Genomic DNA, 72,089 nt, shown 5'->3' with positions numbered 1-72,089 from the left:
CAAAACACACACAACACATACACACACACACACACACACACACATCGCATCACCGCTGACACTCAGTAACATACACGGCACAGGTGCGTCTCAAGTGTCAGGTGTTGGTTTCCACGGTAACCTTGTGTCCGCCGCTGTGCCAATATATATTTCTTTTTTGTCTCGTTACACACACACACACACACACACACATATAACACAATGAAATCTCAATCTCCCAGCAGACCTATTCACACAAGACCACGTCTCATTACAATGTTGCCATGGCGATATGTGCGCTCAGAAAGATTCCCTATCGAGAAGAAAACCGATCAGGATCGACGGCATGCAGAGAAAATGAGTCTTTCATCAGGGGCCGACACCAGGGTCTGATTAGTTCCTGATTATTGTCCTTTTCAATGGCCCACATTGTGTTTAGCTCTTGAAGAGATGAGAAAGCGACAGATGTAATTGGGTTTGAAGCAGCTCTGTGTTTTACACCCACTGTGTTTCATTTGAGCCGGTTTGCCGTCAACAGGACTGAAATGGTTTAATCTTCAAATGAAAGATGACTGGAGATCAGCATATGAGGAGTCACAGATACTAACAAAGTTCAAACTAGATCCAGTAATCAAATCAGTCACATATATAATAATTTGCTGAGAAAAGACAATAAATGGCTCTAGAAATAAATATGTTGTTATATTTTCATATTATTGAACATAAGCCAGTCCAGTCCAATCCATTATAACTGATATCTGTGGCTGTTTCTCAGAATTTCACATCATGCCTTATCTTTTTTTTTTTTTTTTTTTACAGTGCACAAGAACTATATAGGAAAAGGTAACAGGGTCAGAAATTAACAAGTGATGTTTGACCCCCATTTACTTTCGCCAAGGACACATTTTTTTTCTAATCATAAATCAACGCTGTGTGTTGTCAAATATGTCAAAATTTGAAGCATTCTGTGTCTTTTTTAATTACTGCATGCAGCTTTATGAGCTCAATTTAATTGAAAGGTTGCATGGGATATTTGCAGGTATAAAATAAAGAATTAATCAAATACATGCATACAATAATAAACAAACAAATGAATGAATATTACAAGAAAATGAAAACAACAATGACAAGAGTAATCAAATTAATAAACTAGATTTTTTTTTCTATTCCATTACTTACAACATCATTTCACACAATTGTTCAAGAGAGCATGTAAAAACTAACAAACTAACTAAATGATAGACTGACTAACATACACCTGTTTCTATTAGTAGAAAAGTCCTACTTTCCAAATTATTCAAGTGAGTTTATTAACTAACACATATTAACTAACAAACTAAAACTTTAGAATAGAAATTACTTGCCTATTATTTACCAAATTATTCTGCTGGATTATTTAAGAGACCACTTAAAAACTAACTATAACTAACTAACGAAGTAACTAGATTTGTCTATTTCTAGAATATTACTAACGCTATTTCATTAGATTATTCAAGAGAGTTACTAACTAGATTTTTCTGTTTCTGGAATTTTACGTTACAGCACTATTTTATTAGATTGTTCAAGAGAACAGTCAAAACTAAGATTTTTCTATTTATAGAATGTTACATTATTCTAGAACAACACAATTATTCCACTGAATTATTGAAGATGGCACTTAAAACTAACTAACTATAATTTATCACATCACAGCAATATTTAAACTTATGAAAGTTTGTTAAATATGTGTTGCAGTGCCTAAGATAAGCACCTTCCCATACACGTTTGGACTGTAAAATATTGATATTGATTAAAAAGTCCGTGTGCGTCAGTAGCCCTGCCACATCTCTAAATATCTGAGACATTATTGTTCAGAGTCTGATCTTTCTCCAGCATCACATTTCAGTGTTAGGCTTGTTAACTGCTAGTGAATGTCTTTGTTTATCTCAGCCAAGGACTGTAAGATGACCTCTTGTTATCTGATAGTGTGTAAGTTAACAGTTCATTCTGAGATAACGTACAGTAAATCAACAGCACTGCTCCAGATGTGAACACTAAATACGTCACAACACTACATTCACCGCAGATTAAAAGGGATATTCTCTAAACATTTACTCAAACGCGTCATTCCAATGTCATATTCTTGAAAAAAAGGGCCCATACTTGATTTGAGACACACTGAATATAACATGCACTGCTGAATTATGTACAATGCAACCACGGACATTTGTTAAAAAAAAAGATAAAATAAGTGCATTTTGATTTCTTTTTGATTTTCAAGTTACTTGTACCTATTTTGCCAGGACTTCATTGTTTGGATTTCATGCCAGCGCTGGTTTATAGGGTCAAATCTGATCTTGTAAGTTTCACTTTCTACCAAAACGGCTGTGAAGAGATTGGTGTAAATGTGTACACCCAAGTAATTTCCCACAGATCAGTGTGAAACCTGAAGAAACCACGGAGGAAAAACAACAGTCATGAGTTAAAATGCAACTTCTCACATTGCTTCTATTGTATATTTGTTTTCATTTCAGACCATTTAGTGCATTTTTGTGTTCTATGCGTTGTAAAATCTGAAATGTTACAATTCAAAATAGCTATTTCTATGTGAATATATTTTAAAATGTAATTCTGTGAATTTTCAGCATAATTTCTCCGATCTTCAGTGTCACATGATCCTTCAGAAATCATACAAATATGCCAAAAAAAAAAATAATTAACGAAAAGTGAATTTTGTTATATCTTTGTGTCAGATATAGCAGTATCACATATAGCAGCTGATTATGGTCTGACTTCAGTTGCCCAGTAATATGTATCTTTATATCAGTCATACGTCATGTTAATATCTGATCTTGGCTGTTCAATGACCTTGTCATGAGCTGCAGCAGTATAATAGCATCTTACATAAACAGCATCTGTTTGGGATGAAGGCAGAGAGATGAATGAATGCTGGAAGATGCTTGAAACAAACTCAAGTGTGTCTCTGTTAATTAGGGCTCCATTCAGGTCAGTCTGAGGAGAAAATTACACACAGGCTCTGGGCTTCTACTTCACTTACAGTCAAAGCCATAATTCACAAGACTACAAAGAAACTGGCCCAATTCAAGATGATACCAATTTAAAAGACCATGAAAGGAGAATTAAATTGGGTTCACTAACAAAAGCGTACCATATTTGTCAAAGCCGCTGTTACTGTGCACATGGTTCAACCTGACATCAACCTATCAAATAAAGGCAAAAAAATATAATAATAATTTAAAAACAAACAAAACTATAAACACAAATATACCAATAAATAAATAAACACATAAATAAATAGTCAAAGTAGCTGGAAATAACATCAAATAATTTAATTAATTAATTATATATATATTTTAATGGACATGTACTATGGTACTACCATTTTCTGAGGGGGGATACCAAGGTAAAACATGTTTTTGAGAACTTTATCAAAATACATTGACAACTTCACTTTTACATTTTTATGAAGAAAAAGCATGTGACAACTCTAGCGATGTTGCTTAACACAACCGATAAGGTTCTAGTCTGTGTGAATAGCCTGTGAACGCAAATCCAGGTATTTTGTTTCTGTACATTTTAGTGGTTGAACATTTACTTGGGTGTGTGTTTGATTTGGATCCTCACGTGGTGAACACAAGATTGTAGTGACGCTATTCTTCACACCATACTGTGTTAGTGGGGTTAGTGAATGCTATTTAACCACAACAGGTAGCCGGATGCAAGTATGTGCCATTCGTTCCCAAAACACACTCATACAGACACACACACACACAGTTTCACAGCTGACTTAATTAGCAGTCATATTCCTACAGCACCACACACACACACACACACACACACACACACACACACAGTTTCACAGCTGACTTAATTAGCAGTCATATTCCTACAGCAACACACACACACACACACACACACACACACACACACACACACACACACACTTCTCAGCACGTTTTTGTTCTTCCTGCTGTTTTGTGTCATGAGATCATGTATCTCTTCTACCTGTCTGCCTCTTGTTAATGCGGAGATGTTTTTGTTCTACTCCATTTCTCTCAATCTATAATTATATAAACACATCTGACATTATGACAACAGGCATGCTTGATTCTTGAAAAAATGTACCGGTGTCTGGTTTTGCTAGTTAACCCTGTAAAGCCTGACATATGAAATAACAGTCAGAAAACAAATATATTTACATTTATTCATTTAGCTGATGCTTTTATCCAAAGCGACTTACAATTGCTATATATGTCAGAGGTCGCATGCCTCTGGAGCAACTAGGGGTTAAGTGTCTTGCTCAGGGACACATTGGTGTCTCACAGTGGATTCGAACCCGGGTCTCTCACACCAAAGGCATGTGTCTTATCCACTGCGCCATCACCACAATATATATATAAATAAATAATGTGGGTGTGTATGTGTGCCTGTATATGCTACATTGTGGGGACCAAATGTTCCCACAAGGATAGTAAGACTTGGAATTTTTTGACATTGTGGGGACCGGCCTGCCAAAAAAAAAAAAAAAAAAAAAATAGTAAATGTAACAATGCAAACAGGTTTTCTGCAAACAGGAAAGGGGTAGGTTTAGGGGACAGAAAATATTGTTTGGTCAGTATAAAAGTAATAGAAGTCTATGGAAAGTCCCCACAATTCACAGAAATTCACAGTGTGTGTGTGTGTGTGTGAGATTATTGTTTTTCAAGTAACAAAAGTTTGTAGCAGTAAACGAAGAGGTGTCATTTCAGTCACAAGTTCTCGGTACTAGGACCGTTGCTTTTCACCCTGTACATGCTACCATTGGGAGATGTCATTAGGAAACATGGTGTTACTTTTATCTGTTATGCTGATGACACTCAGCTCTATATTTCTTGCAGCCTGATGAAACACACCAATTCATAAAACAAACAGAATGCATAGCTAATATACATACAGTCGTGGCCAAAATTATCGGCACCATTGGTAAATATGATCAAAGAAGTCTGTGAAAATTAATATGCGTTGTGAATCCTTTTGATCTTTTATTTTAACAAATCACAAAAATCTAACCTTTCATTGGATAATAAGAATTTAAAATGGGGGGAAATATCATTATGAAATAAATGTTTTTCTCTAATAACATTGGCCACAATTAACGGCACCCTTTTATTCAATACTTTTTGAAACCTCCATTTGCCAGTTTAACAGCTCTAAATTTTCTCCTATAATGCCTGATTAGGTTAGAGATCACCTGACAACAGATCAGAGACCATTCCTTCATCCAGAATCTCTCCAGATCCGTCAGATTCACAGCTCCATGTTGGTGCTTCTTCTCTTCAGTTCACCTCACTCATTTTCTACAGGGTTCAGGTCAGAGGACTGGAATGGCCAGCAGAAGCTTGGTTTTGTGCTCAGTGACACATTTTTGTGTTGTTTTTTGAGGTTTGTGTTTGGATTATTATATGGTTGGAAGATCCAAACATGGCCCATTATAAGATTTCTAACAGAGTCAGTCACTTATTGTTTTTTATCTGTTGGTATTTGATAGAATCCATGATGCCATGTGTCTAAACAAGATATCCAGGACGTCCAGCAGAAATATAGGCCCACAACATAAAAAAAAACAGCAGTATATTTCATTGTACACATGGGGTACGTTTTATCCCTGTGTACACCAAACCCATCTTGAGTGTTTGCTGCTAAAAAGCTCATTTTTTAGTTTAATCTGACCATAGAAGCCAGTCCCATTTGAAGTTCCAGACGTGTCTGATAACTGTATGCTGGAGTTTGTTTTTGGATGAGCTAGGAGAATTTTTCTTGAAACCCTCCAAAACAACATGTGTTGATGTAGGGGCTGGTTGACAATTGATTTTAATGTTTTCTGCCCCCGAGACTATTTTCTGTAATTCTCCAACTGTGGTCCATGGAGAGTCTTTAGCCACTCTCCTTCTCACTGTGCATTAGGATGATATAGACATATGTCCTCTTCCAGGCAGTTTTGTAACATTTTATGTTGATTGGAAATTCTTAATTATTGCCCTGATGGTGGAAATGGGAATTTTCACAGCTCTAGCTCTTTTCTTAAAGCCACTTCACTAATTTGTGAAGCTCAATTATCTTTTGCTGCACATCACAAATATATTCTTTGGTTTTTCTCATTGTGATGGATGATTAATAAATAATAATAATTCATTGCATTCATATAGCGCTTTTCTAGACACTCAAAGCTCTTTACAATGTGAGGGGGTATCTCCTCATCCACCACCAGTATTGCAGCATCCACCTGGATGATGCGACGGCAGCCATAGTGCATCAGAACGCCCACCACACACCATCTTATCGGTGGAGAGGAGACATAGTGATGAAGTCAATCAGTGTATGGGGATGATTAGGAGGCCAATGGGCGAATTTGGCCAGGATGCGGGGTTACACCCCTACTCTTTTTTTTTTTTTTGAAGGACATCCTGGGATTTTTAATGACCACAGAGAGTCAGGACCTCGGTTTAACATCTCATCCGAAGGAATTAAGGGAATTTGGGCTTTGTTTTCCCTCTTATTTATATTTCTGTGAAACAGGAAGCCATGGCTGGGTAATTCCATGTTCATAATCAGCCTGGAGTGCTCAAAATTTTGAATATGAATAATTGTGTCCAATATGTATTTGAGAAAAAAAAACATTTATTTCAATGATATTTCCCCCATTTTAAATTCTTATTATCCAATGAAAGTTTAAATAAATAAATAATTTTTTAAATAAAAGATCAAAAGGATTATATATATATATATATAGTCCCCTCCATAAGTATTGGAACAGTAAAGACAAAATTGCTCTGTTGGCTGTGGAGTCAAGACATTTGCAAATATAATTAAAAGATGAATATGAGACAAAACTACAGAATGTCACATTTTATTATTAGCCGTTTCAACACATATATGTTTTACCAAATAAAAAGAACAGCACTTTTAGAGTTCATCCCACTCATTGATGTGAGCATAAGTATTGGGACAGTTGAACATAAGGCAGATATAAAAGATTAAAAGCTATTATTTAGTTGCAGATCCCTTGCACACAATCACAGCAGTGAGTCTGTGACCCATAGACATCACCAGACTCTTGGTCTCATCCTTTGAAATATTTTTACGAGCCGTTAATGCAGCCAATTACAATTGTTGCTTGTTTTGGGGAGTTTCTGCCTTTACTCTCCTCTCCAGCTGGTGAAATTCATGTTCAATCGGATTTAAATCTGGAAACTGACTTGGGCAATCTAAGACTTTCCATTTCTTTGCCCTTATACATTCCTTGACTGAACTGGCAGGGTGTTTTGGGTCATTGTCCTGATGCAATATGAAGCACTTCCCAATGAATCTGGTGGCATTTTCTTGAATATTGGTAGATAAGATGGTTTTGTACCCCTCCAAATTCTGCTACTGTCATCATACATTAAGTCATCAGTAAAGTTGAGGGCCTGTTCCAGAGGCAGCGATGCATGCCCATGCCATGACACCACCTCCACCATGCTTTACAGATGAGGCTGTATGCTTGGGATCATTTGCAGTTCCCTTTTTTTTTCTCCACATTTTTGCTTTCCCATCACTTAGATAAAGGTTCATCTTTGTCTCATCGGTCCATAAACACAGTCCCAAAACTCTTCTGGCTCACCTTTGTGCTTTTTTGCAAACTCTAAGCTTGCCTTTCTATTTTTGGTGCTGGTCAGAGGTTTGCATCTTGTTGTGTAGCATCTGTAATTCTGTGTCAAAGTCTCCTGAGGACAGTAAATTGTCAGAGCATCACCCCAGCTTTCTGGAAGTTGTTGGTGATTTTACAGACACGTCTTTTAGGATTCATTTTCACAGCTTTTACGATTTGTCTGTCATCAACTACTGTTTTCTCAGCCGATCAGGTCATTGTTGGTTGCTGGTGTCGCTGGTGGTTTCCAAACTCTTGATTTCTCCATGCTCTTTGTTTTTGCTATAGCTCTAATTGACTTCCTCTTTTCTTTTAGCATCCAAATGTTCACTCAAAGTCAGATCCCTCGTCTTCATCCTGGTTTGTGTGTGTCATCATCGAATGCAAGATTCAGAATGCAGAAGTAATGGATATAACTGATACGACACATTCCCTGCTTTTAATATCTGAAGAATTAATGCAACAGGACACAGCTGATCACTTAGAAAGACCTGTGAGGCAACTGTTCCAATACTTATGCTCACATCAGATAGAGGGATGAAACTATAAAAGTGCTGAACTTCTTAGCTGGTAAAACATCTGTGTGTTGAATCACCCAATTATAAAACGTGACATTCTGTAGTTATATATTCATCTTTTAATCATATTTGTAAGTGACTCCACAGCCAACAGATAAATTCTGTCTTTACTGTACCAATACTTTTGGAGGGCACTATATATATAAAAATCCTACTATTGCTAGATTCTGAAGAATAAACAAAACAATAAACAGAGGTTTTGATTCTTGCACCATTGTTTCTCTTTCAGCATTCTTTCTCTTTCAGCCGCTCTGACGTGAGAGAATCTCCAGCATCGGGTCTCCGGCGGACGATTGTACTGGCAGATGGTCTGTCCAGGTTGAGCTGGAGGACACACTGTGCACTGACGTACGACGGCACATGAACACCCTCAAACACACACAAACTACACCTCTGAACATAAAAACACAAACCAGCAAGACACGTATACCAACATATGCTGCATCCCTGTGTGTTTGTGTGACCTTTCATCCCCTCACTGAGTCAAGTGTGTTTGCAAAGAGGCTCTTCTTCACCCAAACTGCTTTGTGGCTAATGTCTTTCTTTGCATGTTCAGAGTGATTTATCTAAAAATAAAGCCACTCTGCTGCTCATCTATGGAAATATCCTCCGCAACGGCGCAACACTGCTTTTCTCTGCCAACAGTGCGAACGCCAACACAATCGGTGCGCATATGTGTGCATCCTTTAGATATTTTTAACTGTAGCAGCGATGTTCCTTGGTTCTTTTGAGCCTTGAACGCCTACACCACCCCCTCCGAGAGAGAGAGACAGCAATGAGGAAGAGGAAAGGTTGTAGTTGTAGATGTGGAGGTTGTCGAGCTGAAGTTGTAAGAGTGTGGGCAGGTGAGATCTTGTTATTTACAAAAGAAACGTACACGCAGATTGACAGAGGTGTCTGCATTCTTGCTGCGCAGACTGACAGTATAAGATGAATATGTGGGCTACTGAACTCAAATACTCACCGTTTGAAACCCCTGTGACTTTCTGTCTTCTATGGAGTATAAAAGGAGACGTTTTGCTGAATATCCACGCTGCTCTTTTCCATGCAATGAAAGTAAGTGTCAGGAAAAGACAAGAAATCACCAAATCACCATAAAGTACCATTAAATATTGATAATTACCATCCTGTAAACTGATAGATCATCTACATATATTAATATAAATGCTATATAATTTCCAAGTTAAACAAGTTGTGAGAGAAGAACTAACATTAAAAAGTCAACAGAATTAAATAACTGTTTCCAAAATTCACTAATTGACTTTTATATTATCACTGTAGTAAAGTAAATTGCTAAAATATTATCTAAAAAACATTTACAATTTAGCTGTTAGCACTTTCCAAAAAAATTTAAATTAATCTCATGATTTGAAATTATTGAAAAGCAGATTGTAATAATAAATAAATATACAGTATGTATATTTATAAATTATAATTTATATTTATTAATAAATAAATTATATTTTGTCACTGTATTAAATCAAATTGTATAATAATGTATAATCAGAACCTATATATTTATTTATTTGTTCACTCATTCTAGCCATGTTTCTGATATTAAACCATTTTTGCAAATAAAAAAATGCAATAATTTCAAATAATATCCAGATTTTTGGCCGGTCTTAAAATGGTCATATTTCTATTTCTATTGTGTTTATTGTACTAAAGAAAATTACTAAAATTTAGTTTAAAATATATACACTTTTCATTTGGAAAAAGACCAAAATGGCACCGCTGTGTTCGGACGCCGTTCAGGCCGCTCCGCTGAGATTTTGCTTTAACTTTTTTTTTTATTTAGCTACCACTTGTAGTACACTTGAACCCATCTTTCATACACTAGTACACTCAAGTGTACTACAAGTGGTAGCTAAATACATTTTTAAATACAAAGATAGTATGCTAAAAGTGCATTTTAGTTCATATTCATGGTGTCTCAAAATAGCACAGTTGAGTACACTTAGATGATCTTAAGTTTATCTTAAGAAGTACTAAAGGATCATTTTTAGTATATTAAGTACAAAATTAGTGCGCGAAAATAGAGCACTTTAAGTGCATTATGGAAGTGTACTTGTTTTTCACCTGGGTGCGTATGTGACAAATAAAAATCTTGAATCTTGAATCTTTAGTGGTTTATTTAAAATGTCTACAAATCATATTTAATATAAAAGTAAATTTTAATACAAATTTAATATAAATTCTATATTTTGTAATATATTTACTTTTTTTTTTTCACAAATTTTGTTGCAGATGCCCTAGAAATCCATGCGGGAGGACAAAAATCTATTTGATTCACAAAATCATGTTGATGAGCATTTGTATCCATACAAAAGCTTGACAGCTTCCAATTGCATTTTGGGTTTAAACGCAGCAAAACCGTACAGGTTTGGAGCGACATGAGGGAAAGTAAATGACAACTATTCTTTTCAAAAGATTGGCTTTGAAAGATGGTGACACACTTCAGATACAATCGGTTGCATTTAATGCCACATCTGCGCATTGATTTTAATCACAGCATGAAAAGTACGTCAGCTAAGGTGAACAGGGTCGTGGTGTTTGTTCATAAAGGGCACTACCTGGAATCTGTGTCCCGTCAGACAAGTTGAATTAAAGGTCATCAGAGCGAAACAAGAAATCAAGTGCAGATGCAACCCGCTTACTCTCATGACTATCATGTAGTGATTAGGGGAAGAGACTTCCTGGTTGGTGTGCTAACTAGGTCATTCACCACTTGCTCAGATATTCCAGTTGATTTCACACCAGATTTAATATAAATTAGCTGTTATTTTGCCTTTGTAATAAAGCAAATTGTTAAAATATTATGTACAATAATTTTATTATTATTTTATAATTATGTCTCTAATATCAACACTTTTTCACAATAAATAAATAAAATAAAAAAATACTATTAATCACGATTTCAAACCAATCTCTAAAATGGTTTTACATTATCATTGTATTAAATATCTTTGTATTAAAATTGATTGAGAATAATATGAAAATGTTAACTTTTTATTTAGTGGAATTTGTGACTTGTTTTTTCATATATATATATATATATATATATATATATATATATATATATATATATATATATATATATATATATATATATATATATATTACAGTATATGTTATGTTATCAACCAACTTTGCATAGATGATAGCACAAAAGGCCATTTTGCAAAAATAAATATATATGCAAACAAACAAATAAATAAACCTTATGAGTGAGCATGAGTCGGGACTACTAAAATTACGAAACTACCAAAACTACGCCCTTGTATCCGATATACACTTTTTCACAAATAAAAGGTAAATACAAATAATTGCAATTAATCTTATGATTTCTGACCAGACTTTAAAATGCTGATTTTTTTAGCAAATCACATTATATACATTACATCTACACAAAATACAGTGCATCTGGAAAATATTCACAGCGCTTCACTTTTTCCACATTTTATGTTACAGCCTTATTCCAAAATGGATTAAATTCATTATTTTCCTCAAAATTCTACAGAAAAGTTTTGATCACCATTGGCAATTATCTGCCATTCTTCTCCTCATCTCTGTCAGCTTGGATGGGGGCAGATGCACATTTTCAGGTTTCTCCAGAAATGTTTGATTGGGTTCAATCCCAGGCTGTGGCTGGGCCACTCAAGGATATTCGCAGACTTGTCTATAAGCCACTCTTGCTGTGTGCTTAGGGATATTGGTCCGTTGGGAGGTGAGCCTTCTGCCCAGTCTGAGGTTCTGAATGCTCTGGACTGGGTTTTCATTAAGGCCATCTCTATATTTTGGTGCACTGAGCTTTTCTTCTACTCTGAAGACTCCCTCAGTCCCTGCCGCTGAAAAACAGCCCCACAGCATGAGGCTGCTACCAGCACACGTTACTTTTGGGATGGTACTCTGCAGGTGATGAGAAGAGCTGGTTTTCTTCAAACAGGAATTGAGGTTAATCAGACCACAGTATATTATATCTCATAGTCTGAGGGTCCTTTAGGTGCTGTTTTGCAAATTCCAAGTGTGTTTTCGTGTGTCTTCACCAAGGAGAGGATGGAGTTTGTCCACACCGCCATAAAGCCCAGATCAGTGGAGTGTTGCAGTGATGTTTGTCTTTCTGTAGATTTCTTTCATCTGCATATATGATCATGGAGCTCCACCAGAGTGACCATCAGGTTCTTGGTCACCAGTCTAGACAAAGCCCTTCAATTGCTCAGTTTGGCCAGAAGGCCAGCTCTAAGAAGAGTCCTGGTTGTTTCAAACTTCTTCCATTAAGGATAGCAGAGACTACATGCTTCTGTGAACCTTCAACGCTGCAGAAATTTTTCTGTAACCTTCCCCATATCTGTGCCTCGATACAATCCTGTCTCAGAGGTCTACAGACAATTCCTTGGACTTCATGGCTTGGTTTGTGCTCTGACATGCACTGTTAACTGTGGGACCTTATATAGACAGGTGTGTGCCTTTCCAAATCACGTCCATTCAACTGAATTTACCACAGGTGGACTCCAATCAAGTTGTAGAAAAATCTCAAGGATGATCAGTGGAAACAGGATGCACCTGAGCTCAATTCTGAGTCTCATGGCAAAAGCTGTGAATATTTATGTACATGTGATTTTATTGTTTTTTTCTTTTTAATACATTTGCAAAGATTTTAAACTAACTTCTTTCATGTTGTCATTATGGGGTCTTGTTTGTAGAATTTTTAGGATAATAATTAATTTAATCTATTTTTGAATAAGGCTGTAACATTACAAAATGTGGAAAAAGTGAAGCGCTGTGAATACTTTCCAGATGCACTGTATAACAGAATATTAAAAAAAATTGTGGAGCGGCTCAGAACTTTAGAGAAGAAAAGTTAAAACTGAGATCAGTGACTTGTTTGTAGATTTTGGTATCTTTGCCAATCTGAGCACAGTTTGAGACACTGTTTGGATGAAATGACACATGTGAGGAGTAGATGACTTCAGCAGAAGTCTCCATTTGCTCTCCATTTATTGTCATTGCTGCCTAACAGCAATACTGTATGTGAATGAAACACACACACACACATCATTTTTCCCACAGGCGTCAAACTGCTTTTATCATTAAAGCGCTGGCGATGGGTTGCTATTGGTAACGGCTTAGGTACATCTGAATATTTCCACTTTGCATAAATCATTTTACAGCCTGATCAGATGGTAATAGATTTACATATGATGGAGAAAATATCTCAAAGGCATCCGACTCAACCGAGAGGAACAACTCTTTAAATTCACACAGAGTTTTCAATGAAATGCTTTTCAATTTATTCTGTTTTTTGAGTCACCTTCACAGTATTGTGAATACCCCCAAATACAGCCTGCTTTCAACTGAGAACAAATACACAGATTTTAACTGAACACCTTTTACAGAATCAATGACACACCATAAAAAGGCTCTTCCAGTTTTTTTTTTTCAGTGTCAGTGTCATAACAGCACATTGCCTATTGAACTAGAACTAATTCAAGCAATCTTTATACAAACTTCTGAATACTGCTTGATAATGTGTGTTTTTAAAGAAAGTTCAAAAAAAGTGCTAAAAGTGAATGGGTGCCGTCAGAATGAGAGTCCAAACAGCTGATAAAAACATCACAATAATCCGCACAACTCCAGTCCATCAGTTAATGTCTTTGTGAGGTGAAAAGCTGTTTGTTTGTAAGAAACAAATCCATCATGAAGATGTTTAACTTGTTAACTTCACGCAGAAAAATAGGGGTATTGTTTCTGTACCTTAAGGTACATTTGCCACGAAATTACCCTGTAAGGCAGGCCGACAGAATATGGTCCTTAAGGTGACAACTGTTGACCTTTATTTTAATTTAAAGGTACAAAATCAGTTCTGACAGCAAAGAGTACTTAACTGTACTTTTAATCAAGCTTGAGGTACAGGCAAAAAGTGTTGTTACTAATGTCCTGTTACACATTTGTACTTACACATAGCATTCTAGATATTACAATACATTTAAACGTTTTTTTAATCGTTATTTATTATCCACTGCCGTAGCCCCGGTGAGCAAATTGGGGCTGAAGAGCGCTGTTTTATTAACATTTTAGACTGTTATTTGCTCCTCTCATTGCATTTATCCTAAAGTTGCTTTGGGCTTTTAATAAAGATGTCAGGTAATTGCTAATGCTAAGTTTGTAGTGGCTGAAAGTTGTCTTTATGATTATGATTCATAAAAATAAGCTGTCCATAAATGTTGTTTAATTGTGAGTTAATTTTCCCTAATTTTGTATTTTGTCTTCAAGGACAATAATGTCATCAGTTATTCAAGATTTGATCCTGGCAGATTTATCTGAAAAGAAGACTCAGCAGATTTGTTCAAGACACACAAGGTAGGACGCATGTCGTCAGGACAACTTTACATTTACTTGGCAACATTTTAACCTTTTAGCGGAGATCAGCATAAATGACTAAACAGTTGAACATCTGAGTTGTCCTAAATGGATAGTCCACTAAAAAAATAAAATTATGTCATGGTTTACTCACCCTCATGTTGTTCCAAACCCATTTTGAATGAATTTTATTCATCTTCAGACAAATTTATATATTTTTGATATTCTTTCATCATTTATGTCTATCCATTTGAAGTCTAGGCAATCTTTAATTTCAAGGTTCAAAATGTTTTTAATTTAGGCTTTGAAACATAATAAAAAATCTGAATCTGAACTGTCACTTTAAAGGGATAGTTCAGCCAAAAATGAAAATTCTGTCATTAATTACTCACCCTCATGTCATTCTAAACCCGTAAGACCTCAGGAACCAGATGAGTCCTCAGCACAAACTGCTGGTTCGTCTGACCAGAAGAGAACTGGCCCCCCAACTGAGCCTGGTTTCTCCCAAGGTTTTTTTTCTCCATTCTGTCACCGATGGAGTTTTGGTTCCTTGCCGCTGTTGCCTCTGGCTTTCCTATTTCGGGACACTTCATTTCCAGCGATATTGTGGACTTGATTGCACAGATACTATTTAAACTGAACTGAGCTGGACGATAACATCATTGAATTCAATAATGAATTGCCTTTAACTGAAAATTGGGTGTTTAATCTTGTCATTATTGACACTATTTTCGTATTTGATATTGGAAAGTTTCTTTGACACAATCTGTATTGTTAAAAGCGCTATATAAATAAAGGTGACACAGTTAGAGTCACCAGCAGAACTAATACAGCTAGAGAGCGCGAAAGTGAATGCCCGCTACATCAGTATCCTTGACACACATTTTCTCCATTAGGATTCATAAAAAAAAAAAAAAAAATATTTCAATAAACAGTTTTACTCCATTAACCAAAGCAACTAGCTCTGAGATTAATCACATCCGCACAAATATAATTCAATTATATAGTTTATGAAAGTGAGAAAACAAGAAATAAATTACTCATCCCATTAACTATTGTGGATTAATGTTGAGTCATTGATGATAAGCATAAAAACAGCATCAGAAATAAATTTGGACTCAGTAAGGCTTTTTGTTACGAATGAAAGTATTTTTAACCACGGATGCATTAAATTGATCAAAAATAACAGCAAAGGTGTTTATAATGGTACAAAAGATCCTATTGCAAATAAACACTTTTTTGAACTTTAGAAGAATCCTGAAAATTATAGTTTCCACAAAAATATGAAGCAGCTAAATTGTTTTCAACATTGATAATGATAATAAATGTAGTGAGCAGCAAATCAGCATATTAGAATGATTTTTGAAGGATCGTGTGATAGTGAAGACTTGAGTATTAATGCTGAAAAATCAGATTTGATCACAAGAGTCAATCTGTGTTTATTTACTCCATTAATCATTAGCTGCTAAATTGTGCTAGGTAAGAGCCCTTATCATAAATAATGGCCAATTAACCTAGCAACAACAAACACAGGGACACATGACTGCTATTTACGCTTTGCTTTGGTGACTTTGTGTTTAGAACTGAAATAAGTAGGTTACGGTATTGAGTTTTCAGTAACAATTCATTTAAAGTTCCATTGAACTATTTTACATAAAGTTGCCAAAAAGTTGCTTGAAGCCATTGACTTAAAACTATCACTTTAACAAGAACAATAGGAGCAACATTCTCGAAATTTAATCTCATTGCTGTATAGCAGAAACAACTGAGATATTAAGGAGATCTTTCGGATGAGACGTTAAACCGAGGTCCTGACTCTCTGTGGTCACTAAAAATCCCATGGCACTTCTCGTAAAGAGTAGGGGTGGCCAAATTCCCTCCACTGGCCCTTATCAATCATGGCCTCCTAGTAATCCTCATCCACTTGATTGGCTCTATCATACTCTCCTCTCCACCTGTAGCTGGTGTGTGGTGAGCGCACTGGCGCCATTGTGCTGTGGCTGCCGTCGCATCATCCAAGTGGATGCTGCACACTGGTGGTGGTTGAGGAGAGACCCCCACATGATTGTAAAAGCGCTTTGGGTGTACGGCAATACACAATAAATGCGCTATATAAATGCATCATTCATTCATTCATTCATTCAGATCTCATTTGTGATTTTTTCCCCCTATGAGACAACACTGGAGAGACCCTGATAACCCTGTCTCTCACACACGCTCTAAATAGTAAGATACACAGCTATGCTCGGGACTGGAATGCTTCCTGATGGCATGATGCCAGTATCTTTATCACGGGGAAACTATTACAGGGGCATCTGAGGTCTGCTGTTATGCAATCGCTAGTACAGGTTAGTAGAAACTGCAACAAATGCTTTACACGTATACCGGGTTTGTTTCCCAAGGCCTCAAAGAGTATACAACACAAACATGGGGCCACACAGCGCAAACACATGCAGAAACCATTGCATCAGCAAAGAGAATCAAAAAAATTATGCAGAAACTACTGGTTTAGAGCAATAGGAAGTAAAACTCTTCAACTATATGTGACCCCGCTCATAGACACACAATGTGGTTAAAATGTCGCCTCTTTTCACACTTTCGTAGAAGTGTAACCAAGAGAGCCGAAAACAAAACACATCAAAAGCAGAGTGGAGTGGTATAAATAACACAAACTTTGTTTCTTGTTTTTAAAATATCAGTTGCACTGAATAAATTAGCAAACTGCACAAAAATGTACCTTTATAGCAGTGTTTGCTGTGAGAGAGAGAGAGAAAAAAGCATTCTTACTTTTTATAACTGTTAAATGTGTTGGCCAATAAGCAGAACACCCTAGCAACACCCTAGCAACCAAATAGCAATGCCCTAGCAACACAAAAACTACAGCAACTGTAGTTACTAAACTGTCTCCAAACTGTCAACCATTCAGAACACCTTAGCATCTCAACTGCATTCAGAACACCCTGGCAACTGCACAGCAACAGGCTAAAAAAACACCCAACACTCCTTAACAACCACCTAGAACACACTAGTAACCAGGCACAACCCAGCAGCAACCAGCTGGAATTGCAACTAAGCAGAATATTCCAGCAACATGATTGCGGTGTTCTAATATTGTGAACACCATAGCAACTGCACAACACCAGGGTAAAAAAAAACACACCAAACACCTTAACAACCATGCAGAACACCCTAACAATGTCCTAAAAACCACAAAGAACACCCTAACAACTCACTTGCAATGTACTATAACGCAGAGCACCCTATCAACTGCACAGCAACAAGCTAAAAACCACCTGCAACACTGTAGCAGTCCTCTAGCAACCAGTCACAACCCAGTAGCAACCACATGGAATTCCCTCAGCAACCACACAGAACACCCTAGCAACTTAATTACAGTGTACAAACACTCAGAACTAACTGCACAGCAGCAGCTTAAAAAACAACTCAACCATCAAGGACATCCCAGAAACCACGCAAAACACCCTAGCAACTTGGGAGCAATGTACTATAACTCAGAGCACTCTAGCAACTGCACAGCAACAGCTCAAAACAACTTAACAACCATGCAAATCATCCCAGAAACCATGTAAAACACCCTAGCAACTCAACTGCAATGTGCTAACATTCAGAACATTCTAGAAACTGCACAACAGCAGGGTAAAAACCACCCCAAAACACCTTAGCAACCATGAAGAACACCCTAGAAATGCCATAGCAACCATATAGAAATGCCCAAGCAACCACACAAACCACTCTAACCAATCCCTGGCAACCACACAGAACACATTAGCAAACACAGAAAGCAACTTTACTGCAATGTGCTACTATAGTAACTGCACAGCAACAGGGTACAAAAAACTCAGAATACCCCTTAACAACAACGCAGAATACCCTAGCAACTCGAATACAATGTACTAACACTCAGAACACCTCAGTAAAAGCACAGCAACAACTTAAAACACCCAAAACAAGTTAACAACCATTTAGTACATCCCAGAAACCATACAAATCACCCTAGCAACTCAATTGCAATGTGCATTCACATTCAACACCCTAGCAACTGCACAGCAACAGAGTAAAAACCATTCAAAACCCCATAACCATGCAATCACTAAACATTGCCCAAGTAATCACCCAAAATGTCCTAGTAGCTTCATTGCAACATGCTAGAAATGAGCCAGTGCTCCCTGATAACAACCCCAAACACCCTAGTAACCACATAGTAAGACTGTGTTCAAGGTAAAACACAGTCAAGTAGTCATTTAAAACATACTAGAAACTGCATTACATATTAAAAACCACCCAGAGCTCCCTAGAAACTACCAAACACACTAGCAACAACAGAGTGACAAGTTAACAACTACTAAAAATACCTTAGCAACAACATAGCAATGCTGAAGTAAAATGCATTAATAACTGCATTGCAATATGCTAGAAGCCACTCAGAGCTCCCTAGCAACAACCCAAACACCCTAGCAACCACATAGAGACATGGTAACAGCCACTCAAACACCTTAACAACCACATAGCAATGTCCAAGGTAAAACACAGTTAAGTAGTTATGTAAAACATCCATGTAACTGCACTACGACAACAACCAAACACCCTAGCAACCACATATAAACATGTTAACAGCTACTAAAAGCACCACATAGCAATGCTAAATTAAATGCAGTTAAGTACTAATGCAAGCCTCTGCTAGAATCCAGCCTGGACCACCAAGTAGCATGTTAACAGCTACTAAACACCTTAATAACTGCATAGTACCACCTTAGTGACCTAGCAACATGCACCACTAATACTTTCTTTAAAAAATGTAAACATCTTTGTATTGCATAAAATGCACACACTGCATAGAAATGCCTTTTATTTATGTATTTTTAATAGTTTTAGTTGACTTAATTATTTTCCCACAATGACAAGCGCTCTCCACAGGCCTCCCGGAGCTCTTTTCCTGCACGGACTTCCTCCAGCTGAGGAATGTAGCAAACAGACAGAGAGGAAAGTACATTGGGCCATTATCGCAGAGAATGGAGCCATCGGGAGGGGAAGAGCAAGCGTCAGATGAGGGTTGGGAACAGTAGCGTGCTGTGTGCTGCAAGGCCTGCTGGAAACGGCACTCTGTGTCGCTGGAATACAGGTCTGATTTTAGCTGACAACCTTCGGTCCGTGGAGCAGCGACTCCTGCTAATGAACCATCGACACACGGGCTGGCATGAGACTGCAAAACACACACACACACACACACACACAAATGCAACGAGGAGGCCTGGATGTGCATGCATCCTTGAGATTGCATTAAAGATCCCTCCCTACCCCTCCTTTCCTCTCTCTCTTTCTCTCTCTCTCAATCTCCAATCAGCCCAGTTGCTGAATAATACAAAGCAAACACTGACCTACTTTTACACACAGGGAACATGCGAGAACGAAAACCAGCAGTGGATCGGCTGGACTGGAGCAAGATCGCTGAGAGAGAGACAGGAGGGGTAGAGATGAGAGGAGAAGTGTGCTAATCTCTGTTCACTTGGAGTTAAATTGACACTCGGGTGCCAGAGGCCTGTGTGAGGGACCCAAATGCTTGTGTTTTCCCCCTTTTCTAACAAAAATGTCCAGTCAGGCACTATTCTGCAAATTTCCAACAAAAAAATAAATAAAATAAAATCTCTTCACGGACCTTAAACATGCTGCTCTTTAACCAGAAACGGCATTGATTTTTAAAACAAACATAAACATTATTTATTCAGTGTCTTGTTACCATCATGAAGTGGCCTTGATGTAAATTAAACTTTAATATAAATGATTAAGTATATAACAGATCAAATTCATAGCAGCCGAGCAATACATACAATATTGATTTCAAGTGGACAGAGAAAATTTATTAAATATAATAAAATGTCAAAACATATCATGTGTGTATACTCTATGTATATATTTTTGTTTTCTATGTATAAATGATCTATTTTATATATCATTTGTTGTGTAAAACAACTTCTGACCATTATATCTATTCAGCTTTAATGGCCAGTTGTTTTTGAGTATGTGTGTGTGTGTGTGTGTGTGTACTGTATGTAAGCAAAAATGCTGTGTGAATTGATTTCAAATAATACACACACACACACACACACACACATCTAACTCAGCTCCTGTTGAGGCAAAATGCTGAGATTAATGCAAAATTAAAGTTACTTCAGGACTTGTGAACAAGAACCATGACTTATGTTTATTTGTGAGCATATTAGAAACATTGTGCTGTTGTTTGAGGGGACATGTGCTTAGTTGTCAAGATGAGATAATGTAAATCATAATGGTCCTACAAACAGGTTTCATAATCCTTCTGAATCTGTGCTTAAACCTGACCTAGACATGTTCTTGACAGCTTTCATGAGCAGCTCAGTGGATTGCAGTCCGTCTCTCGCTCCGGGTTTTCTGAGTGTTCGTAATGTGATTAAACACAGAGACACCCAGAATACCACAGGAGGGCCTCTCCTCTCCTAGAGGCTAGTCTCATATCCTCCTCTCTCTCTCTCTCACTCACTCACTCGCTGACACACACACACATACACTCAGAACGGGCCCTCACACATATGTCAGACTATCCATCTGATCCATAAACCCTTTTTTTACCTCTCCCTTGTCTTGATTTTTATGCTGGAGGTGGGTATTTTCCATTCCATGCCAGGCAGCGCTCCAGACAAGATCAGACAGGCTCGTTCATGGGCTCCCCTGAAGCCAAAACATCCCTTGATCCGAACTCCACAGCTCCATTCACGGCTCCAGCTGATTTTGAGTGGGCTGAAGTCTTTTAAACTTTTCTGTCTGCCATCTGATGAAGTAGAACAATGTGTCAACCCATGCTGAGAGTGAGAGAGACAATGCTGTTCGACAGAAATCCTTGACAAGTTGACAAGAGCAGGCCGACAGACAAACGAGGGTTTAAACGATTGTGAGAAACACTGAATGAATGCTACTCAAACACTGCAGCCAATATCATCCTGAGATGTTGACGTTAGAGCCAGACATCAGACATGACTCAAACCGCAAATGAGACCTTTTCACCTCACTTTGAAATAGGAAAAAATAAAAAATAAATCAATGTAGGAAAGAAAGAACAGTTTTCCTAGATGGCAATGAGACCAAATGGATATAAATCTGAGATTTTTTTACTGAATGTTTCTCCTGAGGAAAAAAAAAAGAGCCCAGTAATCACGTCTCCCTTTTTAAGTTTCAATCTGAAGTCAAAGATCTCAATATGAACTCAAACATTTCTCACCAAATGATGCAAGCTGCTCTCCACAATCATTGTATAGCTTTAAATTCTATAACTACTAACTCATTTGGTTCTACATGACCTTTTCCTTGTTAAAATTCCAAATAGAATCTTAGGAATCTTATACACTACATGACTTTTAAAGTTGGATTTTAAAACAAAAGGCATCACACTTTTGCAACTTTAACAAAAATGTTTTAAAACAGCAAAGTTTTTCCTTTATATATTTTAACAACAAGAAAAAAAAAACTACTGCGCACCTACCTGTAGACGCATACGCATAACATCCCAAATTTCACAAATTCACATTTTTGTAGTTTACATGGAGACTATAGCAATTTGAAATGTTTATTCATGTTTTCAGACCTCAACTCAAAATATCAAACACATTTCATATCCTTCAAATAGATTAAATTAGAGTCTGAAGCTAAAAAAAAAAAAACAGAATATGTGCCTTTCTGTGAAATCTGTCAACTCTGTATAAATTTGCAGACCGGTTTGACTATTGGTGCAAAAGATCTGCAAAATGTTGCGTATTACCAGCCTTTAGATAATAAATAACAGACAACTACATTCGGTCCTAAAAAGCAAGTTCTGAGCAGTAAATCTATCCTTGTAAACTCTTAAAAATAGAGGCTCCAGACAGGGTGTTTTGCAATGATGCCATAGAAGAACCATTTTTGGTTGCACAAAAGAACCATTTAGTGAACAGCTTTTTTTTTTTTTTTATTGTTATTATTTCTTAGTGAGGACATTTTGATAATCTAAAGAACCTCTTCCCTCTTGAAAGAATCTTTTGTCAATGATGTCAATAAAGAATATTAATTTTTAAGAGCGTAGGAAAGAAACTCATAAACAGTATCTCCTGTAAATCTTGTTTCTCCTAGACCGCAATGATATTAAATAGGAAAAGACATGGAGACTTCAGCTCCTGAATGACCTCTGGGATGAAAGTGAGGAGTCAGGGGTAATAGAGTAAACGATACCCCCTGGCAGGACGGTGGGTCCTCTAGGTTTATTCTAAACAGATGTTGTGTACTTTTACTGAGAACCTGTCTTCCTGGTACATACCAAACACACACACACACACACAAGGACTCATATCATAAAAGGGCACAGACATCGACTTTTCACCTGCATTCTGTCTATCTGTCCATCTCAATAACCATGTCTCTACAATGCCATTTTGAACAAAATCAGACCAAAAACAAAGTTCATTTCTAGAGTTTGAACTTTGGAAAAGTTGGCTCTTTTATATAGCTACCTCAAGCACCTGCAACAAATTCACAAGGTAGTGCCTTGTTTTAGGTGCAAACCTCAAATAGTTTTAATAAAGCTCAAATAGTTTACACATTTAATGCAGTAAACTTGTCCAAAATGTAGACAAATCAATATTTGTCAGCTGTATGCTATTTGACATGCCAGATCACATAATGAAACAGTAGCAACAAACCTCTTCCAACTTGAACTGAATGGTCCGAATGAACCAGTTTGTGGAAATGAATCAGACTTTGCATGCTATTAGTGAATGAATTAGCTCCATTACATTGATAAGGTCCATTAAAAAGGAATCAAAACGTTGGGATCAATTCTCGATTCCCAGCTCCTCTGAATCGATTCCCTCCATTTTTTTTTTTTTTTTTTTGGCAAAGTCAGACGTAAATAACAACATGAACACACTTTAATACAATAAAGCCGCTTGTATGAAGTGCTATATAATAAAAGTGACTTCACATCACTATTAACGAGTGACCGAGAGGTGAACAATAGCCTCTGTTGAACCAGAAAAAAGGAGCTGATTCCTTTTGACAGAATCGATTCTAAACTTTGGAATAGATTCTTGATTCTGAACACCTCAGAATTGATTTTCTTCGGCATTTGATTGGATTGGGCCCTATGGAAAGCTTCTTTGTTTCATTTATTTCAACCGAGAGGTGAATAAAGCAAGCGCTATCGAACTGAAAAAGGTCATTAATGAGGACTCCCAGTGCCTCTCAATCGATTCTTCTGCTCATGCATTTCAAACTTATTACCCCTAAGTGAAGAACACAAAAGAACCATGCATATATATCAGGGCCTTTCTAGAGTAACTTCAACTTCAAAATGATATTTCATTTTAACTTCTGCGCAAAACCTGCTGGGATCTAATTGGAATGTGTATTTTCAGGAGGAAAGGTGCTTCTCTGTCTTTTATTTGACCTTCCTGGATGTTCTGTAACATCTAGAGCAACAGAAAGGCGGGAAAACAACGTCCCGGGAGAGTGAGGCCTGGAGCAGGGGAGAGTGTCCGGGAGGCCCCTGGGGGTCTGGAGATGCTGGTATATGCTTATTCATGCAGGAGAAAGACATCACAGCCAAACGACAAGCCTTTCATCCTGACCACAGCCATTCTGTGCCGCTAATCGAAATGGACAGGAGAAGAGAGCGAGATAGGGGAGCATAAAGGTTTCAAAACCAACTCAGAAGAAGCTTTTCAGTGGATGTCCTTGTGCTAATGTTTAACAGCAATAGTCAAATATGTCAGTGAGTGTCTGCTGCATACTGCACTTTTTTTCCAATATGATTGGTTGACTTTATACAGTCTCTGAGAGTCAGAGGTTTACATCAGAGCACTGACTGTCGTGTTAGAAAACTTGTGTGAATAACGAATTGACCCACTACTAAACCAAGTAAAAAAACTAAAGCTCTGTTTGGTTTTACATGTCAAAGAGACCTTAAATGGACGGTTATAGTCAGAGTTCGTGTCTGATGCATATTGCACATTCCAGTCTGACTTGTTAACTTCATACAGTTTCTGAGAGGCAGAGGTTTATTTCAGTGGACCAACTAATATGTTGTGTTTACATGTTCCCAGACAGCTTCAGTGTGTACTTCTGAGGAATTTTGTTAGTTTCATGACATCAAATTTTTGAGTTTGGTTTGAGATGTGCAAGAAAACCAGTTATCTATTATCAGAAAGGTATATTTCTGTATTACAGCTCTGTTTGGTTTTTACATGTCAGCCAGACCAATGGAAAGTTATTGGTCAGCAAAGCTGCAAAACGTACTAGTCTTGTCTCTTTGCTGATTATCAGTCGTCCCTCTCTGCAAGGCCGTGCGTCACCATAAGTGCTTCGTGGCACCTGTCCATCCCACATGGTGCATCTCTGGTCAGAGTGACGTGTGTGTGATTTCCAGCTCGTCTGAGGTCAGAACGTCGCCGCAAATTCAATTCGGAACTTTGGCGAAGAGTGTTTGAATTTTTGAAGCGTTGCCACGGTGTTCTCCTGTAAACAAAATCAAAACAGGAAGTGCCCTTTGTCAGATTCTACATTACAGTCATATGAAGTATTCTGAAGTTGATCCCTGCTGTAGGTCTCAAGGCAATGAAGAGCCAGGCGATTTAGACTACAATGACTTTATGAATGATACGCATTTCATTTACTGTAAGCAGAGATGTTCAGGCAGTGCCGTGCGTCGGCGTGCTAGAGATTTAGAGCAGATCCGGGAAGGCAGATAGAGAGAGCGAGGCCGCTCAGATTGGCTGCCGAGAGATGTCATGGCGTGAATAGATTCGTTTTGTTTCCATGGGAACAGCAGACAGCTCTTGTTGCCGAGTAAACCTCATCAGCGGAAGTGTGTGTGACAGGATGCACGAGTGTGTGTGTGCGCTGACAGACAGCTGTGGTGAAGAATCGTCAGTGTCACTAATTTTTGAATGGCATACTACAAAACTCACACTATTTCTGCAGTAGGTTTACTACTATCCAAGATGTAGGTGACTTTTTGTTTTAATGAGTAGAAAAGTAAAGAAGACTTTTAGGTGAAAACGTGGTCCTTGGTGATTCATAAAATGCAAGTCACATTTTTGAAGACCAAGGAGAGGGAGTGGTGATGGTGAAACATCCAATCATTTGGTATCTCTGAAAAGCCCTGAATGTGCTCTGTACAGGACATCCAGACTTAAAACTGTGGCATGTATAGTCTCAGAGAAATTCACTCAAATATAACGTCCTCATATGAGGCCTTTAATCCAGAGCCTCAGGCAAATAGTCCGGAGTGATGCCCAGTGCATGATTATTTTGAACTGGACAGTGAACAGTTCAATTTGGACCGGTGATAATAGCACGTGTGAACCGAACACTTGAATGAAGGACTGAATCACCAAGGACTCAAGAAATAAAGTCCCATACATCTTGGATGGCCTGAAGGTGAGTAAATGGACAGCAAATTTTCAGTTTTGGGTGAACTATCCCTTTAAATAAATGGATATCGGCTATGATTTTCAAATTTTGATTGCAATTAAAGCAATATAGCACTGCTTTCTGTATAAAAACCTATAGATTGATAATAATGATTTTAACAAAGCCCATCCTTATTTAAAAATTCAGAGCAACTTTAGTTATAAATAATATTCACCTGGTGGGTGACAGCCAGCTAAAACAAGCCACAAACCACATCAACTCAGAGCACCATGGCAGTACACTAGCACGCCACTGTGAACACAGCCCAAGGCCTTTTAACATTCACACCTATGTGCAGACATGTGATTCTATGTAAATCTTGCTTTCTGTTGCGTGATCTTATCAACAGTCAGTATCACTGTCCTCACTGAATACAGTGATAACATCAAAAATCTGATTAATGTCCTTATGAAATAAAGAATTTATAGTTCCTTCTCGGTGTACATTGGAAACCACCTTGCCTTTTCTAGAGTTTTCTTTTCTGCTACGCCTTGCTAAGTGGAACCTAAAACACCCTACAAAAGGCAGCAACACCTCACGCAACACAACAAGTCTCCTCAAGTGAAGCACATGGGAGACCCAACACAAGATTGACGTAAGCACATCCATAGGCTAAAGATACAGGCTTTCATACTAATATCATGCTAACAGCATACTACTATTACCATTTCCGCCATATAGATATTGCAGAAATAGTAAGGCCCTGTACTAAATTGCAACCTAAACCCTCTGAGTCTTCCTTTGAGTTCACACTTTCGTGATGCAATGCCGCTTTGACGGTTGCAGAGCTCGCCTCAGTGCCGGCTCGGCAGAAGTGTACATTGAGGACGTGTAGCACCCCAAAGGGGGTGCTTGCGAGCACCGTTCTGAAAGCTAAAATAATGAATTGGACACCCTACAGCAGTGGTCTCAAACTCTATTCCTGGAGGGCCCCAACTTCGCAGAGTTTAGCTCCAACCAGCTCCAAATCGCACCTGCTTGGAAGTGTCTATTAATCCTGATGACGTTGATTAGCTGAATCAGGTTATTATAATTAGGAGTTGGAGCTAAACTGTGCAGAGCTGTGGCCCTCCAGGAATTGAGTTTGAGACCAATGCCCTACAGTCTTGTGGACCTAACAGACACACGCACACGGTGAGCACTGTAAGTCGACAAGACCACAAGTGCACATGAAGTGTGCCATTTGGGACCGGGCCTAATAAGAGTAGTATGCTATTCCAAAGTTAACAACAGTACTCTGCATACTGAGAAGTGAATGCTTGAGTTATGTTTACGTTTAAGTTACGTACTTCTCAAACATTAAAATACATTTTACACACAAATACTGAGTAATGAGTATTTGGCATATTTAATTGGCATACTGCAATGCATTCTGGGCCTACTGTTTGGAGCAGCCTTTGTATACTACAATGCCACTGAGGTGGGCAGCTCCCTTGGTTTATAAAAAGTTCAGTGGGTGTGTTTTGATATTAAAAAATTAAAAGTGACTCATGCAAGAAAAAAATTAACAGTACGTCAGTGGGAAGGGAGGCATGGAAGCATTTAAGTAGATGTAGAGCTGTTCTTGCTCAAGTTGTGGATTCTTTGCTCTATTTTCGGAGATGGATAAGTCGAGAACATTGCAGTCTGCCAAAACAACTCTTTGGTAAACAGTCATTGTTTATCTGTCCAGTCCTCCCCAAACAGCACATAGAGAAAGAATTTGCAGAGTTTCAATATTTGAGGTCTACAGACCTGTGATGTAACGATGGCTGATGGTCCTTATTCACTCCCCCCGCCTACAATCCCTGCCGATAACGATACTCGAACCTGTGACCTTTGGGTTACAAGTTCAACTCTCTAACCATTAAGCCACGACTGCCCTACTATTAACACTTCCTCTAGTAAAAAAGACCATCTCCTGTTGTCCCTCACATCAAAATCTACCCACATATTTGTTTTGGCTTGTAAACGGTGCTTCAATTGTACATATTTCTCTCCAGATTCAGAGGAGATGACTTTTTCGCTGGACAAAGCACTATTATGGCCTCGCATTTTAGCCAGATGCAATGGTTTTAAGTTAAAACCGTCTTAGTGATGGATGTGTTTCTTATAAATTTCACATCACAACACATTAACTGATGGACTGTAGTGGTGTGGATTAAGCTGGCTGAACACCAGATGATTTTCAAATCTTCACCGATTTTAAAACCACGGGAGACCACACACACAAGAAGACAGTTTCAACCAATTTTTAGCCTTATAATCCTCTGAACACGCACACTTGACGATTCGACCAGACCATGAGACCACACACTTGTTGATTGTAGAAACGATTTCAAAGTGACACGTGATCTCACGGAGACTCGAGAGATCAAACGTGACTAGAGAAGAAAAACAAATAGAGGACAATCGACATTGTCAGTGAAAAACAGAGTATAAAAAAGAATATGGGCGATGTATTCTGCTTTCATGGCTGCCAATCGAGTAAGTGATGCTTAAAGTAGGCCTTAAAATCATCTAGTGTGCACCCAGCTTTACTTGTGGATTATTGTGATGTTTTTATCAGCTGTTTGGACTCTCAATCTGACGGCACCCATTCACTGCAGAGGATCCATTGTGATCGAGTGATGTAATGCTACATTTCTCCAAATCTGATCCATCAAACAAACTCATCTACATCTTGTCGATCCTGTTCAGCCATTCTTAAGGTCATGCGACTTCTGTAGTATTGGTGTACTGCTGATGGGACTAACACAGAAACGTCCCACAAGGAAACGCTAAAAATAGCTGAATAAAAGCAATCTATAACTGACATTTTACTGACTAATCGAGCTTCCTTTGAAAGGAAAGGAAAAAGATGATTCATCTGTTTGTCTTTCGCTTCATTTATCTCATAATGTGATTTGCAAAGAGGGGTAAAAGCAGACCTCTGAAGTTTTAATAACATCTCTGATAGAGAGGGAAATGCTGTCTGTGGCCTGGATCAGTGGTGTCAGGCAGATAGTAACAGCAGCAGAGATACTGATAGTGTACTTACAGCCGGTACTATGCCCATCTAGAGCAGGTGCATTTGTATAGAATGGCACCCGGACCACAGATAGAAATCAACTCAGTCTTGATGTCTTTATAATTTCCTTTTGTTCTCGAATATTTTTCCACTCATCTTCTGGTTCCGGATTCTTAGGTGTGCACTGCAGAGAGTGAGCACAGAGATGTGACAGGAAGAGAAAACACACACGCTTTGATGAACATCCATACTTACACTGCAGATTGCATACTGTCACATACTATTTTTGAAAAGTAGTTGCCAATAATCAACACTGTAAAAATAAATCTGTAAAACAACAGAAAAAGTACTGGCAGGTCATTACGCACAATGTTATCCATTAATTTTACAGACATTTCTGTTAAATCTAAAACAATGCAATGAAGAGTAAAATTCTAAATACTGGTAAAACACCTGTAAAGAAATAAATATGGAAAAATTCCTTCAAATTATACAGTATATTGTGCCCTATTTTTACAGATTTCTTTACATTTTTTACATTCACATTAGCATAGCCAAGCCACATTTAAATACTCTCATGCAATGTTAATACTTATATTAAACTTATAAAAGACTTGAAAAAATAACTTATACATAAAATGACTATGGAGAACTTAAACTTATAAAAAAATTATTTATAAAAACTTAATTTAGAATTTATGAAGAAATTAAAGAAGATACAGAGAATTTAAAACAGAACTTTTAGAGAAAACTCTTTTACAAAAGAACTAGAGAACTTAACACTTAAAAGAACTTACAATTTACAAAAACATAAATAAATAATAAAATAGAGAACTAACATTTAAAAACTTAGCCCCGGTTTCACAGACAAGGCTTAAGTCTAGTCTGAAATTAAATGCAAGTCAGAGCTGTTTCAACTGAAAGAAACTTGCACTGACTGATCTTAAAATATATCAGTGGCTTTGTATTGTCTCAGGATGCACACCAGTAATGTTTTTTCAAAAGGCATGTTTATAAAAAATTACTTAAATATCTTAATTGAACTATGGCCTTATCCTGGCTTAGTCTAAGCCCTGTCCGTGAAACCAGGCCTTAGATAATTAAAACTTACAAAAGAACCTACAGAGAATTTAACATTTTAAAAAAATTAAGGAGAACTTACTTTAGAACTTATAGAGAACGTAAAACTTCCAACAGAATTTAGAGAACACTTAAAAATTTACAGAGAATTAAAACTGAAAAAAGAATTTATAGAGAACTTAAAACAAAAGAACTTAGAGAACTTAACATTTTAAAAAAAATACATACAGATAACTTAAAACTTACAAAAGAACTTAGAGGATTTAAAACTTAGAGAACTTAAAGCTTAGCCTATAAAATAACTTACAGAAAACTTAAAACTTACAAAAGAACTTATAGAAAACGTAAACCTTACGATAAAACTTATAGAACCTTTTTTTTTTTTTTCGTATTCATCATCCTTTCCTATCAAAATGCATGCTACGGATGCGAAAACGCAGAAAATCGAACCTGATCCGAATTTGTTTTTGACGGACGAAAGTTTCGGAGGCAGTGTGCAAACGTGATTGACACAACGTGAGGTCGTATTTATTTTTTAACGTGCAAAACGTTTGTGTGCAATGACCTTTACAGTAAAAGAACTTATGGAGAACTTAAATTAATTAATTTATAGGAAATGTCAGACCTATGAAAGAACATACAGAGAAAAAAATAAAACAACATCATGGACATAAAGCCCCTTTGCGTTCTGTCTTTTGAAGTTCTTTTGGAATAATCTAATGGTCTCACTGAATAACATTCACACCACGGAGCAGGTCAGGAAAAGGAAAGGAGAAAAAAAAAAAAAAAAGTCCTCAACCCTGGACTCAAAGAGAGCATGTTGTTCATGACACACAGATATTCTAATCCAGAGATTAGATGAGTCTGGTTCATTCATGAGATTTACGGCTGCCCTGAGCTTGACAACCACGCAAAGGGCTTTTTATAGCTCAAAAAGGAAATTAAACATGCTATCAGTTTTTTACCCAGAGGCGAACAAGATACATATTTATCCACTGCAGCATTGGGGATGTCTTAGTAAAATTGCAAATAAAAAAAAAGGTTAGAGACTGAACCAAAAATATATCTGAAAAATATTTAGCAATGCTCTATCTGACTGCTTTTATATCTCTTTAGAGCCTTCATTTCCTCTACTAAATGGACAGCAAATCTCTCTGCACCCCTTCATTGGAAACCACATCCGCCCAGCTAAAACCTCCAACACACAGGTGTCAGGCAGCTGCATCCAGGTGACAATCTGTCTCATTTACAACATAATCTACAGCCAGAGCTTCCTGGAGGACAGAAACTGTTGACAACAGCTCCACTGAGACCCAAATACACAACACACCAGAGCGAAGAAGCAATTAGACTGCTGATGTCTAAGACCCAGAGTGCACCTGTGAGGCGGTCTGACATGCGGGAGGACATCTGCTCTACTGAACCCTGAATAAGAGAGGAGAAGCATGATTACCGGGAGGGGGGGGGGGGGGGGGGGGGGGGGGATATGCACCCTTTACGGCTAAATAAGGTACACAGGTGTATCTTTTGATAAGGAACTGCACCAGTGACAGATCAAGTCCAATATTACATAATACTGTTTGATAACAGCTGCTCTCTGTGTGACCTCTGACCCTCTCTGCAGAAAACACAACGGTGTCATAACACAGAGTAATTACCTAATTAAGTACTTAGTATTAGCTGCTCAACTTAGATGAAACAAAATGTACGTATTATGCAACTACGTAATGAAACAGCCTGTAATTACAGTTTGTAATTATGTAGATTTAATAGGCAGCTACTGTTACACTTATGAAACAAACCAAGTATTTTAAGTAGCTTATGAATGTGTAATATTCTGTAATTTTAGTGTATGTTTAATTTATGTTACAGATGTAATGTGTGTTTCAGATGTAAAACACCGCCTGCAGCTTCCAATAGTCATTATTAATCCTGCGCTACAATGGAAGGTTAATGTGTGTGTGTGTGTGTGTGTGTGTGTGGGTACAAGCAGTTTGGCACAACATTCCCATTAGTGTCTAATTAAAGTCTAGAAACACAGATGTCTCCATTCGCATGCTTATTGATTAGAGAGCCGGTACAGAAACAGCACACAAACAAACCTGTGATATCTATTAACTAGAATAGTTAGCCTGGCAGTGTGGAGGTTTATGCCGCTCTGATAACAGATGGATAAGCATTAAACTTGCTTCGAAGAGCGGAAAATCTCAGTTTATGCCAAGTCATGCAGAAACGGATCTGGCTACATGTAAAGAACTGGACCGCGATCTTACTTTAAGGTGTGTGTGATATTGAAAACAACATGAAATGGCATTCACAACCCATTTTACTTCCATAATGTGACATATTTGGGATATTCAGTGACAGGACTTAATTTTAGACATTTGGACACGCGTGGATGGTGAAAAGTGGTTGTTACATAACAGGATGGAGTCTCTCTTTGGCTACTGGTTAACAATTGTCTGTCTGGCCTGGAATTATGACATCAAAAGTCAATTATGACAAAGTTGTGGGATAAAATGTAAAAATTATGACACTAAGTCCAATTCATAAGATATAAAGTACACATTCAGACTTCAGTTAATTATGAGATAAAAAGTGATAATGACATTTGTCTTCAGTTATGTCATTAAAATTATGCCAAATTGATAAAATGTCAAAATTATGACACTACGTCAAATAATAATAATGACAAGGTAATTATGAGATAATTCGGTATGACATAAATCTAAATTATGACATCAAAAGTCAAACGTATGAAGTTATGGGATAAAATAAAAAATCTAAATCAACACGATAAATCAAATTTTGACTGTCATTATTATTAAGTGATATAAAAAGTTACCTTTTACTGCCATAAGACTGTGTATAATTCTGACTCTCATAATTTAGATTTATGTCATAATTATGGCTTTTTATGTCGTAATACATTTAAAGGGGTCATATGATGCGATTTGAAATTTTCCTCTCTCTTTGGAGTGTTACAAGCTGTTTGTGCATAGATAAGATCCCTGAAGTTGCAAAGACTAAAGTCTCAAAACCAAAGAGATATTCTTCAAAGTTAAGACTCTGCCACGCTCTCTTAAAGCGGCTCATTTAAACACGCCCCCACATGTCTACATCACGGTGTGGGGAGATTTGCAAAACACCGCCCAAATGTATACGCAAAGAAAGAAGGCAGAACTATTATTCTCGCTGTAGTATTATTGCTGCTGCCGGCGCCATGTTCTGGAGACGCTGTGTTTCGTTGTGAAAGCAAAAGCACTTTGTTTGGGCTTCCAAAAGAGGACACAACTAGAAATCAGTGGTTAAGTTGTATTTGCAACACTGTTCCAGAACAGTTCAACCCAAATATTAGAGTGTGTGCAGCGCATTTTACGGAGAACTATTTCCTGAACCCGAGAGTAGCCTACATTGCCAGCTGTGCACAAAGGCTGTTTCCAGGCCCGCAGATGGCACTAGAGATGGGGGGGACATGACCCCCCCAGATTCATAGTGACCCGATCCGTCCCCCTCACTGTCTATACGAAAGGCAACGTCAGTATACGGAGGATAAATCAGGGTTTCCGCTATGTACATTAGCCTAAGTAGTGGCGGCCAGGCCACATGCACTAAGACATTTTTGAAAAACACTTTTGACTGCAGTGTCTGACCGAGTCCCAAAACACGTGCAGCCAATCAGCAGTAAGGGGGCGTGTCTTGTACTGATAGAGCGAAGAGAGCGCTCTATTTGAGTGCACAGGAGTCAGGACAGATATTAGCAGATCGACTATAGATAGAGAGAGATGGCAGATAAAGAAAAAAAAAAGATGAAAATATCATAGAAGCAAAACATTAAAAAGAAGGGTTACGATCAGGCAAGAGGTAGGACCCGTGTAAATATAGATCAGAGCAGCTTTCCAGCGGTGGAGAGAAACTAAAGGAGCAGGAAGGGCTCGAATTGGACGCAGAGGTTGTGTTATTTCTTTTTGATAGGTGAGTAACGTTGATTTTGCTTTGTCTCACACAACTTATCCTTGTTGGCTTTTGCTTGAATATGCTTTTGTGTCGTCTTTGCTTGTGTCAGTGATTGTCGTTGCCATGGTTGTGTATGTAGGCTAGGCCTACATGTGGATGCTGAGATTTTTTTTTAGTTTCACTTTCGAGATTCGCAAATCGCACATACTCGATATGTTTATACTATGGAGCTAGATTCAACCCCCCCCCCACCGACAACTGGACTGTTGACGGCTTGTTCACACTGAACAGTGAGAGAAATACAGTCAATTATACTCTGGAGTGCGATACCTAGAGGCCCATTTCACTGCTTCAACACACTTCTGCTGCTCCAGAGCACCTTCATGAGGGCATGTGTGGGCCTGCAGCATCGCCTGTTTGCCTCAGACACATTTCAATTCAAGGACCCAGGAAAACACTCACACACACGCATAGAGAGAGAGAGACGTATCCCAAGAGAGCTAAAAACAAGTGGAAGTTGGTACTAGCTGATCCTAACCTGAATCTCTTTCATAATGTAATCCCTCCGCGGCCGGTTCAGAGCAGCTCGGACCCTGACCCGTGCCTCCTACGGGCCCGAATTCCACAGAATTACACGCTCCAAACACTAAAGAGATTGTTGTTCGGCTTTGTGATGTCAAAATAAGGATCACAAGGGCTCAATCAACGAGCTAAACACTGAAAATAGCCAATGAACACTGAAGCGATTGTCAGCGGTTGTGATTGTTGAGAATGTGTCGCTGCGGAGGAGGACGGAGCGGCACGCACACACTTTCCAATGCTTCAATACATGGACTGGAACTACAGCTAATTATTCACCCTCAATGAAGATCAGCCTCAAAAGATTTTCTTTCTATCTCTTTCCATTTCATTCTTGAATCAAGATACATTCACTTCAGACACAAAATGACTAAGATATTAAATAATTTTCAAAAAAAATATTGAATAAATATCAAAACTGAGTTTGTACTTAAAATAATGGGAAACAAATCTGCCATGGGATCAGAAATATAGATACTTAATTTAAAGGGATAAAAAACTTCAAATCAAGATTCATTCTGATCCTTTTTTTCAGAAAACAAGATGTATATTTTGTTATTTTGTTTCTAAGTAAATGTACCTTTGTTTGATAATTTGTTTCGACATTTTACTGAAAAATAAGAAAAATACATTTTTGCAGTGCACTTAGCAGGGCATGCAGTTGTTCAATAAATCATTGTCATGGAATTTTGATTTGTGGAAAGCAGCTTTCTTGATTCACAAGAGAAAACTACTGCTACCATGACCAAAAAAACCTTGGCAATTCACTCTAAAACATTTCCAACTAATTCAATTAAAAAGAAAAAGTTCAGTTGCTGCCTTAAGGTTTTAAAGTATTATCAAATTGGTTGTCAATTTAATTTTTTTTAAATCTTGTGTAGGCGAATCTCGTATAAATAGTTGAAACTGGTTAAATTATTTTGATGAGTTAAAATAATGGAAAAACATGTTGCCATGATTTATTGATCATATTTTTTTTTAACAGTGTATCACAGTACTTTATTAAAACTATATTATGTTTTCAGTTTCACAGAGACGTAAACTAAATGTATTGACCTAGAACAGCAAAAATGTCCAAACACCAAGGCATTATTGTAAAACCAAGTCCAAAAAGCCTTGGCAATAACACAATACATTTTAAAGTGAAAACCTCATGTATCCTTGACACATGTGTGAACTAAATTGATTGGCTTGAAATACAAAAAAATTCCCGCAACAACAACATTAACAACAAAACATAGTTTTGATATGATATCAAAACATGGTAATAGCATGACTCTTTTTTGCAAGTAAAAAGTATTTGATTTATTTCTGACCGATTTACTTTAAGGACATTTATCGATGTACAATACTGAAATCAGGTTTAAACAATGGTTCAAATATTTAAAACACATGGTATTACCATGGTATTGTACAAAAAACTACACCATAGCACTATTTTGTCAGTGCAAAATATACATAAGCTCATCTACAGAGACTAACTAAATTTGGTGACCTAGAATACTGAAAAAGTTCGGCCAAATAGCCGAGAAGCTTGTTAGCAAAACAGCGGCGAGATAATCAGCTTGTGGCTGATCCCTCACTGACCTCTGTGTCAGGGGTCAGAAACAGGGCTGTGGGCTAGAAGAGGATCTAGATTAGTCAGAGGACAAAATAGCTCTTAAAGCACCACGAGGTGATCTACATGAGTCTGGAACCAGCTTTTGCTCTTTATCGCTATCAGGAAAAAAGACTATGTTGTCATAATACATTTTACACCGAGACAGAGAGAATATATTGTGTACTTTCACATTGTATACTTGCACATTCTCTCAAATGGGTGCTTCAAACATACTGGAAACCTGCATGAAGAAATAGAGAGAAAAGTGTTATTCCAAAAGCCAATGACTCGAGTTAAAATATACTCACATCACATTAACATTCACTTTATTTAATACCTAAAATGACTCTTTCAGAAAATGTTCGCATGCATAAAATGGGTCTGATACATGTCTGGCTTTTCTTTGAGTACGTGGCCTTGAAACTGAGACGTCTTGCTTTTGCGTCAGGTGTGAGTTTACGAACTAAAGGACGTGGTTCAGCTCAAGGTCCTGCTTTATTTAGAGGAAACATGTCTGAAAAGGTGTGATGGAGGCAGATGCAGGAGTCTGACACACATTTACACACACACACTCAGGTTGGGTTCCTATTGTTTCCTCTCATCAGCATCACTCAGCTCCCGGTCGCCATGGCAACACCTCCCACGTCCATGTTTCAGTGAGATGTGTTCATTATACAGCCTTATACCTCCCACCGTCTCGCTTTCTATGTTTCAGCGTTACCTCTGATCTTCTGCCTTTTCCTGCTGTCTGTCTGATGAGGCATGTTTTTGCGCGTTACCATGACGAATATGAAGAAAAGCCGAGTATTTCATCCTAAACTGAACATAAAACTTCAAAATAAACTTGACCCTGATGAATAGCTGAATCTAATGTCTCTGTTCATCCTCTCCTCGGGTTTATCTGCTCTTACTCATGTGTTCTCCAACAATCAGACATTCACTTCACTAAAAACTCCTCGACGCGGTCACGTCCATAGTCAAAAGCGTAACGACGTACTATGAACACAGACTTTCAATCTACAACAAAGAGGGTACACTCATATTACTTAAAGCCCGAAACACACTGCACGATTTTCGGCTGTCCCAGATGAAAGACTGGCATCGTGAAGCAATCACGGCCATTTCTGATTGGCCATGATTATTTCACGATGCCAATCTTTCATCTGGGATAGGTAAAGTCATCCACCATTTTCCTAATGAGTCTACTGCGTTTTAAATTATGGGAGGCACTTCCGGTTTGAGGAAGTTCCACTCACAATGACTGGAACAAACCATAAGACTGCTCTATATCTTCATCTGTCATTTTGACTGAATGGGCTTTTAAAATGTTCATTAATTTTCTATTTTCAGAAGTCAGGAGAATAACGTTACTAGAATATTAATGCGACATGATACATCAACAATATAGAACAGCTCTTTTCAGCCCACTGCATTACCTGATTATTTGTAAATGAAAACATACCGTGCATTTATGGTCTGCTCTTCCAATTTAATTTACTAAACCATGAATAATTCCCTGGAAAGCACTAAAAATCTTTCATTTTTCTCCCCAATTCCTCATCTATTTCCAGGTTTGTTTTCACACGGATGCTGTAAAATGTAATTGTTACTACATATATATTACTATAATGATATTTGTAGGAAAAAAGTGGATAGAAACATTAACGAGATGGTTGTTTATGAAACCGATTTCATTAGCGATTTGAAATATGAAATGCAATCATAAGCTTCCCAGACAGAAAGCAGTGTCGGCCCACATCTGGACTTTCACACGGGCCAGATGTGGGCCGGATCGGGGCTAACATTATGTTGCTGTCTGGGTTGGAGAACAGCTTTAGAGAATTTGATGTTTGGAGCTGTACTTCCATGACCGAAGTGCCTGAAAGGCATTTTGATGGCCGGTGAAGTAACTTGTCTTACAGGGACTTTGATATGAAGCACAGCTCAATAATAACATAATGATTGTTCAGCTGATGGAACATCTTTCCAAAAAACAAAAAGTTTTGAAAAATCCGAGTTAAAATTACGTGATCCAAGACCTTTATAAAGCGTGTGCACTTTCATCCGTGATAAATTCCTTATGGCATCCAACCTGATTAAGGTCTATAGAGTAGATTGGAATTCGCCCTCTACATTTTGTCGAGGAATGGTAGAGATTTTCCTGTGTTCAAACTTCACATGTGAAACCTAGCTTTATCTCATTAACTGTGTGAAAAGCGAAACTATCACATCAACGATTCACTAATGACAAACACAAACCATCTTGACGTTCATCGCTACATCTGTTGTTTTAGCGTCTAGATATTTTATCAAAATGCAACAGCATTTCAAGTGATTTTTAGGGCTTTCTAAGACCTCTCAGAGATTAGGCTGTACAGGTCTAGACACCATCTTGCATGCTCAAATTCAGCCCATAAAGAGTTCAAAACTCAACAAGGAGAGGACTAGCCCCCCAGGAGGGGCATAGAGGTCAATCAAATCATCTTTACTAACAAGTGTGCTAAAAAGACCCGTGTTCTCTAGAGATCCATCTTATGAAGAGAGGTTAAAGGTTGAACTATTTTCGGTGTGCATTAAAAAAAATCTAGAGCACATTAACAACACCGCATGTGTTAAGATCATCTGTAGGACGACAGGACTTGAAATGTACCTTCTCACACACACACCAGAAGCCATTTGAATAATGCTACCTGCTGCATGTGAATGCTTACACACCAGCGCCACACAGTGGTCATCTGAGGAATGACCACATTTCTGGTTTAAAGTCATGTAGTCCCAAATCCCATCAACCAATCTGAAATTTGATTATGGATATCACATCTCATCAAAGAGACCATTATTTTAGGACACTTTAATCATTTGGAAAACATCCTGTGTAGACTAAAACAGCCCTAATACCTTTTAATCTTCATTTGAGAAAAATATATTAAAATATATTAAGAAGCACAACTGCACACTCACAATATTAAGACAAGTTTCTTGAGCAGCAAATCAGCATATTAGAAGGATTTCTAAAGGATCATGACACTGAAGACTGGAGTAAAGATGCTGAAAATATAGCTTTGACATAAATTGCATTCAAAATATTTTCAATTTCAATTAGAAACCCTTTTTTTCTGTATTTTTATGAAATAAATCCAGCCTCAAAAAAACCTTTGAATTTGAACTTTGAATTGAAGAAAAGACAAGAACGTCGCAAGCGTAAGGTTTTAAATTAATTTATAAAAAAAAAAAAAAGCATTGACCCACTGAAGCAGAACAAACAATCATATTTTTTTTTTTTGCTTTTGTTTGAAACACACATAATCCGTCAGACTGACCAGCCTGACCAGAATCAAATCATTAAGCAGACAGAATCGGCCTACACCTCAAAAGGGAACGAAACGGAAAGGAAAAAGTAAACAAAAAGAACAGTCTAATCAAGTGCAGATCTGGTCTGATTCAAAGCAGTTTCTCGTATCTTGCTTGTTTTTTTCTTTCTTTCTGGATTACATCGAAGGCTCAGGTACGTTTGTGAAGTCCGTTACATGCAAGCTGGATGAAAACAGTTGGACTACACATGGAAATGACATGTCCACTCGAGCATCTGTATGAAAATGCCGGTGTAACAAAGCCGGTTTTGCTCAGATTTAAAAATAAACAAAAAGGAAAAACATAGGAAGGAAATACTCCACTGATACATTTTTATCCATCTTAGAAAAGAAACTACGCTTAGTTTCACAAAACAGAAAACAGACACAGTCCGGATGTCCCATGTCCTCTTCTGCTCATATGCTGCTGCTGCTGCTTATATATATTGTTATTATTACTTAAAACGTCTCTATAAATGAAAACACGCCCAGATCCTATGCTCCACGTATGAACGACAAAATACTGCATATTATCCACTACGACGGCTGCAGGGGATTGTGGGGAATGCTGTCAGGCTAGCTGCCAAAAGTTTTGGAATATCTGATGTGTTTGGGAATATTTTGATCCCTTTGGCTCCACGTACAGCCCTACTATGCACTATTTTTAAAAAAGACAACAACCTATTTGTGGTTCATGGAGTGTAATTCCATTCCAGGACATCCTCTTGGCTTTTCACCCTCCGTAAGTGGACTGCCAAACTTTGGAATGTTGGATCGAAGCCCGTGTTCCGCTGTCAGCGCCAAAAAATCCGGATTCCGCAAGCGGGAGTTCTGGAATTCTCAGTCTGCTGTGAGCAACACACGAGTTCCGGAGGTTCTGGAATCCTTTTGAGTCCGCAGCGGATCAACATCTGCACACCCGGAGGGCATCCCACGTTGCGAAAACTCCGCGATAAGCGTGCATTTTTCCTTTCAATTTTGCTCACGGGTCACTAAAAATCACCATGACTCCCAAAGAACGGAATCCGAGCTGATCGAACGCCTCCAACATCTGTGAAAGTCTGTAATAAAATGCCCAGTTACGGACCAGATGGCAGTTGCTCTTGTGTTTCGAGGTGCGAGTTTTTGTTCAATCGGGCGTTCGAGTGATAAAACGGAAAACAGGCAGAGGGTTGCTGCGGAAAATGACAGTAACGGATAGTATTTTATGCATTTGGTTCTTTTTTTTGACGGTTTTGCATCGGTTCGAAGAGTTATTGTCCAAGCCTTCAGTTTTGGCACTGTGAGCTGCTAGATGGAAGAGAAACCGTGATGAGAACGAGAAAAAGGAAAAGAGAAAACCAGAGAAAAAGGGAGGGAAAGTGGTGGTGGTTAATGGGTGACTAGTTGTGCTGGTTGGTGGAGTTTGTGTCCGCAGCGGTTCCGTTCGGGTCGGATATGACTGCGTGTTCTTCGTCCTCGGTTTTCAATCGTTTACTCTCCGGTGGCTCGCTCCCGTTTTCTCCGTTCTGCCGCTTCATGGGGAGGGAGGCGGACGCTGAGGCGTGAGTGGCCAACAAGTGTAACGGACTCGACACTGGACACAAACAGAAAAAGATGCTTGACATTAAAATTCTCTCTCAAGTCTTGGGTCGCAGTGCTATCTGAGATTCCTTATTATTAATAAACATTATTATTATTATTACTAAGACAGAAATATTACTAATACTACTGTAAAACAACTGCACCGTTAACTGAAAAAAATAAATGATCAAGTATACTTTCAAGAGTTAAAGTCTTGAGCATTGGGGTTTGACAGAAATAACTTTTGCTTCACTTCAAAGGGTTAACAGCAGTTGTTAAAAAAAAATAAAACAAATCATAAGTTTATTAAATTTACATTTACATTTATGCATTTAGCAGACGCTTTTATCCAAAGCGACTTACATTGCATTCAAGTTACAGTTTTTACATTTTATCAGCTCTTGCTTTCCCTGGGAATCAAACCCATGACCTTGGCGTTGCTAGCGCCATGCTCTACTATTTGAGCTACAGGAAAGCATTTAAATTAGGGCCGGGACTCGATTAAAAAAATTAATCTAATTAATTAGAGGCTTTGTAATTAATTAATCGAAATTAATCGCATTTTAATCGCATATAAATATTTGACCTGAGAACAGTGAGAAGTAAGTTTTTTCATATGGATTTTTAAATTTCCCATCCACAGGGCCAACCAAAGCGGTCTCATCAGCTTCTTTGTCCATGTTCACTGTGGTTTGTTTTTGGCTGTTTCTCAATATGCGTTCTTCAGCGATCTTGCGTCCTTGTGTTCTCGTTCTACGTCATCATTAACCGTCGAAGTTCAGTTCCAATTCTCAAGAACGCAAGTACAGAGGATGCATGAAAGTGCCCGGATATGTTCTTGAAACTGAGGATGCATCGAGTGCAGACTTTGCAGACTTGAGAGAATCGAGCCGTTAGAAATCCCAGAAAACGCTGTGGGCGGCCGGTGTACGGAAGCCTCTAAGCTTTAAACTCGCTCTCTCAAATACTTGACTGCTCTTGAAGTTGAAAGTAAACATTTATCGTTTTATTTTGGTTAATTTTAATAAAGTTATAAGACCCGGAGAAAGTCTGTATTTTTATTGGCATATTAAAATGAATCTTAACAATAAAACATATAACGCTGTAAAATAAAACAATACAATTATATGAAAGTAATATATATATATATATATATATATATATATATATATATATATATATATATATATATATATATATATATATATATATATATATATATATATATATATATATATATATAAAATAGTATGAAATGTTTTAATAAGTTATGACATTTTGTAATATTGTTCAATGGCCGCTGCTTATGCTGAGACTATGCGGTCAGTTAAGCAGGAACGCAGTACATCTCAGTTCTCATAAGTGTGCGTTCTGTGTTCTCGCGTCCTTCCGAGTTCGTTCTTCCAAGGAAGCTTGGCAAGACCGGTCTCCACGAGAACGCAAGTCCGTTCGTTGGTGCTCCAGTATAATCGGTCCGCCGAAACTCATCCAGAGAGAAACGTTCCGCGGTGCAAAAATAAGTGCGATTAAAATGCGTTAAAAAAAATTAACGCGTTATTTTTGTGTAATTAATTAATCTAAATTAACGCGTTAAAGTCCCAGCCCTAATTTAAATATATGACTACAATAGTAAAATCACAATATATAACTTCTTTTCTTCACTTTCAAGACTTTAAGCCTGCAGCTTTTACTTTGGGATAGACTGAGCTAGAGGAATTGGAAAAAAATAGTATGCCTATATTCACTATAGAAATGTACAGTAAATATAGAAACGTCATTTTCAATACTGAAATGCCCATGACTTTTAAGAGTTCACCAACTTTCATTACTTCTTCAGTAATGAAATGGGGGGGGGACAACAACCAAAAAAAGAAACAGAATAGAAAGAAAACAAAATCTGAATTTAAATGATGTTTTCCTGTAATGGCGTGATTAATATTTAATGTGATATCAGATGTGTGAATGCATACCTGCATGAGCCTGGCTCTGTATCGCCGTGGCGATGGGCACTACATGAGTTCCATTCTGGGTGATGGCTTTGATTGGCAGTTGGTGCTGGCCCAATGGGGCTTGTTGCACTATGGTGACCGTCTGGAGGGGTGTGGCTGCAGTGCTGCTTTGAATGATCCTATTGGCTGAGCCTATAGAGCCGTGAGTGATGCCAGGAACTGACTCTACCTTCACTAAAGAGAGACAGAACACATTTTGTTACTGACATTATCTGTAAGAACTCAAACCAGGTCAAGCTGCATGACCAAAGTGCTCACCTTTGACCTCCTCTCCGTTCTCCAGTATTTCTGTTTTGATGGCGGGCTGCAGGTTTGCTCCGCCAACAGTACTGACAGCCACGGCAGGGATCTGATGCACCACGTGCACCGTCTGCATCAGCGGCTGCGCAGACGTGGAGGATGTAACGGGGGCGGCAACAGCGTACGTGACGGGTTTGATCGTCTGCGTCAACGGACGCTGGACCGCAATCAGAACCGGCTGGGTGGTGATGGGAGACGCTGAGAGAGAAGACAAGCACTCACTTAGTGACGTTATGTAAACTAATTGATGCACAGATACAGATAAGCAGTGCTATTCTAGTATCACTGATATCCTATTTTATAGATTTTATTAATATTTCAAACAATTGTTTATTTTTATATTTTCAGTTTCCATTTTAAATATGTTTTAGCAATTTTATTGTGTTTTATCAATTTTTCTCTTATTTATGTATATACGGTTTTCATTTTTATTCCAGTAATATTCATCAAGTTTAAACTAAAATGAGAAATATTACCCAAGTTTTTTTGTTTTTTTTTTAAATAACAAAAATGTATTTTTAAAGTTAATTTTAATTAACTATAATAACCCCGCCGATAATCTGCAATTATTTTTGTTAAGGCGCATAATTTTTATTAGGCGCATAATTTTATTGTAAACTAATATACCGTGTTGTACAGATTTGGACAGATACCGATAATTGGTAATTATTTTTTGTTAAGGTCCATAACAAAAACAAACAAACAAATACATAAATAAAATGCAATTACATTTAAATGAGTAGTCTACAATTTTACTGTAGACTAATATACAGTGTTGCACAGATTCTGACAGATACCGATAATCTGTGATTATTTTGACATCAAGTAAATAAACTGATTCGTGTACAATTATATAACAAATATGATTGAAATCAGACCAATATAGATAATACAAATAATAAAAAATTATAATAAATATCATGAGTTTCTTAGAGTAAAATAATCAAAACAAGTGGATGTTTGTTTATTCATGTTTGATTACCTGTGGTGTTCTGGGTAAAACGGGCCTCTTGAATCACAGCTAGTTTGGGTTGGACGGCAGCGGTGGGAGCAGCAGCAGGAGGCGGGACAGAGGCAGGTTCTGGCTCCATGGGAACAGGTGAGCCTTCCCGTGATAGGCTGTCGGGGGTCTGCACACCGCTGGAGTGGGCGGAGAGAACGCCCGAGTGATTGGGCGACGCCGGGGCGCTCCTGTCATCAGACACCAACACGTCAGGATGCATTTTACATACATTACCGCTCGAAAGTTTGGGGTCAGTATGATTTTTTTTTTTTTCAAAATAAATTAATACTTGTATTCAGCAAGGATGCATTAAATTGATCATAGGGGACAGTAAAGACAAAAGATTTCTATTTCAAATTAATGCTGCTCTTTTGAACTTTCTATTCATCAAAGAATCCTGACTTTCCACAAAAATACGAAGCAGGATGACTCTTTTCAACATTGATAAGAACATTGTATGTTTAAAAGGTCAGTGCTATGACCCTGACCTGGATGAGAGGGGTCCCAGCGGGGTCCTGAAGCACGGGACGCCCCGTGGCCGGCGTTTCCTGAATGCCTGCTCCACAAGTTTGCTCTCAGATGACGGGTCGATCCTCCAGAATGAGCCCTTGCCCGGCTCTTCCTGTGAGCGTGGGACTTTGATGAAGTACCGGTTCAGCGACAGGTTATGACGAATCGAGTTCTGAAACAGAGAAATTCATTCATACTGTCAAATGACATCATGCATTGATACATAGATTCTGAAAGACACAGTAAGCCTAATTTTTTATTTTTGTAATTTTGTTATTTTTATAACAAACTAAATCGTAAAAATACATACATACACACACAGATGCATATATTTATTGTTCATTTCTTATTTTTTACGTATATATATTAATATGTACATGTCAGAATAAGCATGTTGTTTGAATTTTTACATAAATATTGTGTTACATTGAATGACAATGTAACATTTACATTATTTTCTATATTTCTATATTCATAGTCTATTTCTACTTCTGCAATATAGCTGTGCTTTTATTATTTTTATTTTATTTATATGCATGTCTGTTTTTATTTTTACATAAGTTGCACTTGTCTTGGCATTCAATGTGGACAGCAAAGAAATAATTTCATTGTACAGGGAAACATGCTTTTCTTCACTGTGCACATGACAATAAACTCTTTGAATCCTTTGAATTATTTCAACCCAATTTTGACATTTTATTCCCCAAAAACCTTACAAGTAAACACTTTACTAAAATTTAAATGTGCTTTCTATATATATATATATATATATATATATATATATATATATATATATATATATATATATATATATATATATATATATATATATATATATATATATATATATATATATATATCTCAGATACATATGATAAATAAGAGAATAAGAGAAGTCTACAATTGTACAGCCTAACACTGTCTAAATCAGACGAATATAGATATACTGAAGTTAGAATAATATATATGAAGTTGTTTTAGTTTAAGTACAAAAAAGGTAAAGCATTTAAGAAAATTACAAAAAAAAAAACTTAATTTTCAAAAAAAAAATAAATGTAAATGTATAACTTAAAAAAAATAAAATAAAATAAATATTCCAAAATTATTGTAATATTTTCATAAAAAGTAGTGCATGCAGGACATCATCTTGCATGCACACTAGAGCTGCATGATTCTGGATAAATTAAGAAAATCACTTTTTTTTTTTGTTGAAAAAAAAAAAAAAGATTTTCAAATGATTCTGAAGAAAAAAAATCTTAGAAAAAAAAAACAAAAGTAATAATTTGAATGAATTCAGCATCTCATTCATAAACACGTTTTGTTACTGGATGAACCAGCGATTGTGAATGAATCTCTTGATTAAATGGTTCAATGACAAATACTTTTCTTAAACAGTCAGTTTACTTAAAACTAATTAACTACTTAAAAACACAACAAACTTAAACAATGCTCACAGAGCACCAAAAAGCATTACATTTCTCATATATCATAATTTATTGTAACTCCTTTCTTAGGGAGTCTGTACAGTTCAAACAGCATCATCTTCAGCTGATCTGGCGGTGTGGTACTGACCTGCCAGCCTTTATCTGCTGTCCTATAGTACGGGTAGTTCTTGGTGATGTGTGTGTAGATGCCGTTTAGTGTTAGCTGCTTGTCCTGTGCCATCGTTATCGCCTGAACGATCAGCTGAGCATATGAGTATGGGGGTTTGGAGTCGTCCTAGTGAAACAGAGACAGATTATTAGAAGATCTGACCTTTAAGATTAACTCATTTACATTCTTTTAAAGTACTTTTTGAGAGCAAAAATGTTGAATTAAGATTTTTAATGTTTTTGAAAGAAGTCTCTTCTGTTCAACAAGGTTGCATTCACTAGATTACAAATACAGTAAAAAACAAAACAGTAAAATTGTGAAATATTACAATTTGAAGTAGCTGTATATTAAAATATAATTTATTCCTGTGATGCAAAGCTGAATTTTCAGCATCATTACTCCAGTCTTCAGTGTCAGACAATCCTTCAGAAATAGAATTTAAATCTAATCTAAACTTGCTGTTCAAGAAACATTTCTAATTATTATCAATGTTGAAAACATATGTGCTGCTTCTTATTTTTGTGATAAACTGAGATTGTATTTTTCAGGATTCTTTGACGAATTGAAAGTTCAAAAGAACACAAATACAACAATTATGTATTTATAAAATCACTTTTGGTCAATTGAATGCATCCTTGTTAAATAAAAGTATTACTTTTCTTTCTTTTTTTTGTAATCATAGAATGAATTCTGAAGGATAATGTTACACTGAAGGCTGGAGCATTGATGCTGAAAATTCAGATTTGATCACTGAAACAAATTACATTTTTACATTTATTCAAACCGATAACAGTTATTTTAAATTGCAATAATATTTCACACTTTAACAGTTTTTTACCGTATTTTTAATCAAATAAATGCAGCCTTGGTAACTAATAAGAGATTTCCTTCCAAAACATAAACAAAAATCTTAATTATTCCTAAATTTTGACTGGTATTATAGATGTCTCTGGTTAATACATCTCTGATAGAGTGAGGTTCATCAGCACAGAAGGTGTGTGTCACCTTTGGACTGTCTCCTTCTGACGCCTCTTTGTCATTCTCAGAATGAGAGTTATCATTCATGAGCTGCAGGTCAGGCACGATCCTGCCCAGTCTGTAACCGGACGATCCTGCACCACGCGGACTGGACGGACATGAGTTAGCAGCGCTGACAGAGAAACGGCAGGGAAATGTATTATAAAACACTTCAAAACCATCATGTGAAATAGAGCGATGGAAACAGATGGACCGCAGGAAAGGAGGAAGTTTAATTTTCAATGCAGAACAGGAAACTGCCTCATTTATGTAGCAGCCAAACTCAGTTAAATCAATCAAATCAAAGTAGCCCATAAAGGACACAGCTGCAGCAGCAATTCAAACGCAAACACACAAAACCAATCACCAACTCAAAATGAAAGAGAACGTCACCGCTTCTGTTCCAAATGCACTTGAAAACTTTAATAAAATAAAATAAACAAAGCTTTCATATCATTCTGCTATGAATTATATCTTATCATTCAGCCAGTGTTGATGGTGTGTGTTGGTAAAGAAGTGTTTCCCGATGGTGTGTGTTGGTAAAGAAGTGTTTCCTGATGGTGTGTGTTGGTAAAGAAGTGTTTGTACCTGACGGTGTCTGTTGGTAAAGAAGTGTTTGTCCCTGACGGTGTGTGTTGGTAATGAAGTGTTTGTACCGGACGGTGTGTTTTGGTAATGAAGTGTTTGTCCCTGACGGTGTGTGTTGGTAATGAAGTGTTTGTACCTGATGGTGTGTGTTGGTAATGAAGTGTTTGTCCCTGATGGTGTGTGTTGGTAATGAAGTGTTTGTCCCTGACGGTGTGTGTTGGTAATGAAGTGTTTGTACCTGATGGTGTGTGTTGGTAATGAAGTGTTTGTCCCTGACGGTGTGTGTTGGTAATGAAGTGTTTGTCCCTGATGGTGTGTGTTGGTAATGAAGTGTTTGTACCTGATGGTGTGTGTTGGTAATGAAGTGTTTGTCCCTGACGGTGTGTGTTGGTAATGAAGTGTTTGTACCTGATGGTGTGTGTTGGTAATGAAGTGTTTGTCCCTGATGGTGTGTGTTGGTAATGAAGTGTTTGTCCCTGATGGTGTGTGTTGGTAATGAAGTGTTTGTACCTGATGGTGTGTGTTGGTAATGAAGTGTTTGTCCCTGACGGTGTGTGTTGGTAATGAAGTGTTTGTATCTGATGGTGTGTGTTGGTAATGAAGTGTTTCCTGATGGTGTGTGTTGGTAAAGAAGAGTTTCCTGATGGTGTGTGTTGGTAAAGAAGTGTTTGTACCTGATGGTGTGTGTTGGTAAAGAAGTGGGGGCAGTCGTGGCCTAGTGGATAGAGAGTTGGACTTGTAACCCGAAGGTTGTGGGTTCGAGTTTCAGGTCCGGCAGGGATTGTAGGTGGGGGAGTGAATAACCAACACTTTCTCCACCCTCAATACCACGACTGAGGTGAGACCCTTGAGCAAGGCACCGAACCCCCAACTGCTCCCCGGGCGCCGCAGCGTTGGCTGCCCACTGCTCCGGGTGTATGTTCGCTACTGAGTGTACACTTGGATGGGTTAAATGCAGAGCACACATTTCACTGCTGGTTATACTCTGTATAATTGTGTATGTGACAAATAAAAACAAATTATTATTATTATTATTATTATTATTATTATTATTATTATTATTATAAGTGTTTGTACCTGATGGTGTGTGTTGGTAATGAAGTGTTTGTACCTGATGGTGTGTGTTGGTAAAGAAGTGTTTGTACCTGATGGTGTGTGTTGGTAATGAAGTGTTTGTACCTGATGGTGTGTGTTGGTAAAGAAGTGTTTGTACCTGATGGTGTGTGTTGGTAATGAAGTGTTTGTACCTGATGGTGTGTGTTCGTAATGAAGTGTTTGTATCTGATGGTGTGTGTTGGTAATGAAGTGTTTCCTGATGGTGTGTGTTGGTAATGAAGTGTTTCCTGATGGTGTGTGTTGGTAAAGAAGTGTTTGTACCTGATGGTGTGTGTTGGTAATGAAGTGTTTGTACCTGATGGTGTGTGTTGGTAAAGAAGTGTTTGTACCTGATGGTGTGTGTTGGTAATGAAGTGTTTGTACCTGATGGTGTGTGTTGGTAAAGAAGTGTTTGTACCTGATGGTGTGTGTTGGTAATGAAGTGTTTGTACCTGATGGTGTGTGTTGGTAATGAAGTGTTTGTATCTGATGGTGTGTGTTGGTAATGAAGTGTTTCCTGATGGTGTGTGTTGGTAATGAAGTGTTTCCTGATGGTGTGTGTTGGTAAAGAAGTGTTTGTACCTGATGGTGTGTGTTGGTAATGAAGTGTTTGTACCTGATGGTGTGTGTTGGTAAAGAAGTGTTTGTACCTGATGGTGTGTGTTGGTAATGAAGTGTTTGTACCTGATGGTGTGTGTTGGTAAAGAAGTGTTTCCCGATGGTGTGTGTTGGTAAAGAAGTGTTTCCTGATGGTGTGTGTTGGTAAAGAAGTGTTTGTACCTGACGGTGTCTGTTGGTAAAGAAGTGTTTGTCCCTGACGGTGTGTGTTGGTAATGAAGTGTTTGTACCGGACGGTGTGTTTTGGTAATGAAGTGTTTGTCCCTGACGGTGTGTGTTGGTAATGAAGTGTTTGTACCTGATGGTGTGTGTTGGTAATGAAGTGTTTGTCCCTGATGGTGTGTGTTGGTAATGAAGTGTTTGTCCCTGACGGTGTGTGTTGGTAATGAAGTGTTTGTACCTGATGGTGTGTGTTGGTAATGAAGTGTTTGTCCCTGACGGTGTGTTGGTAATGAAGTGTTTGTCCCTGATGGTGTGTGTTGGTAATGAAGTGTTTGTACCTGATGGTGTGTGTTGGTAATGAAGTGTTTCCTGATGGTGTGTGTTGGTAAAGAAGTGTTTGTACCTGATGGTGTGTGTTGGTAAAGAAGTGGGGGCAGTCGTGGCCTAGTGGATAGAGAGTTGGACTTGTAACCCGAAGGTTGTGGGTTCGAGTTTCAGGTCCGGCAGGGATTGTAGGTGGGGGAGTGAATAACCAACACTTTCTCCACCCTCAATACCACGACTGAGGTGAGACCCTTGAGCAAGGCACCGAACCCCCAACTGCTCCCCGGGCGCCGCAGCGTTGGCTGCCCACTGCTCCGGGTGTATGTTCGCTACTGAGTGTACACTTGGATGGGTTAAATGCAGAGCACACATTTCACTGCTGGTTATACTCTGTATAATTGTGTATGTGACAAATAAAAACAAATTATTATTATTATTATAAGTGTTTGTACCTGATGGTGTGTGTTGGTAATGAAGTGTTTGTACCTGATGGTGTGTGTTGGTAAAGAAGTGTTTGTACCTGATGGTGTGTGTTGGTAATGAAGTGTTTGTACCTGATGGTGTGTGTTGGTAAAGAAGTGTTTGTACCTGATGGTGTGTGTTGGTAATGAAGTGTTTGTACCTGATGGTGTGTGTTGGTAATGAAGTGTTTGTATCTGATGGTGTGTGTTGGTAATGAAGTGTTTCCTGATGGTGTGTGTTGGTAATGAAGTGTTTCCTGATGGTGTGTGTTGGTAAAGAAGTGTTTGTACCTGATGGTGTGTGTTGGTAATGAAGTGTTTGTACCTGATGGTGTGTGTTGGTAAAGAAGTGTTTGTACCTGATGGTGTGTGTTGGTAATGAAGTGTTTGTACCTGATGGTGTGTGTTGGTAAAGAAGTGTTTGTACCTGATGGTGTGTGTTGGTAATGAAGTGTTTGTACCTGATGGTGTGTGTTCGTAATGAAGTGTTTGTATCTGATGGTGTGTGTTGGTAATGAAGTGTTTCCTGATGGTGTGTGTTGGTAATGAAGTGTTTCCTGATGGTGTGTGTTGGTAAAGAAGTGTTTGTACCTGATGGTGTGTGTTGGTAATGAAGTGTTTGTACCTGATGGTGTGTGTTGGTAAAGAAGTGTTTGTACCTGATGGTGTGTGTTGGTAATGAAGTGTTTGTACCTGATGGTGTGTGTTGGTAATGAAGTGTTTGTATCTGATGGTGTGTGTTGGTAATGAAGTGTTTCCTGATGGTGTGTGTTGGTAAATAAGTGTTTCCTGATGGTGTGTGTTGGTAATGAAGTGTTTGTACCTGATGGTGTGTGTTGTTTATAAAGTGTTTCCTGATAGTGTGTGTTGGTAAAGAAGTGTTTGTACCTGATGGTGTGCGTTGGTAATGAAGTGTTTCCTGATGGTGTGTGTTGTTTATAAAGTGTTTGTACCTGCTGGTGTGTGTTGGTAATGAAGTGTTTCCTGATGGTGTGTGTTGGTAATGAAGTGTTTGTACCTGATGGTGTGTGTTGGTAAAGAAGTGTTTGTACCTGATGGTGTGTGTTGGTAATGAAGTGTTTGTACCTGATGGTGTGTGTTCGTAATGAAGTGTTTCCTGATGGTGTGTGTTGGTAAAGAAGTGTTTGTACCTGATGGTGTGTGTTGGTAATGAAGTGTTTCCTGATGGTGTGTGTTGGTAAAGAAGTGTTTGTACCTGATGGTGTGTGTTGGTAATGAAGTGTTTCCTGATGGTGTGTGTTGTTTATAAAGTGTTTGTACCTGCTGGTGTGTGTTGGTAATGAAGTGTTTCCTGACGGTGTGTGTTGGTAAAGAAGTGTTTGTACCTGATGGTGTGTGTTGGTAATGAAGTGTTTCCTGATGGTGTGTGTTGTTTATAAAGTGTTTGTACCTGCTGGTGTGTGTTGGTAATGAAGTGTTTCCTGATGGTGTGTGTTGGTAATGAAGTGTTTGTACCTGATGGTGTGTGTTGGTAAAGAAGTGTTTGTACCTGATGGTGTGTGTTGGTAATGAAGTGTTTGTACCTGATGGTGTGTGTTCGTAATGAAGTGTTTCCTGATGGTGTGTGTTGGTAAAGAAGTGTTTGTACCTGATGGTGTGTGTTGGTAATGAAGTGTTTCCTGATGGTGTGTGTTGGTAAAGAAGTGTTTGTACCTGATGGTGTGTGTTGGTAATGAAGTGTTTCCTGATGGTGTGTGTTGTTTATAAAGTGTTTGTACCTGCTGGTGTGTGTTGGTAATGAAGTGTTTCCTGACGGTGTGTGTTGGTAAAGAAGTGTTTGTACCTGATGGTGTGTGTTGGTAATGAAGTGTTTCCTGATGGTGTGTGTTGTTTATAAAGTGTTTGTACCTGATGGTGCCGGTGGGCGAGGGCAGGGGGCTCATGAGGTGAGCGATGTTATCTGGGATGTTAATGGTTAAAGGGGAGATCTGTGGCTGAACCACTTTCACCGGAGACTCCAGTTCCTGCTTCTCACGCTTGACGCTCGCCAGCGCAGTGAACGAGATCTTGATGTTTGTACTGGGGAACCGAAACGTGCACCTGAGAAAGAGAGGAAAGTGATTATGCAACTTAAGAGACATAATCGTTATGGATCGAACAAGCATCAACATGAACCTAAGAACCACATCTGCGGCCAAAACAAAGCTTCATGCTTCCAAAACACATGGGTGGAGATAGAGAAGAGGGCATTTAACATTTAAAGAGGGGTCTGAAATCATAATATCAATACATACGTGAATGTTTTTACAAACAATTAACACAGAAATACATTCAGCTCATGTTTTACAAATAAATCCTAGTGAACAAGTACATTAAAGGTGTTTACGTGCAAACTGAAATCACAAAAACACGCAAAGAAAGAGAAACTTTCAGTTTAGAATGTTTATATTTAGGGCTGGGTCTAGAGTTCGATACGTTTTAGGCACCGACCGAATTGCCTCGATACCACCTAGTACTGAAAAACTTCTTGTCGTTCGGTACCAAATTTCGATACCATATTTAAACCTACCATTTTAGAAAGCTTGTAATACAAAAAATGACCAACTAGGTAAGTAAGGTGATAACTATTAGTTATTTTTTTTACCCTATTCACCTGCAGTGTCTCGCCTTAAAAGAGAAATTAAATTAATGTTTTATGCCTTTATTTGAAAACCAGATACAGAACACAGAATTTCTGAGGAAAAAGAAAACATTTCATAAGGCTATTTTAAGAATAAATTTGAATAAACTAAGTACTTTTTATGCATTCAAATAATTAGACATACTACAACACAGAATTTAATAACAATAAAACATATGGTGAAAGAAAAATAAAACGCTAAAACAAAGATTTTCAATTTCTTGAAGTCTTTAACAACCAAGAATAAATGAATATAAATGATGATTCTGTCTGAGCTATGCGTTTTAAAATGAACACGCACTAGTGTAAATCGTTCAGGAACCGAAAATCGATTTTTTTTTAACCATACCCAGCCCTATTTATATGTGCAGTCAGTTCAATAAGTGCAATCGGTTTATTAAATGCATGTAAACACTGTTAATGTGCGTCAAACAGAAATTTTCTTTGACTAAGATGACTGTGGCAATAAAGCCCAGGAGTATAAGGAGGTCTCCAAGTGATGCTAAAATTAACCACCCCTTGGCGAACTAATATTCAGTGTTAACACTAACAGCCCCACGAGTAAACAAGTCACTTCACCCACCAAAACATAAGCAGCTCACACAGAAACCAGTTATTTTAGCAATGCTACTCATGAAGCACAGCATTACAATAATCATGTTCAATAATTAATCAAATGTACTAATAAATCACAATTCTTACAAAATGCAATTGAAAAATCCCTTCATTAAAAAAGCTAAATATAAATATCATATTTATAAACTAATAAAATATAATATTTCTATTCATTAATTTTAATAAATATTTTTATTTATTTTCCATTAATATTTAAATACAATGAAAAATTAAATATATAAATTAATATGAATATTACATCTTCCTATTTTGGCTTTTTGATACTGATTCACTATATCTCACAATACTAATTATATTTATTATAGCAACAAACAGCAATATTTACAGACATTTAAATTTAAGAAACAGAGATTTACATTTTTTAATCAATTGTTTTGAATCAGTTCGCTGAATCTGATGCATTTAGTTTTCATTCCACTGCAAACTAAATAATGAATAGATAATTGAATGCATTAATAAAATCCCAAATACTTCTTCCAAATGATTATAACAATATTAAAATAACATTAAGTGCATGTACTCTTCTAATCTTTCTCAATTAGGCTAAGTAAGCATTGCTTCAAGTTTTTCCAAGTTATGAATTCTTGACACTGCTGTAGAAAGACATTTATATCAGTTTAATTCATAAACAACTACTTGTTAAGCTGAGAGGACAAAAGGGAAAGAAAACACATCAAAACTGGTACATAAAGAACACAAGCGCCCCCTTTAAGGAGTTCAAAAATGGTGGAGAGATTTTCCTCAGTGGTGGATGAGGGCCAGTCGGCGTCACAACCCATATGGTTGGCACTGGGCGCAGTGTTTCTGTGCCAAACCTTGTACTAAAGTTTGCGCCAGGCCCCTGCAGACCTGGCACACAGGCCAGCACACATGCACACCAATCACACCCAGCGTCTTCAATTATCTCGAATCCTGCTTATTCACTAACAAATGAAAGAAGGATTTCATTCTGCCTTCGTTCAAGGACAGAGACGGCATTCGTACGTGTCTGGAATAAACACCGTCCTGAGTCAAGTTACAGCCAACATCCGGACTCAACTTTAAGAAACTAAAGCCGTGAGAAAAAGCTGTGCTAATCTGAAATCAGTTTTTATTGCTTATGTGATTGACACTTTACTTTAAATTTTAGTTTACTTAAAGGTAGGGTAAGTGATTTGGTAAAAAACAACAACAAAAAAAAGTCATGCTGGTAGAAAGTCTCTTCACATCCTGATAGCAATCACAAAGTTAAGTGGTTTAAATGTACTTGTGTCTGTGGAAGGCATAGGACCATAAAATGCTTGTCCAATTATATCCCTCAGTCCGAGGGCAACGACAGGCTGTCCTACCTGCCTGTCAACGTATGTATTTGCATACCTCTGAGCACCCTGTTCACACAAACATCAGCACGTTCCATTGCGCTACTGCAGATTGAGCAAGAATGGAAGGCGTTATATTATGTACTTTGTACTGTAAAGTTTTTTCAGTAATGAGGTAATTTGACAGCATTGCTTAGCCTCTTCTCTGTCTGTGTGTGTTCATGTGTTTTGGAGGAGGCATGGCTTTGGAGACTGATTTCCAGGGAGGGTGGGATCTTATGTTTTCAAAACTAGCTTGCTATCGCTAGCTTCTCTGAAATCGCCTACCCTACCTTTCATGTCAATTGTTCATAAAGTTATTTTATTTGTGTATCTTTGGATAATTTCTATTTTTATGCGTTATTTTTAGTTTTCTTTCCTTAAAACACACTAACACTAATTTAATTCAGTAAATGACGATTTTATCAAAAAAGCAACAAAACAACTAACACCAAAGTCCCTTTCAAGGAAAGTCTGTTCACTTCAACGCCTCCGGGCAGCTCAAACAAGACCAAGTGCAATCTAAATGAATGGGAGAATCTCAAAAACTGCTTGCTGAATTCATGATTAAATTACATATTTCAAATCAGCAACAAAATCTGAAATTAACTGCCCCATGAATGTTGTTTCTTATGCTCAAATAGCATTTTAAAAGCTTATTTTTCAGGCTAGACCAGCCAGTGCGCATGCATAGTTCCAATGCACTTATGACTGCGCTGGTTCAGCCTCAGGTTTCTATGGGAACCGGAGCTTCTAACGGCCGCTGCAGTGACGCAATGACTTTACCAATCAACCATTGGCTCTTTCATTTAGAAGGCAGGACTATTCTGCCATATTGCGCGTTAGTTTCTCTCATTCATAAGTATAGGAGTGATTCCCATTCATAAGTATAGGAGTGATTCCCATTCATAAGTATAGGATGGAAGGAGGGACTTTGTAGAAAACGAAGCGTTTGAGAGAGGCAGGGCATAGAGGACCTACAATAATGTACAGTATTTAAAAAAATAATGTGTTTTTTGAACATTAAAGCATGTCAACATATTCTGTTACACCAAATAATGATCTTTAAAAAAGAAATAATAAAACCTAAACAATGTGCAACTTAACTTTCAAGTTTCAGTCTAACTACAGCTCAGGCATGACATAAGCCTTTACTGTATTCTTAGAAGGCCTTGTGGCTTTTGTAAGAGGCAAAAATTAGTGGACAGGAAGCTAACGTGGAACAAAAACAAGAGTCCATACACATTAAATTTCTTACCACATTTTTCAGCAACATGAATTTAAAGTTATGTGGAGAATGAACCCTCTTAAACGTCTCTCTGCATAGTGGTGTGTGTGTGTGTGTGTGTGTGTGATCCTTTAAAGGAGCATGCAGTTGCAAACACAGTGCTCCGTATGCAGTTACAGTAAATGGTAGGGATGCACCGAAATGAAAATTCTGGGCCGAAACTGAGAATTCTGCTTGGTCGAAAACCAAAACCGAAAATGCTTCGTAATAATTATTTATTTTATTAAATAAAGTAATTTTGTAAAACTTTTTAATTTAACTCAATTTTAATGACACAGAATTTTAAAAACACAAGCCAATAAAATAACCACACTTTCATTTAAAGAAAATTGGACAGAAAATATATTAATATTAAATATCAATGTATTATTTTTATTCAGTTCTAAGCGAATCAGACATAACTACTGTTGTTGTTGTTTTTGACTAATTATCCAAATAATATATAGTCCTGCAAACGGTTTTTCCTTTCTCAAGATTCGGCGGAGGTGGTACTGATCATGATCAACTGGCTGAAACAAACACTTTTTAAACGCATATAATATTTATAGCTATGATTAAAGAAAATGACAATTATAAAGTTATGCTTTATTTTCTCTCACCTAATGTTATTTATTCTTAAAACAGCCTTATGAAATGTTTTCTTTTTCCTCAGAAATTCTGTGTTGTGTATCTGGTTCTCAAACAAAGGCATAAAACATTAATTTCATTTATCTTTATAGTATTGAAAATTTAAACTTTTTGGAAAACAAAAGGGGATTTACTATTAAAATTCAAACGTAGAAGAAATGTTGTGTGATCATTCCTTAAAAAATAAAAGTTTTCATAATTTTAGTAGTGGTAGTATGTACATTCTGCTGAACAAATATATTTCTGCTGCAATGTCTTCATTGTTTTGATGGGTTGAATGATTCTGTGTAAAGAAATATCAAGTAAACATGTAAAAACCCTGGCAAAGCTATTATTATCAGTGCATGTAAGCAGAGCGTAGCGGAAGCAGCAGATCAGTGAAGGAGATTTAACCAGGGTTGCCCAGTAACGTTACAGCTGTACTACAGCACAGTAGCGCTACTGCAAGCAGGAACAAGTATACTACATAGAAATTTCTTGTTGGCGCGCGTTATTTGAGCGGACTTAGCTTTTCTGGTGAGCATGAGCGTTAAATGAGCAGAATGCACATTCATAGAGCGGAATATTGAACGGAGCATCACACGGAGCAGTGATGACGGCTGGAAGAGAGTGAAACCTGAACAATGATTTACGCAAAGTAGAATATATTTTTGGCGGCCGAAAATTCAGTGCATCCCTAGTAAATGGACTAAACGATTCTTCGAAGCACATAATTTGAACCGTTTCAGCCCTACTCTTCACTATCAATACTTAAAACAAGCATGGTTTCTGCAGGTTAAATGAAGGCAGACATTTATTTTCTTTACTTGGTCTTAATGCCACGACTTGAATTGAAAACTTTCTGCTCAAATTTAATACTTTTACGGCCTTAATTTGTGAAAGGGGCAAATTAATACTTTTTAATAGGGATGCACGATATTATCAGAATGTTATCGGAATCGGTTGATAATGGCTTAAAATGTAAATATCGGCAATGGGCCGATTTGAAAAAAAATGCCAATATATCTTGCCGATAAGACGGATAGCTCACGTGCGCTCAGGATGTGATAAGATCACATCAGCAGTGTGGTCATTCTTGAAACAAAATTTTGCCCGAATAATGTTTCCATTCACTGTTGTGGATCGCCACATTTAATTTGACAATGTATACAGAATGAGGCGGCGCCCGGTGTGTGAGAGAGTCAACCATTTCTAGCGAGTACAGTAGCAGCAGCGGCAGCCTCCCCCGGGTCCTAATGCCTGTCCGGTAAGACGTTTCATTTATTTAGGGGGCGCTGTTGGCCTACTTGTAATAAAATGAAAGTAAAATATACAAATATCATTAAGATACTTGTGTCTCTGAATAAACAGAGCAGTATCGATGTCATAAAATGATGAATCTGTTTTGATTTAAAAGGTCAGAATCTATAGCTTACATGAATAAACATCACAAACATGACACTTGTAAATTAAATAGTTTAATATTTACAGATTTATTGAGTAATTTGTAATTTTATTTTTTTCAAAAGGATTATGAAAACTTAAATATAAGGAGCTTTAAAAGATTTTTTACATTTCTTCTGACAAAAAAACAAAAAAAAACCAGCAGAGATTGTTTTTATTAGTTATTTTCAAGGATTTCAATGTACTCTCCTTCAAAAACTAAAAAATAAAAGAACTGTAATAAAGTTTATTACATCTCGCAAATCAGTTTTTGCTCAAAATTAACCAAAATTAAAAATAAACTTTATAATTTCTGCACAGTAGACTTGTTTCAAAGGGATTTGAAAAATATCGGCATACTTTTTAAGACCTTTTTTAGAGCTACAGAAACCCCTTTTTTTGGATCTTCTAAGTTTTAGTCATCTGGACTTTAAATATAGTGACAAAGATTTTTGGAAAAATATTTTACTTGCATTTCAAAGATAAAAATATATGACTTATTATCATATCTCTTTGACCATCAACATTTACATAAACACTTAGTTTCCAGCACTGACACTTGTTAATTACAACAGAACTCGTTTATAAACTTAAAAATGTACTAGTTCTTAACAAATGCATGTCAGGGAAGAAAATAATTATTCATGTACAATATTGAGACTCTTTTCAATAAACACTCATTAACTTTCCCAGCTGTTTTTGTCAGACATCCAACAATTGTTCCGTTCATGCAAATTGTAATTAGATTATTCAGGACTGAATGTTAAATGTGTTTCTGCTCCAGGCAGCCATTCAGAGCACAATCCCATCATGGCAACTACGAGGCGCTCTTTAAAACAGGAATGCTGGGATCTCAAGCCCTCACATTCCTCCCTGTGGGTGGTGGGTGTGTGTGAAACCCAAACAGACTTGTTCCTGCATATCTCCTTGCATCTTACCCACAAAACACAAAGCACCAGAACAGTTTCTACAAAAAATACTCTACAGATTTCACACAGGAAGCGTGGTTTACCCAAGCAACCAAAACTTTGCTTTGTTTTTCTTGGTAACGTTCCAAAAAACAGTGGCTGTAAAGTAACAGTGAAAAGATTTAAACACTCAAGTTTTGGCAAAACGTTTTTCCCCCATTATATTCCTGTGACACGCTACAGCTTTTACCATAGTAAAACAGTGAAAGTTTTCACTTTAATGGCACTGAAGGTATTTGACTACTGAGGGAGTATTCAGACTATCATCGGTCTGCGCCACGCAACACTTCCACTCTTTACAAACTGAGTTCAGAAACAATAAGACACGGTTAACACGTTCAGATGTAGCAAACGAAACTTAATCTATCCTGCCTGTCGATTGCCCACTTTCTGGATCACTTTCAATTCAATTCATTTTTAGCTTTTCAAAAAACCAATGTTTATCCCAAAATAATAAACTTCCTAAATCATTCTTAATTCAATTCATTACAAAATTGCTTAAGAGAAATTCCCAAAATGTACAAATCTATATAAATAAAGATGACTTGACAGAAAACGCATGTTCATTTAGCAAAACGTAACCGCAACATGATGCATTATTATTGAAATGTATTTCATGTTAGTCAATCAAACAAAATCATGAAGGAACTCACTGGTTTTATGTCAGAAGAGACGTAGAAGTCTTTGATGTGGCGAGTGTTTTTTTTTTTGCAAATACACCAAGCAAACGTTGCTACATTATCAATCTGTAATAATGACAACAGAATAAAATAATAGATGAAATATTTTCAGCCTGTTAAGCTTCACAATATGCATACAACATCTACAGCAAAGGAGGACTGAGTCGAGTCTAAAACGAGATTACGTCATTGGCAGGGGTGTATGTGCTCAAAGACAGACCAAAGTACCAAACCCTAACGCTTTCCAGACAGAAACAACCCCATTCCCAGTGACTCAACGCCTTACAACAGGAAAAAAGTCACTACGCTGTTTTATAACAGATATTAAAACCTGAATCACTCATCCAGCGTTAGCTTTGTCTACAGCCATGACAGCAAACCTAGACTTAGAGGAAAAAACAGGATTACAAAAACTGCGAAGACATTTTTAACCTATAAAATGATGCATAAATAAATATAATATAAAGTCATTAGCAATTAATTTGGTATTTTTTAACATTGAAATGTATAAAATGTAAAAATTGATATATAAACAGGCTAAAATAGAGAAGTGTGTGTGTATGAAGATAATTATTGGTGTTTATTGTTGTATTGTTGCACACATGTGAATATTTTCTATTTACACTTGCAGATTAATCTCTAGTTGATCATTTTATAAATATAAAATACAAAAAAAATAGCTTACCATGTAACACAAAACAAGTGAATCTCTGTACTAAAGACTGACAATTATTTAGTTGTAAATTCTCTACATCTTCATTGCAATCAGTGGATTCCCAGCGTTCTCCGAGACAGCGCAAACTCCCTCAGAGACGACTGTCTGTTTCTTTCCAGAAGGTCAGTGTTTGGCTTTCTCTGGGTTCAGCCAAAGTGCATTTGTTTAGCATAGTCTTATAACATATTACAAACCAAAGAGCTTCTCCTCAAAGAAAACCATCACAATAAATCACAGAAACACTGGGAGAAAACAACACCTGGATTGATTTGGGATAGCATCAGTGTTTGACTGCGGCATTAAGACAAGACTCAGCAGTGTGATTACATGTGCATTACAAGTACTTTCACATTTCACCATGTTTGAACCATTATGCTGATTTTCCCTAACAAAGTGGACAAAAATGCTGGAAAAATGTGGTTTCTGTCATTTCATCTGTGGAAACGTCAGCAGCTCTTTGTGCTGACAGAGAGCCAATCGCAGCGAAACTGCATTAATTAAATGCTCTTTAGCTTCTTGATCAATATTGTAACTCAAAGCGTCTCTACCTCAAACGCGCTGTCCATTATAGTCCATACAAACCATCTGGACGTCCTGCATGTCTCAGCGGGTGCGACAGATTGATTTTTGCTAATTACAGTATGTGGACATGGCTCTTTTCTAATCTTCAGAGAAGAGGCAGTTTAATTAGCACAACATCCAGTGCACTACCAACTTTAAAGACACGCAAAACTGCTGGTTAGGGACCGGCATTTATAAACAAACTCATGTTGCAAGCCATTTTAGTGCAGTCATCTACAAGCAATCCATTATAAGCCAAGCAATGCTCAGGTGATGGGTTAGAGTCCCAGGGAATATACCTTGAATATATATCAAACGTATTTGAGTGCAATTTACAGGAACAGTTAACCCCAAAAATGTCAATTTTGTCATCATTTCCTCACCCTCAAGTTGTTCCAAACCTGTATGAGTTTCTTTCTTCTGCTGAACAGAAAAGAAGATATTTTGAAGAATGTTGGTGATCAAACCGTTGACGGTATCCATTGACCTCCATAGTCATTTTTCCCATACTACGCAAGCCAATGGCTACAGTCAGCTGTTTGGTTACCAGTATTCTACAACTGAAAGAAACATACAGATTTGGAATAAATTAATGGTGAGTAAATGATGGGTTACACTTTATTTTGATGGTCCAGTTTAGACATTCTACTAACCATAAGTAACAACATGTCAACTAATTCTCATTAATTAGCAACTACATGCCTACTATCTCTCAGTAGGGTAGGTTTAGGGTTAGTAGACTAAGTTGACATATACTTGCAAAGTTTCTAATAGTCAGTATGTTGTAGACCCAACAAGATTAGAAGATATTAAGCAGACAGTCACTAATACTGTAATGACTGCTAGCTGACATGTAGTTTCAAAGTTACTCACTGTTAGTAGAATGACTAAAGTGGACTATCAAAATAAAGTGTTACCAAATGATGACAATTAACATTTTTGGGGTGAACTATCCCTTTAAGTCACTTTGGATAAAAGGCATAAAAAATGGAATGGTCATGGAATTCTGCAAAATGTGGATGATTAAAGGGGTCATATGATGCGATTTCAAGTTTTCCTTTTCCAAGCTTTTCGTGCATGCACTCAAAAAAATGATTCTTGCCAGTAATTGAAATTAAGCAAACAATTTAAATAAACTTTATTTCAAAAGGGTTAAAATAACTTTATTTTTCGTAATTACTTTCTCTCAACATGAATGTAATATATCCGAGACAAACCTGATCAAATTACATACACTATACCTAATTTGTTGCCGTAATGTGCAAAAGCGGATGCTGCGCATATTAGATAAAAAAAAAAAACAACTGAAAGTCGATGAAGGCACGACTGCAACGCAGCGATAAGGAAGATTAAGAATGGCTGTGGAGATTATACAAGGTAAGATATTTTCTTTATTTGTAAGTGATTTAGACTTAAACGTTATATATTTGTATGATTTAATAGTTTCGCCATGCCTACACTTTCTTCGAATGAACTAACGTTAGGCATTCGCCTTCCCTGCTTCTTTGATCATTTGTAAAGATAGGCTATACTGTCGACTATGTGCATTATTTTTGCATTGAGGCAGATTAAGCGTGCATGTTTTTTAAACACAGATTTTAAACAGATTTGTTATCTCGAAGTAAAGTTACACTTCACTTTCACGCACTCATCTAACGTTAAGCATAAAAGTTATCTGCGTGCAAACCTTTACGTGATTTCTCAAAAAACAAATTGTTTACAAATATTTATAACTTGGATCATTTTTGACTGACTATGCATCATTTTAGGCAAATTACGCATGTTTTTTTTTATTTATGATAGCTTTGTCATCTCGACGTACACATCACTTTGCTAATATAAAAAAAAAAAAAAACGTTATGGCAACAAGTGTATGAAAGATGCATATAGAAGTTCAACAAATCACATTAATGAAGTGGAATATGCATTAATTTCATGCTGCATTGTAATTTCATTACAAAACTCAAACAATATGTCGTCTTTACTATTTCAGACACATCATCGTCGTGATATAATTTCAACATTGACTCCAGTGTGGGATAATCACTTAGTTATGGCATTATCAAGTTTTTTTTTTTTTTTGTTAACTAAACTTTACTAATTTCTTTGCAAAAGTATTGAGGTTTTCTCTCCCTTTTTTGACTTTTATATATGTGAGTGTATGAAGTGCTAATCTACATGAGGTGTTCAGCGGCAAAGGAGACGCTTCTACACAGAAGATATAACACATCATGCCAGTTGCAGACAAGGTGTGGTTGATTGCATTTCATTTCTTTAGAACTAATTACAATGATTGAACTTATCAGTTTTTATTATTGTGCCATTTTTTAAATAGGTTTTTAATGTTTGTCAATGTGTGGTGACACACATCAAACGAGAGAGTGTGTGTGTGTGTGTGTGTGTGTGTACCTCAATGAGGACATGACAATAGTCAAAGAATTCCAGGTTAGTATATATACACTTTTCTTTGTACGGACCTAAACATATATTGCCAGACTGTATATTGCCAATATTTGTTGTTCTTGAGGGTTTTTTTTTTTTTTTAATGCCTTAGGACTGCAACACTGAATTCACTCCGAGACTTTCCAAAGAAGATGAGCCAGAGTTTTGATAGATGGTGTGAAGCTGCTACAATACTTAAAAGAGTATTTCCTTTGGATTTGTAATGCTGTTCAGACTGATCTACGCTCTCAACTTAATCTACCCTCAACGTCTCAAGTTCACTTTTGAATTCTTCCAGAAAGTACTGATAAATTCGGATGGCAGCGAGCTTTCCTCAAAGGTTCAAGCACTTAAAATGTAAATGTTTCAGGATATAGGACATGTTTCCAACAACTGGAGGGATACTGAAAACTTTTAAGCTTAAAGACATGACAAGGATACCCTGAAAGAGTTTCTACAAACTGATGACACTAACTCCAGCATGCAAGAGACTGCACCTAAAGCACCTTTCTGTTTCCTCTAGCTGGAATACTTTTGATATGGGAGATGTTAGCCCTATAGTGATACTAGAAAAATCAAATGGAATTGGGTTCAAATTAAACAGATTTTTATAGAACCCTAGCTTTAAAGAGAGATGTTGGCTATAAAAAGCCTTTTTTTGCCACTTCATGTCTGTCAGCACAAAGACATCAGATAATCTCTCTGTAACTCCATATGACTCAATCAAACATGCATGCTTCCTTATTGAGAAAGCGCTAATCAGTCAAACTGCATGTGCTCACTTCAATCTAAATGTGACACCGCATATCAAGATCATCTTGAGGTGATATGCCTTTTTAAAACTGTGTTGAATTCCACAAAGATTTGCAGGGCGGAAAATGGCTGTGCACAAAATTGATTTCAAGGCTGCCATTGTAGGGTGCAACAGATTTGTTGTTATATTGAGATATGTGGGTCATGTGTTAAAAAAAAGCAAAGGGATAAGTGTGCACTACAGTCGTGCTCGACGCTGTGATTTGATGTCATGCGACAAAAGAAAAAAAGATACCTGAGAGATACAAATCTACACTTCAAAATCAATCAGAAATACGCTGGCCAGCTGTGAGTGAGACTTAATACAAATCAGACATGCACAAGAGATAATGCACCATCCAAAGGTCGACTTCAGGATAATGTCAACACACCCAGACATCTTCAAGACAAACAAATAATGAAAATGGAAACAGCTGACAGCAAACCAACCGGCTGTGCTTTTCTGAGATGCACCAAAAAAGAATAGCACTTAAGAAACAAAGAGCATACGATGCATATAATCAAGACACAACTCCTTGTTAACACACTCTCACCATCTCAGTATGTTTACACTCCAAGTGAGACAAAACAACACTAATTCTTTCATAAAACACAGTTTCTCTTTCAGGAACATTTCTGACAAATATAACAGGTGATATTTGCATGCATATGTCACAAAATACAGAATGCACCTGTGATGCACAAAATGCTGCTTCATGCATCTGTGATGATGCCCAAACATATTGCATGCACCTGTGGGACCCCAAACATATTGCATGCACCTGTGGGACCCCAAACCACTGCAAGCACCTATGATGCACCCCAAAATGCTGCATGTGCTTATGACTCCCAAAATGCTGCATGCACCCATTGTTGCTCAAAAATGTTGCTACACATGCCTGTGATGTCCAAAAATGTAGTTACATGTGATGATGCACATACACTACATGTACCTATAACAAACCAATCTGTGCTGCAAGCACCCATGATGTCCCCCAAAACGCTATTGCATATGCCTACTATGCCCCAAAATTGCTGCAACATGTGCCTATGACTCCCAAAACGCTGCATGCACCTATTGGTGCACCAAACATTATGCTGATATCAATAACACTCCAAACTGTTGCAATCAATATCCTGAAAAAAATCTAAATAGCCATGATGCCCCCAAAAATGCTGCTACACGCGCATGCAATGCTCTAATCTGCTGCAACATGCACCTATGACACCCCCAAAATATTGCATGCACGTATGGTGTCCAAAAACGCCGCACTCGCCCCCTGTTGATGAAAAATGCTCGCCACGTCTGTCACGCCCCAAAAAAACGCTTCATGCAGTCGTAACGTTGCACACACGCACACGCGTAAAAACGAAGCTGCACACAATGATCATCAACATGACGCCTGCGAATGCTCTCTAGCTAGGCAGCTCACTAGGGTTTGAGACACGGCCACAGCGCGCTCTGAAAGCGAAACGAAAAAAAAATGCAACATAAGGACACTAGCACGTGCTCCCGGTTCTGCTGCATCACAACAACAACAATAACAGCGAAGACGATGAAGACAATGAGCATGGAGAAGATGAAGGTTATAATAACTCACACTCGCGGCAGCTGCAGGGGTGGCGCCCCCCGCCGCAGAAACACCCCGTCCACGAACACCCCGTTTTTGCCCAGACAGCGCAGATAAAACTCTCCGGAGCCCGTGTCCTCCGCGGCGGCGGTGAAGATCTCCAGATGCCGGCGGGAGATGAAGCTCGAGTGGCCCATGCTCACGTCCACCGAGCCCTGCGACGAGTTCCGACCCACCGTCACCGACCGCTTCTTCATCACATACTCAAACTCGCGGCCCTCCAGGCGGGCCACCGCTGCCATCTTTATCTTTCCGCACACACGGGACGGGGCACGATCAATATGAATGGAAAATATGAAGGGGTGGTGAAACGTTAAACGTGCCCGACCGGAGACACCAGCATCAGCGGCGGCGACTCGACCCACCGCCGCGATTCACCGCACAGAGAAAGGGAAGGGGGCCTCAGCCAATCAAAGCGGGCTGGTGGAGGGGGCTCTGTGATTGACAGGCAGGAGAGCCAATCAGAGACGCGCAAGTGGATGCGGTAATTCAATCGCAACCAATGAAATAGGGAATATGGATGGCTTGACGGATTGAAGGTCGGTTGCGCTGTGCCTCAACACGCATGTGTGTGGAGAGTTATCAACACTGGACTGGAGGTTTGTCCTGGACGTGAAACGGCTTTATAATATTACGGCAATAATACATTATGTGCACATATATATATGTATATATATAAAATCTTGCAAGCTAACTGAGACTTGTTATAACTCGCTATTAGCACTTGCATACCATTGCTCTTTTGGATAAAAGCGTTTGCTAAATGACTAAATGTAAATGAAAATGAATATAGAAAAAAAGTATGATCTAGCCTAATATAATGAATAAAATAAAGACAGTTTAGAATCAATATATAATGATTATTTTTATTCATGTTTTTTATTTGCTTGGGAATTTGAATGTGCATGCAGCGATTTTACCAATAAAAGCATCTTTACAACTGAATGTAATTAATTTCATACTATATTTAAAATGTCGCCAAAAACGGAAGTTCATAATTCATAGATGTGATTTAATATAATTAATAAAGGTTTCAGCTCATTTTTATATATAGTTCACATTTTCACCCGACATGCATCCATCTTCATAAAAGCGTATCATAATGTGTCTTTAGAAACTAGAAAGTGTATCTCTGAAATGAGCCCTACTGATTTTGAGTAAGTCTAGAGTAAAGTCCCCTTGAAATCCACTCCGTGTTTTACGCCTCGCCACGTCTGCAGTCGCAGGGTCCCCCATAATCCTTTGCGCCGTCAGCGTGTGTTTTGGGTATGGAGGTCATGAAAACAAACGCGTTTATTCAAGCGCTCAGAGCGCGATAATGACCCTTCCCTTGAACAACACCCACTCTGTCTTTTAAAAGTTAAGCAGAGGCCATTTCTGTAGAAGCATGCACGCGCACAGGGAGCTGGGCGCGCGTTCGTGAAGAACATGTGCTCCTGCAGGGTGACGTCATCTCTTCCTGGTGTTTGTAAACAGTGCTGCTGGGTGTGTTCACACCCGATAACAGCTCCGAGAGGAAGCACAGGCAATAGAGAACACGATGACTTTCACACTTGCTAAAAACCACCATCTTTTAATGATAGTACTATAGTAGAAGCATGGCTTTTGGATAGGTTTTTAAATACTGCTAAATCTCTTCTTAGACAAGATACATTGCTACTATTTCAAGATGTGGTGCATCCTTGGGAATAACCACTTTGGAGTTAAAATAAACTGCTTTCAAAATATGGCTTTCCAAAAAAAGGTCCCTTGGTTCATCTTGCCCCCAGTTAGGGGTAAACTGAGCGTAGGGAGAGGGTAAGTTGGGCCACATGGGGTTAAACTGTGCCACTGATTATGCAGGAGTAAAACTGAACCTTTTCACCTCATGCTATATCAAAGGTAGAGAAATTCAATGAAACTGACTTTATAAAATCTGTGTGTGAGTCTTGCCATCCACGTAGGGGGTTTCCTCACCTGGGGCAGTTATGACCTAATAGATAGGGAGTCGGACTTGTAACCCAAAGGTCGTGGGTTCGAGTCTCAGGTCTGGCAGGAATTTTAGGGGGGGGGGGGGGGGGGGGGTGAATATCCAGCGCGCTCTCCACCTTTGATACCACAACCACTGAACCCCCAACTGCTCCCCGGGTGCCCACTGCTCCAGGTGTGTGTTCACACGTCACGTCCTTTCCTTTTCCTCTTCCTCTTCAATCAGTCAATGGATGGGCTGCAATTGACCTTACAGAACTGGGCTAATAGTACTTAGCATCCCACTTATAAATTGTATCAATTTCACAAAAACTCAATGGCCAATTTTCATAAACAAGGCCTATTTAAAATTTCCAGAACACAATCAAGTTCAACAAAAAGATCAAAATAAAAAATGTTTGGTCTAAAATGGAAAATTAATGAAATATAATGTAGAATTACAGTGAAATTATATTTTATAATCAATAGAAGGGGTGAGCCGCTGGTTCAATTTACCCCAGGAGTTGTGGTTCAAATTAGCCCACTCCTACCATTTTAACAAACTTGTATCTTCGAGCAGTTTAGAGCTACAATATAGCCTCATATTATAACTGCCTAAAGCACAAACATCTGTGATATATATATATATATATTTTACTTACCGATTATCCCGTGGGCCTCTCTCCATTACGAGGTAAGTAAAATGGATAACTCTTCAAATATGTGTGGTCATATCACCAATTTTGTTTAAGGTTGCCTAAAAACAAGGGGTGGCTCAACTTCCCCACAGGCTCAAATCACCCTGCTCTCTATTAGTTAGTTAGTTGTCCAGCCTTGAATGAAAATTGGTCTTTGATCTCGCTATACACAACATCCACACTGACACAATCAAATGAATAGGCTACTTCATGCATTAACATTTCCTACATCGCTCCGTTTCCTTTATTTAGAAGACCTATTGTTCATTAAAAACACTGCCTTCAACAAACACAGTTCAGAGGTTGCTTTATGTCTCTATTTACAGCCTTCATCTGAATTAAAATAATATTAATCATATCAATATCAAGCAGCACAACTGACTGTTTTTTACAGGTAAAATAACTGGAAGTGAATGACACCAGAAGCCTCACACATTTTACTAATAGCCATTAGCCACACGTTCTCTTCTGTTAAAAATAAGGTGGATACCTAAATGCAACGTAATAAGTGCACCTCATGCAAAGTGAAAATAAAAGTGAAAAATGATTTGTATGAAAAGTAAATTGTCTGAGCAATTCCCATGCCAAAAAGTTGGATATTTGCACTTATGTTCAGCATGGGTATTATACAGCCAGGACTAGTTAATTCTACTGCACCCACCAGAGGGAGACGTTAAGATGTTGCCATTTGTTTTAGGAGCGAGTATGGTGACATTTTCACAAATAAAATGACTGTTCAAGCATATGTTTATGGTTATTTGACTGCCATACATATTTGAACCTCTTTCAAATTACTACTGAACAAAATAAAATAAAATAATCAGCAGAGATTTGACGTTCATATCAAGACTGGCGATTCAAATCCTAAAACACATGATAAAAACAGATTGTGCATCACTGAAAACAACAATAACAGCACACATTGTTTATTATAAAGGGTCAAGTGCTTATTTTTTTGGTTATTCTAATGCTACATTTATGTTAATTCATGCAGCAGACGCTTTTATCTAAAGTGACTTACAAATGAGGAACATACTGAGTGTTGCACTCAGATCCATCTGTCTGGTGCTTCCTGTGTTGTGTAAGTGGAAATTGATTATTGTAGGTGGTACATGTTTAAAACAGTTCTCACTATAGGTCACCTAATACACATCCGAACAACAGAACAAGACGCTTTGTTTAATTATCCAGATGTGCAAAATTACACGAGGGTTTTGTGTCCAAAGTCTGGTTATGGAAAGACCTTCATTAACTGACTGTACACACATATGATGCTCAAAAAAATGGAGGCACGTTTGCTGCTTCTGGCTAAAATAAAAGTCCATGACTAATGCTTCTCTCCTGATTCAGACAAGACAACTTCTTCACCAAAGGAAGCATTATTATGAATTATGGATTTGTATATTAGCCAGAAGCAACAGTTTGAATTTGAAAATCTTTTAATGATGGATTTTCTCCTTACAAGCAACGTTTTTCTCTTTACAAGACATGGATTATTGTGATGTTTTTATCAGCTGTTTGGACTCTTATTCTGACGGCACCCATTCACTGCAGATGATCCATTGCTGAGCAAGTTATGTAATGATAAATTTCTCCAAATCTGTTCTAATGAAAAAACAAACTCATCTGCATCTTGCATGGCTTTTTCAGCTAATCGTCGGCTAATTTTCATTTTAGGGTGAACTATTCCTCTGACTGAGATTCTGTAAAAATGGGCAAAAATCCTTCATGCAAACAGAAATAAATAAAAGATTAATACAGTAAAATGAGAGACATGCTCATTCTAGAGAACATTTGATACAAACAAAAATTGGTATACGCCCTGTGAAAAAGATGGGTCATTAATATTGTTGGTACATTTACTCCAAATGTACCAACACTTGTTCTTGAGAGCATCAACATGTTGGACAAGAAGGAACTGTTGGATTATGCCATCATATTAGTTTTCACATTAATTATAGGCATCATTAAAAATGCAATCCTTATTATGTGATGAAATATGATTACTTGTTTGGCTGGCCTCATCCTATTATTGCTGTCATTATCATCTCCTCTTCCGTATGGCTTCACTTTCTTTCTTCTCATACACACACACACACATAAATTGCTTTTTGTGGTTAATTGTGGTATTTTCTGTATCTACCAATGACTACCAGGATGCATGCTCATGGGTTATTAAAATAAAGAGCGGCGCGATCAATATTCAGCACTCCAGAAAGCCAACAATTACAATGGAAAGCTCTTACAGAAACCATTTAGGAAACCGGTGTAATAACTCAGCTGGAAGACTGCGGCTAACGACAGCGTTCCACCGATGCAGATGGGATTTTAGCAGCTTTTACAAGAATTTAGCAAATATAGTCCAACCCCTAAACTGTAAATAAACATCTGGTGGCAACATTCCAGGCATCATCATGAATCAGAAGAATTTTCTCAGAAATGTAAGTTTATATTTTGCAATTCTGAGTTTATATCTCGCTTACTCAGAAAAGTCAGAATTGTGTGATATAAACTCAGAATTGTGATAAAGACACTTGCAGTCTTCATCCGCATTAACACTGTAAGGGGCCCCTGGGCTTTAACACTTGTGGGGGCCCTTCATCCACCAGAATTACAACCTACATTCACACAATCTTAATAATCACAAAGTGAAAGTTATCAGCCTTTTATTTTGCTGAAATAAATGCCATAACAAAATATCGAAACCAATAAAGATTCATGTACAATATGCACAAATATCATTGCATGAACTATGCACATAGTCCTACATATTTTGCACAGGCTATTTAGAACTACATTCTACATCGGCTCCATCTTGCAAACAAATTGGCCC

General features: G+C 37.7%; 1 protein-coding gene across 1 annotated transcript; it reads right to left on the bottom strand.

Moving 5' to 3' along the window:
- Positions 1-39,486: 39,486 nt before the first annotated feature.
- On the bottom strand, positions 39,487-67,548 carry foxk2b (forkhead box K2b). Its single transcript, XM_079394150.1, has 9 exons — positions 66,582-67,548; positions 52,741-52,932; positions 47,612-47,756; positions 46,586-46,732; positions 44,992-45,185; positions 44,483-44,691; positions 43,459-43,698; positions 43,162-43,374; positions 39,487-41,204 (listed from the first exon to the last, which is right to left on the bottom strand). Exons 1-9 carry the CDS (start codon positions 66,851-66,853, stop codon positions 41,011-41,013), a joined length of 1,806 nt encoding a protein of 601 aa, XP_079250276.1. The 5' UTR covers positions 66,854-67,548; the 3' UTR covers positions 39,487-41,010.
- Between the last annotated feature and the right edge of the window lie 4,541 nt (positions 67,549-72,089).

The sequence above is a fragment of the Barbus barbus genome (genome assembly GCF_936440315.1).
Source record: "Barbus barbus genome assembly, chromosome: 3".
In the NCBI taxonomy this organism is placed as follows: Eukaryota; Metazoa; Chordata; class Actinopteri; order Cypriniformes; family Cyprinidae; genus Barbus; species Barbus barbus.
Note: the sequence above shows the minus strand (reverse complement) of the source record. Positions and strands in the feature narration are given on the sequence as shown.

Excerpts from the sequence above, each read along its gene's own strand:
- foxk2b (XM_079394150.1), bottom strand. The coding sequence starts at position 66,853 with ATGGCAGCGGTGGCCCGCCTGGAGGGCCGCGAGTTTGAGTATGTGATG. Across the intron at positions 44,692-44,991 it reads CTGGGACCCCTCTCATCCAG|GAGCGCCCCGGCGTCGCCCA; the intron begins GTCAGGGTCATA and ends GTCTGATGACAG. Across the intron at positions 43,699-44,482 it reads TTTTACCCAGAACACCACAG|CGTCTCCCATCACCACCCAG; the intron begins GTAATCAAACAT and ends CTTCTCTCTCAG.